At 39.0% G+C, this 72,089-nt stretch overlaps 2 protein-coding genes and 1 long non-coding RNA gene across 4 annotated transcripts; 2 read left to right on the plus strand and 1 right to left on the minus strand.

The window, feature by feature from the left end:
* Nucleotides 1-31,694: 31,694 nt before the first annotated feature.
* Nucleotides 31,695-35,411, plus strand: LOC107776272 (monothiol glutaredoxin-S15, mitochondrial). Its single transcript, XM_016596150.2, has 7 exons — nt 31,695-31,834; nt 32,494-32,600; nt 33,096-33,230; nt 33,384-33,483; nt 33,634-33,700; nt 35,040-35,118; nt 35,191-35,411. Exons 2-7 carry the CDS (start codon nt 32,529-32,531, stop codon nt 35,248-35,250), a joined length of 513 nt encoding a protein of 170 aa, XP_016451636.1. The 5' UTR covers nt 31,695-31,834; nt 32,494-32,528; the 3' UTR covers nt 35,251-35,411.
* Nucleotides 35,412-35,943: 532 nt separating this feature from the next.
* Nucleotides 35,944-40,518, minus strand: LOC107776271 (uncharacterized). Of its 2 annotated transcripts, XM_016596149.2 has the most exons (10): nt 40,398-40,518; nt 39,941-40,051; nt 39,144-39,258; nt 38,114-38,150; nt 37,920-37,989; nt 37,739-37,843; nt 37,310-37,460; nt 36,974-37,056; nt 36,414-36,507; nt 35,944-36,318 (listed from the first exon to the last, which is right to left on the minus strand). In XM_016596149.2, the coding sequence occupies exons 2-10, from the start codon at nt 39,969-39,971 to the stop codon at nt 36,234-36,236; spliced, it is 771 nt and encodes a 256-aa protein (XP_016451635.1). In that variant the 5' UTR covers nt 39,972-40,051; nt 40,398-40,518; the 3' UTR covers nt 35,944-36,233. The 2 variants fall into 2 exon arrangements, with proteins under 2 accessions (XP_016451635.1, XP_016451634.1); XM_016596148.2 differs by lacking the exon at nt 40,398-40,518 and having other exon boundaries at nt 39,941-40,349.
* A 14,448-nt stretch (nt 40,519-54,966) lies between these two features.
* LOC107776273 (uncharacterized) lies at nt 54,967-56,497 on the plus strand. Its single transcript, XR_001645912.2, has 2 exons — nt 54,967-55,675; nt 56,167-56,497. It is a non-coding gene; the product is annotated as an uncharacterized LOC107776273 (long non-coding RNA).
* Nucleotides 56,498-72,089: the final 15,592 nt, after the last annotated feature.

Consider the following 72,089-nt stretch of genomic DNA (forward strand, 5'->3'; position numbering starts at 1 on the left):
TACTGGTAAGTGCTGAGCCTAACCTCGACGAAGTAGTGACGAGGCTAAGGCGGGTCACTTACATTACCTGTACGCAATATTAGTAACAACAACAATAATAGAAATAAATCAGGTAACTCATTTATAATAATTGAAGCCAACTCAGCAGTCATAACCAATTATCATTTCCATCAATTCTGTTGCAGCGTGCAACCCGCTCTCACAATATATTCACATTCAGTTCTGTTGCGGCGTGCAACCCGCTCCTCCAATATATTCATTTTAATCAAGTCTTTTGCGGCGTATAACCCGCTCCACCAATATATTAATTTTAATCAAGTCTGTTGCGGCGTGCAACATGATCCCCCAATATATATATATGTATGTCGACTTTTAAATAAGTCTGTTACGGCGTGCAACCCGATCCTCCAATATGGACTTTTAATAAGTCTGTTGCGGCGTGCAACCCGATCCTCTAATATGAACTTTTAATAAGTCTATTGCGGCGTGCAACCCGATCCTCCAATATATTCATTATAATCAATTCGGCGTGCAACCCGCTCCTCCAACATATTTATTTACCAATTCTTATAGAAGAAATTTCTCCAATAACTACAACAATTAATATAAAATTATAAGACAACAAGCATACAATAATTATGATTTAATTATGAAACAAACTAAGGCAAATAGCAAATTATTATGTAAATCAGAGAGAAAATATACAGTTTAATATTTAATATGCTAAATATCAAATAACAATTAAGGCACATAATTCAAATAGCATGTAACAATTAATGCAGGAATTCAAAAATTAATAATTGACAAAGAATAGGAGAGAAATAATTATTATAATAATTAATTCATGATTTAAAATAATTTATGATTTTTCAAGTAAGCATGCAAACAATTAATTTAACGACGTATAGACACTTGTCACCTCGCCTATACGTCGTTTACATGCAATTCACATAACAAATAATTTGAGGGTTCTATTCCCTCAAGTCAAGGTTAACCACGACACTTACCTCGCTTTGCAAATTCTAATCAATTACTCGACCACAGCTTTTCCTTTTAAATTTGTCTCCAAAAGTTTCAAATCTATTCACAAACAATTCAATATACTCAATACGAATCATAGGAATTAATTCCATATGAATTTACTAATTTTTCGGATTAAATCCGAAATTCATTAAAATATTCGACAGTGGGATCCATGTCTCAAATCTCGGAAAAACTTACGAAATCCGAACACCCATTCTGAGACGAGTCCAACCATACAAAAATTATCCAGTTCCGATATCAAATGGACCTTCAAATCTTAAATTTTCGTTTTTGGAAGATTTTATAAAAATTCCAATTTCTTCCATCTAAATCCGAAATAAATGATGAATATAGACTTAGATTTATGAAATACAATCACTATATGATGAATAACACTTACCCAGTTCGAAATCGTGAAAAACTCCTTTGAAATCGCTCCTAAACCGAGTTCTAATTGAGGGTTTGTGAAAAATGGGAAAAATCCCGTTTTTGGTTCTGTTTTAAGTCACAGGCGTCACGCCTTCTTCGCGTTCGCGAAGGGACTGTCGCGTTCACGATGAATAGCAGCCCGTGGCTTTCGCATTCGCGAGTCCTCCTTCGTGTTTGCGAAGGCTTTTTCCCCCTGGCCTTCGCGTTCGCATGCCAATGCTCGCGTTCGCGTAGAAGGACAACAGACCCCTCCCCCAGGCCTCTAAAGCTTCGCGTTCGCGTTGAGTTGGTCGCGTTCGCGAAAGGTGAAGTCCCCATAGCTTCGCGTTCGCGACCCAATCTTCGCGTTCGTGACCCAATATTCGCGTTCGCGAAGAAGAAAATTCAGCCATCCCAGTTTGCTCTTCGCGTTCGCAAGAGTACATTCGCGAACGTGATGAAGGAAATACCAGAAGCCTAAAGTTGCAGAAAATCAGATTTTTCTAAGTTCAAAATCACCATGTATCCTATCCGAAACTCACCCGAGCCCTCGGGGATCCAAACCAAACATGCACACAAGTCCTAAAATATCATATAAACTTGCTCGCATGATCAAATCGTCAAAATAACACCTAGAACTACAGATCAAACACCAAATCAAAAGAAGTTTTCAAGAAAATTTTAAAACTTATATTTTTACAACCAGACTTCCGAATCACGTCAAATCAACTCCGACTCTCACCAAATTTGGAAGACAAGTCATAAATATTATAGTGGACCTATACCGGGCTCCGAAACCAAAATATGGACTCGAGGTCAGTAAATCCAACATCAGTAATTTCTTAAATATCATTAAGCTTTCAAGCTTTTAATTTTTTTATCAAAATTCCATATCTCGGTCTAGGGACATCGGAATTCGATTCCGAACATACGCCCAAGTCCCAAATCATAATACGGACCTATTGGAATTGTCAAAATACTGATCCGGGTCCGTTTGCTCAAAATGTTGACCAAAGTCAACCCAGTTGAGTTTTAAAGCTCTATTTCACCTTTTAATCCATTTTTCACATAAAAACTTTTCGAAAAATTGTACGAACAGTGCATGTAAGTCGAGGAATGATAAATGGTGCTTTTTGAGGTCTTAGAATACAGAATTACTTATTAAATTTAAAGATGACATTTTGGGTCATTACATTCTTCACCTCTAAAACAAACGTTCGTCCTCGAACGGAGTTAGAAAAAGTACCTGAGCTGGTGAATAAGTGTGGATATTTACTTCACATGTCCGACTCGGACTTCCAGGTAGATGCCTTTACCGGCTGACCTCACCATTGCACTCGACCTGAAGGATAACTCTTAGACCTCAACTGTCGTACCTGTCGGGCTAGAATAGCCACCGGCTCCTCCTCGTAAGTCAAATCTTTGTCCAATTGGACTGAGCTGAAATCTAATACATGGGACGGATCACCATGATATTTCCAGAGCATAGACACGTGGAACACCGGATGAACCGCTGATAAACTAGGTGGTAATGCAAGCCTGTAGGCTACTTCACCCACCCTTTCAAGAATTTCAAAGGGTCCGATATACCTAGGGCTCAACTTGCCCTTCTTTCCGAACCTCATTACACCTTTCATAGGTAAAACTCGGAGCAATATTCTTTCTCCAACCATGAATGCAATATCACGAAACTTTACGGTCGGCATAACTCTTTTTCCTAGACTGAGCTCTGCGAAGTCGATCCTGAATAATCTTGACCTTATCCAAGGCATCTTGTACCAAATTGGTACCCAATAACCGAGCCTCTCCCGGTTCAAACCAACCAACTGGCGATCGGCATCGCCTTTCGTATAATGCCTCATATGGAGCCATTTGTATGCTAGACTGGTAGCTATTATTATAAGCAAACTCCACAAGTGGCAAGAAATGATCCCAAGAACCTCCAAAGTCTATAACACAAGCGCAGAGCATATCTTCCAATATCTGAATAGTGCGCTCTGACTGTCCGTCTGTCTGTGGATGAAATGATGTACTCAACTCCACCCGCGTGCCTAACTCACGTTGTACAGCCCTCTAGAAATGTGAGGTAAACTGCGTACCTCGATCTGAAATAATAGACACATGCACACCGTGAAGGCGGACAATCTCACGAATGTAAATTTCAGCTAACCTCTCTGAAGAATAGGTAACTGCCACTAGAATGAAATGTGATGACTTGGTCAACCTGTCCACAATGACCCAAACTGCGTCAAATTTTCTCTGAATCCGTGGGAGCCCAACAACAAAGTCCATAGTGATACGCTCCCACTTCCACTCAGGAATTTCTAACTTCTGAAGCAAACCATCAGGTCTCTGATGCTCGTACTTAACTTGCTGATAATTCAAACACCAAGCTACATATGCAACTATATCCTTTTTTATTCTCCTCCACCAATAATATTGCCACAAATCTTGATACATTTTTGCGGTACCTGGATGAATAGAATACTTGGAACCGTGTGCTTCTTCAAGAATTAATTCACGAAGCCCATCCACATTAGGCACACAAATACGACCCTGCATTCGCAGAACTCCATCTTCCCCCACAGCAACCGGTTTGGCATCACCGTGCTGCACCGTGTCCTTAAGGATAAGTAGATGAGGATCATCATACTGCCTCTCTCTGATGCGCTCATATAAAGATGACCGAGCGACTGTGCAAGCTAGAACCCAACTGGGTTCTGAAACATCTAGCCTCACGAACTGATTAGCCAAAGTCTGAACATCTACAGCTAATGGCCTCTCACCAACCGGAATATACGCAAGACTGCCCATACTTACAACCTTTCTACTCAAAGCATCGGCCACCACATTGTCCTTTCCGAGGTGATACAAAATGGTGATATCATAGTCTTTCAACAACTCTAACCATCTTCTCTGCCTCAAATTAAGATCTTTTTGTTTGAACAGATACTGAAGGCTACGATGATCAGTAATTACCTCATACGAGACACCGTAGAGGTAATGCCTCCAAATCTTCAGCGCATGAACAATGGCTGCAATTCTAAGTCATGAACAGGATAATTTTTCTCGTGAACTTTCAACTGTCGCGACGCATATGCAATTACCTTGCCATCTTGCATTAATACTGCACTAAGCCCGATGTGATATGCGTCACAATATACTGTATATGATCCTGAACCTGTGGGTAATACCAACACTGCGACGTAGTCAAAGCAGTCTTGAGCTTCTGAAAGCTCAACTCACACTCGTCTGACCATCTGAATGGGACACCTTTCTAGGTCAATCTGGTCAATGGGCTTGCTATAGATGAAAACCCTTTCACGAACCGATGATAATAACCTGCTAAACCCAGGAAACTCCGAATTTCTGTAACTGAAGTAGGTCTAGGCCAATTCTGAACAGCCTCAATCTTCTTAGGATCCACCTTTATGCCTTCTGTCGATACAACATGCCCCAAAAAGGCAACTGAGTCTAACCAAAACTCATATTTTGAAAACTTGGCATATAACTGATTATTCTTCAAGGTGTGAAGCACACTTCAAAGATGTTGCTCATGTTCCTCTCGACTGCTGGAGTAAATCAAGATATCATCTACGAATACAACCATAAAAGAATCCAAATAAGGCTTGAACACCCGATTCATCAAATCCATAAATATTGCTGGGGTATTTGTCAACCTAAATGACATCACTAGGAATTCGTAATGCCCATACCGAGTTCGAAAAGCTGTTTTAGGGACATCAGATGCCCTAATCTTCAACTGATGATAACCAGACCTCAAATCGATCTTCGAAAATACCTTGGCACCCTGAAGCTGATCAAATAAGTCATCAATTCTTGGCAGCGGATATTTGTTTTTTATAGTGGCTTTGTTCAACTGCCGATAATCTATACACATCCGCATAGAGCCATCTTTCTTCTTTACAAATAATATTGGTGCACCCCAGGGCGAGACACTGGGTCTAATGAATCCCTGATCAAGCAAGTCTTGTAACTACTCTTTCAATTCTTTCAACTCTGGCGGAGCCATACAGTATGGTGGAATAGAAATGGGGTGAGTGCTTGGAGCCAAATCAATACAGAAGTCAATATCTCTGTCAGGTGGCATCCCCGGCAAATCTGCAGGAAATACTTCTGGAAATTCACGAACAACTGGTACTGAGTCCATAGAAGGAGCATCCGCACTGGGATCGCGAATATAAACCAAATAGGCTAGACACCCTTTCTCTACTATACGTAGAGCTTTCATATAAGAAATAACCCTGCTGGCAGAATGACCAGGAGTTCCTTTCCACTCTAACCGAGGTAACCCCGGCATAGCTAGGGTAATTGTCTTGGCATGACAATCCAATATAGCATGATAAGGGGACAGCCAATCCATACCCAAGATGGCATCAAAATCTACCATATCAAGAAGTAGAAGATCCACACTAGTCTCAAGATTACCAATAATAACCACACACGAACGATAAACATGATCTACTACAACAGAGTCTCCCACCGGTGTAGATACACACACAGAAGCACTCAGAGAATCACAAGGCACAACCAAATATGAAGCAAAATAGGAGGACACATAGGAATAAGTAGATCCTAGATCAAATAGAACTGAAGCATCTCTATGGCAAACTGGAATAATACCTGTGATCACAGCATCAGATGACTCGGCCTCAGGCCTAGCTGGAAAAGCATAAAATTGGGCTGGGCCCCACCACTCTGAACTGCGTCTCTGGGACGACCTCTAACTGGATGGCTTCCACCTCTAACGGTCTGACCTCCACCTCTAATGGCTTGACCTCCACCTCTAATGGCTTGACCTCCACCTCTAGCTGCCTAACCCCTACCTCTACCTGGCTGAGCATGCGGTGAAGCAACCAGTGCCGGTATGATGGCACGAGAATCTTGCCGAGATCTGTTACTCGCCAATCTAGGGCAATACCTCCTGATGTGACCAATGTTTCCACACTAATAACACCCATCCTGATGCAGTGGCTGCTGAAGTTGAAGTTAACCCAAATAGGCCGGAAAACCACTGTAGTAACTCTGGAGTGGTGATGCACTGATAGGAGCTAAATGTGCACTGAATACTGGCTTCCCAGAGTAAGGCATAATAGGACCGTGACTCCCTAAAGCACCGGGAGAAACATGAAGTGCTGAATGAAACTGTCTGGGAGGATGACCCCTACTAAAATTACCTCTGCCTCCAGACGAGGCACCACTAAAACCACCGAACTGATGAGGCCTCTTATCGGACCTCTGCCCTCTCTCCTGTTTAAGAACCATCTCGATCCTCCTTGCGACATTAGCAGCCGCCTGAAAAGAAATCACATTTCCTGTCTCCTTGGCCATCTGAAGTCTGATAGGGTGAGTGAGTCCCTCAATAAACCTCCTCACTCTCTCTCCCTCTGTAGGTAGTAAAAGGAGAGCATGACGGGCCAAATCCACAAAACGGGACTCATACTGAGTAACAGTCATACTGCCCTACTGAAGACGCTCAAATTGCTTGCGGAACTCCTCTCTCAGTGTGATAGGGAGGAACTTTTCCAGAAATAGTTGAGAGAACTGCTCCCATGTAAGTGTAGGCGATCCGACTGGTCGGGTCAATGTATAATCTATCCACCACCTCTTGGCGGAACCCGTCATATGAAATACAGCAAAATCAACCCCATTGGTCTCAACTATACCCATGTTCTGCAGCATCTCATGGCAGCGTTCAAGATAATCTTGTGGGTCCTCAGAAGGTGTACCACTGAAGTGAACTGGAAAGAGCTTGGTAAACTTATCCAGTCTCAATAAGGCCTCAAAAGACATGGCGGGCCTATCACCGGTCTGTGCCGCAACAACTGGCTGAACTACCCCAACTGGCGGGGCTGCTGGAGCCTGATTCTGGGGAACCATCTACTCCGGAGCGGGAGTAGTGGGAGTTTGTGCTCCTCCCCCATCCTGTGAGATGGTTGGTGCCACTGGAAATGTACCATTCTGGGCCACGCCCTCCATAAGACTTACTAAATGGAATAAAACGTCCTGAAGTAGTAGAGTGGCTATGAATCCTTCCGGGACCTAAACTGGTCCAACTAGTACATTCTGAACTGGAACTTCCTCCTGAAGGTCCACCTGAGGTTCTTCAACAGGTGCAGCTGCTCAAGCTCTAGACTGAGCTCTACCTCGGCCTCTAGCACAACCTCGGCCTCGACCTCTACCCTTGGCCATAGTTGCCACCGGGGGTTCTGGTCCCTGTCCATCGGTAGAGGTATTACGTGTTCTCACCATCTGCGAGAGAATAAGAGTAGAATGGTTCAATCATCGATGATAGAATAAAATTGCATGACAGAAAAAGAAAGAAGTGATATTGTTCCTAAACTTCATAGCCTTTGAGAGATAAGTACAGACGTCTCCGTACCGATCTTTCAGACTCTACTAACCTTGCTCGTGACTCGTGAGACCTATGAAACCTAGTGCTTTGATACCAACTGTCACGACCCGAAATTCCCACCTTCGGACCGTGATGGCACCTAACATTTCACTTGCTAGGCAAGCCAACGTTAGAATAATATCATCTATTTTAAAATAATTTTTAAATTTATTAATAATCAAAGAACAAATGCGGAAGTAAAGTCTGAAATATAGAAAAATAATTCATAAAAACAACGGTGTCTAAATATCATCCCAGAATTGGTGTCACAAGTGCACGAGCTTCTAGAATAATATAAATATAGGTCTGAATAAAATAAAGTTGTCTGAAAATAAACACACAGCTAAAGTAAAATAGACGGGGACTTCAAAGCTGCGGACGCCATGCAGTTATACCTCAAGTCTCTTCCGAGTAGCTGAAATCCGAGCAAGTCTATGGCACGCCGCTGGGACCAACTTTGAAATCTGCACAAGAAGTGCAGAGTGTAGTATCAGTACAACCGACCCCATGTACTGGTAAGTGCTGAGCCTAACCTCGACGAAATAGTGGCGAGGCTAATATTACCTGTACGCAATATTAGTAACAACAACAATAATAGAAATAAATCAGGTAACTCATTTATAATAATTGAAGCCAACTCAGCAGTCATAACCAAATATCATTTCCATCAATTCTGTTGCAGCGTGCAACCCGCTCTCACAATATATTCACATTCAGTTCTATTGCAGCGAGTAACCCGCTCTCACAATATATTTACATTCAGTTCTGTTGCGGCGTACAACCCGCTCCTCCAATATATTAATTTTAATCAAGTCTGTTGCGGCGTGCAACCCGATTTATATATATATATATATATATATGTGTGTGTGTGTGTGTGTGTGTGTGTGTGTGTGTGTGTGTGTGTGTATGTCGACTTTTAAATAAGTATGTTGCGGCGTGCAACCCGATCCTCCAATATGGACTTTTAATAAGTCTGTTGCAGCGTGCAACCCGATCCTCCAATATGGACTTTTAATAAGTCTGTTGTGTGTGCAACCCGATCCTCCAATATATTCATTATAATTAATTCTGTTGCGACGTGCAACCCGCTCCTCCAATATATTCATTTACCAATTCTTATAAAAGAAATTTTTCCAATAAATGCATTAATTAATATAAAATAATAGGACAACAAGTATACAATAATTATGATTTAATTATGAAACAAACTAAGGCAAATAGAAAATTATTATGTACATCAGAGAGAAAATATGCAGTTTAATATTTAATATGCTAAATGTCAAATAACAATTAAGGCACATAATTCAAATAGCATGTAACAATTAATGCAGAAATTCAAAAATTAATATTTGACAAAGAATAGGAGAGAAACAATTATTATAATAATTAATTCATGATTTAAAATAATTTATGATTTTTCAAGTAAGCAGGCAAACAATTAATTTGACGACGTATAGACACTCGTCACCTCACCTATACGTCATTCACATGCAATTGACGTAACAAATAATTTGAGGGTTCTATTCCCTCAAGTCAAGGTTAACCACGACACTTACCTCGCTTTGCAAATTCCAATCAATTACTCGACCACAACTTTTCCTTTTAAATTTATCTCCAAAAGCTTCAAATCTATTCACAAACAATTCAAAATACTCAATATGAATCATAGGAATTAATTCCATATGAATTTACTAATTTTTCGGATAAAATCCGAAATTCATTAAAATATTCGGCAATGGGACCCACGTCTCAAATCTCGGAAAAACTTACGAAATCCGAACACCCATTCCGAGACGAGTCCAACTATATGAAAATTATCCAACTCCGATATCAAATGGACCTTCAAATCTTAAATTTTTATTTTTGAAAGATTTTATAAAAATTCCAATTTCTTCCATCTAAATCCGAAATAAATGATGAATATAGACTTAGATTTGTGAAATACAATCACTATATGATGAATAACACTTACCCAGTTCAAAATCGCTCCTTTGAAATCGCTCTTAAACCGAGTTCTAATTGAGGGTTTGTGAAAAATGGGAAAAATCCCATTTTTGGTTCTATTTTAAGTTACATGCGTCAGGCTTTCTTCGCGTTCGCGAAGGGCCTGTCGCGTTCGCGATGAATAGCAACCCGTGGCTTTCGCGTTAGCGAGTCCTCCTTCGTGTTCGCGAAGGCTTTTCCCCCCTGGCCTCCGCGTTCGCGTTCGCGTAGAAGGACAACACACCCCTCCCCCAGGCCTCTAAAGCTTCACGTTCGCGTTGAGTTGGTCGCGTTTACGAAAGCTAAAGTCCCCATAGCTTCGCGTTCGCGAAGAAGAAAATTCAGCTAGCTCAGTTTGCTCTTCGAGTTTGCGAGAGTACATTCGCAAACACGATGAAGGAAATACCAGAAGCCTCAAGTTGCAGAAAATCAGATTTTTCTAAGTTCAAAATCATCGTGTATCCTATCCGAAACTCACCCGAGTCCTCGGGGCTTCAAACCAAATATGCACACAAGTTCTAAAACATCATACGAATTTGCTCGCGCGATCAAATCGCCAAAATAACATCTAGAACTACGGATCAGACACCAAATCAAAAGAAGTTTTCAAGAAAACTTTAAAACTTATATTTTTACAACCGGACGTCCGAATCACGTCAAATCAACTCTGATTCTCACCAAATTTGGCAGACAAGTCATAAATATTATAGTAGACCTATACCGGGATTCAGAACCAAAATACGGACCCGAGGTCAATAAACCCAACATCAGTAATTTCTTAAAAATTATTAAGCTTTCAAGCTTTTAATTTTTTATCAAAATTCCATATCTCGGGTTAGGGACTTGGGAATTCGATTTCGGGAATACGCCCAAGTCCCAAATCACGATACGGACCTATCGGAATTGTTAAAATACTGATACGGGTCCGTTTGCTCAAAATGTTGACCAAAGTCAACCCATTTGAGTTTTTAATGCTCTATTTCACCTTTTAATCTATTTTTCACATAAAAACTTTCCGGAAAATTGTACGGACAACGCACGCAAGTCGAGGAATGATAAATGATACTTTTCGAGGTCTTAGAACACAGAATTACTTATTAAATTTAATGATGACATTTTGGGTCATCACAATTGTACATAGTATGAATTACTTAAAAGAATAATACCTTTAATATTTTCATAATATATTGCACGAAATTAATATTTTTTGGTTAAACTATTAACATATCCTACGTAAACTATTAGTTGCACATGTTGTTAGTATATTTTAAATATTTTTTTCTTCTGTCTAGGGTATTACTTACAAGGCACGTACAAAAATATCTTTCAAATATTGATCGACTTTTATGTCCTTAAATATTTAATTATTTATTCAAGAAATAATTCTATATTGGATAAAATTGTAATATCCAATAGTGGACTTTGAAATTAACTAAACTTCTGTTAATTTAAATTGTTAATAAATTCTAGATTAGTCCTATTCGAAATTGAGTATGGCAAGACTTCTATCGAAAACACATTACACGTACATTAACTATATATATTCATGGTGGACAAGAGACAGACTATTTTTTATCTACAAATTCATGAGAGACACTCGACAAACTTTTCTCTTCAGGAAGCAATTCGTAAATTGTTACTGCAACCTTCTATTTATGCCTTAAAATTGATTGTTGTGCATGATATAATACCTCTAAATCTACTTTAGATGTGCTTTTTTTTAATCACCTAAGTTATTAGTATCCGCAATCTGATGTTTTATTGGTTGTTGAAGAGTAGTAGTTGTGTCTTGAACCTGAAATAATTATTTTTTTTGGTGAATAAAATATTTTTATTAACCAACTGGAAGTATTACATCCAAAAAAAAACATGCGTACTATAAATATTTATTGAAATTGGTTTAGTTAAGCTTAAAAACAATTGACTATGGTTCAAGTCAGATATTTGGTTTCTTAATTTTAGTGAAAAGACGTGCTTCTTTCCTTTTATATTTGGTTTTACTGGATGTACTGGAAAAAACTAAGAACATATCAGTAATTAACAATCCTTTGGACGGGATCAAGCCATAGAAGTTTGGATAGGGTTTTTGTAACGATCCAACCGGTCGTTTTTCCTTCTAGAATTTTGTTCCCCTAAGTAAGACCCCATGTATGTATTTTTACTGTTTTATGACTTGCGAAGATGGTTCGTTCGAGATTTGGAAGGGTTGAAATCGGAACACTTGGTTCCTTAGTTGGCTTAAAAAAGGCTAAGTTTGACTTCGATCAACATTTTGAGAATACGATTCCGAAATCAGGATTTAACGGTTCCAATAGGTTCGTATGATGATTTTGGACCCGGGAGCATTTCAGCGCTTAACAGTGAAAGCTGACTATTTGAAGGGTTTAAAGTTATTTAAATTTGGTTTGAAGTAGGTTTTTGAGTAACTGAGGTCGGTTCGGAATTCCGGGCCTGGGAATAGTTCCGTATGGTGATTGAAAACTTGCACGCAAAATTTGGTGTCATTTCGATTTGTTTAAGTTGAAGAATTTGAAATTTCTAAGTTGAATCAATTTGGTTTGGGGTATGATTCTTAGTTTCGATGTTGTTTTATGCGTTCCGGGAATTCGAGCAAGTCCGTTTTATGATTTCAAACTTGTTTGTATGTTCGTACAGGGCCCCGGGGGCCTCGGGAGTTAATCGGACGAGGCTCAGACCAAGTTTGTACTTGGGAGGAACAGCTGAAGCTTCCAGCTTCTGGTGTAACCGCACATGTGCACGGGCAGTCACAGGTGCGAGCTCGCAGAGACAAGCCACGAGCCGCAGAAGCGGCTAAGAGGGGGGCTGCCAGTGACCGCAGAAGCGGGAAAATAGACCACACCTATGAAGGCGCAGGTGCGAGAAAGGCATCGCAGGTGCGGATGAAGGCGCAAGTACGGTGCATGCACCGCAGAAAGCGGTCTCGTAGAAGCGAGCCGCTGATTGCAGAGAGCCAGCTAAGCGGGGAAAGCCGCATATGCGGTTGGCTAGCCGCAGAAGAGAAAAATCGCTGGGCAGAATGTCTAAAAACGGGGCTCAGCCATTTTTGAGCCCATTTTCTCCATTCTTGGGCGATTTTGGAGCTTTCTGAGAGGAGTATTCACCTAGAAACTTGGAGGTAAGTTAATTCTATCTATTGTGAGTTAAATACATAGATTATGGGTAGATTATAACATGTAAATTGTGAAAATCAAGAGTTTAGATGAAAAAACTAGGTTTTGATAAAAATGAGATTTTAATCACGAAAATGGTCATGGAATGGGATGACAATTGTATACATGAGTTCTGGAGATTATGGGTAACTATTTTCTCCGAAAATTTCCGGAATCTGGCACGTGGGCCCGGGTGAATTTTAGGAATTTTACCAATTTGGGTTGGGTAATTAATCTAATACTCTAATTTCGAATTGTTAAGCATGTATTAATTATTTTATATAACTTTTGGCTAGCTTCGGATTTTTCGGCATCGAATTGAGGCTTTAATGCGAAATTAAGATCGGAAAGTGAACTTTGAGACGAGGTAAGTCTCTTGTCTAACCTTATAAGAAGAAATTTACCCCATAGGTAATTTAAATTGATAATTGTTGCTAATTGTGGGGGCTACGTATGCACGAGGGCACGAGAGTCCGTGCGTAGCTACTAATTATGCTATGTCCGGGTAGTTTAGGACTCAAATCATGAATTTTTTATAATAATTGCATCCTTTATTTAATTAAAGTACAGAAATTATATTGAAAATTATTTGGGGGAAATGTAAAAGACCAAAAATTCACAAACATGAATTTTTGTGCAAATTACTTGATTGTTAATGGAAATTGTACAACCTTGTGTGTTGGCCTTAAAATAACTTCTCATTGTGGAGGTTCATAAGGAAATGTCCTCCTTTCTTGTGGAGCGGGCCGAATGCCTTGGCAGTATAGTTGTATCTATGGATCGTGTCACATATCCCTCGGTAGTGTACACGATACTCTGGATCAAGCCGTACGACCTCGGCAGAAATCGTGCTTAATAATAATAATTACACGATACCTTGACATCCTATTGTAGCTTGTGAAGATAAATGATTTATTTGAAAGAATTATTTATTCCCGCTTGTTAAGAAAAATTATTGTTAATCACATAAACCATGTCTATTTAAATATTTATATTTTAATATTATTGACCCATAGTGAGTGTCAAAGTCGACCTCTCGTCACTACTTATTCGAGATTAGACTTGATACTTACTGGGTACACGTTGTTTACGTACTCATGCTACGCTTGTTGTACTTTTTGTACAGGATCTGAGATAGGAACCTTAGGCGGTCCTACCGGTGCATACCCACGCTATCCCGAGGCCTAGTGGTGAACTGCTTTTCCTGAGCCGTTCCGCAGCACCTAGTGTCTCCCTTTGTATTTGTTTTCTGTCTATTTTGTGTTCAGATAGTATTTTGGATTTATTTTGTATAATCTACTAGATGCTCATATGCTTGTGACACCAGGTCTTGGCATACACACTAGTAAAATTGTGGATTAAGTATTTTCTTGGTTTTTTTAAATTAGAACCTTTTATATTTTTCTTAAATCTTGCAAGTAAGAAGAATTTAATTACTCAGAAATTTATGAAAAGAGAAAATATATGTTTAATTCACTAGTTGGCTTGCCTGGCTGTGATGTTGGGCACCATCACTACTTATAGGGGGAATTGGGTCGTGACAACATGGTATTAGAGCACTAGGTTCACGTAGGTTTCACAAGTTATGAGCAGGCCTAATAGAGTCTTGCGGACCAGTACGGAGGCGTCTGTTCTTATCTTTGAGAGGCTATATGGTGTTAGGAAACTACCTTTCTTCATCTCCTATCGTGTAGTTGATGTAGTACTAAGTATCTTTCTTTTATTCTCTCACAGATGGTGATAACGCGCTCTACTGAGGTTCCAGACTAGGGAAGAGCTTCTCCCAATGTTGTTAGAGACCGAGGGAGGGCTCCAGTCCATTGTAGGGGACGAGGACGTCCCAGAGTTGTTCCAGTTATGCCATCAGTGGATCCAGTAGAGGATCCTATCATCGAGGAGCAGGGCGAGGTGCCCGCAGTAGATCCAGCTCCGGTGGATTTCACATTCGCACCGGGATTTCAAGAGGTCATGGGCCGTATGCTGCAGTTCATGGACATTATGACTCAGGTCAGTTTATTTCCGACAAGCCCAGCCATATATCAGGCGGGAGGGGGAGCACAAACCCCTACCGAACAGGCTCATGGGCAGGCAGCTACTGTATATCAGACCCAGGGTGCACTACCCGTGGGTGGATCCTAGCCAGTGGAAGCAGCTACACCTGAGCCCAGACCAACTGCGGCCGACGAGCCGCAGAAGCTATTGGACAGATGGACCAGGCTACATCCTCCTGTCTTTGGGGGTGACCGTCATGAGGATCCCCAGGACTTCATTGATCAGTGCAGGGACAAACTGCACAACATAAGGATATTGTAGTCTCTTGGGGTAAACTTTGCTACTTTTCAGCTGGAGGGCAGGGCTCGTAGGTGGTAGAAGTCCTATCTTCTTGGCAGACTAGCAGATTCTCTTCCCATGACTTCGGACAGGTTCACCCGTATTTTCCTGGATAGGTATATTCCACCCTTCCAGAGAGAAGAGTTGCGGTTTTAGTTTGAGCAGCTCCAGTAGGGTCAGATGTCAGTGACCGATTATGAGGCGAGGTTCTCTGAGTTTTCTCGCCATGCACTTATGATACTCCATACTGATGCAGAGAGAGTATGGAGGTTTGTTGCGGGTTTGCACACTGGCATTCAGGCCACTATGGCCGGAGAAGTTGAGATGGGGACTTCTTTATAAGCTGGTTGTGGAGATAGCCCGGAGGACTGAGGGTGTGCGTCAGCGTAGCCGAGAGCAGGTTATGAGAAATAAGCGGTTTAGATATTTTGGGGAGTTTAGAGATGCCCCATTTGGGGGTAGAGGTCAGTTCGTGAGAGAGCAGTCTAGCAGGCCCCCATATCCAGCACCACCACCTCCTAGAGGCACTCCAGTGCGACCTTATTTCAGTGTTATGCCAGAGAGTTCTTACCGCCCACCAGCTATTCAGGGTTCCTCCAGTAGGTATTCAGGTCATCAGGGCCAGACTTCAGGTCAGCAGTCTACCATATCGAGGGGTTGTTTCGAGTGCAGAGATTTCAGTCACATACAGAGATTCTACCCCAGGTTCGAGGTAGACCAGTGCAGCAGGGTCAACAGCCTATGATTACCGCACTAGTTGCTCCGCCACTCATCCGGCCGCCCAGAGGCGGAGGGCAGATGGGTAGGGGTCGTCCTAGAGGTGGACGCCATCAAGGTGGAGGCCAGTCATGTGGCGCACCAGCTAGGTTCTATGCTTTTCCGGCCAGACCAGATGTAGAGGCCTCAGATGTCGTGATCACAGGTATTATTTATGTCTGTGGCAAAGATGCCTCCGTAATATTTGATCCAGGGTCTACGTATTCATATGTGTCATCTCTGTTTGCTAATTTCCTGGATGTTTCTCGTGAGTCCTTGGGTACTCCTGTTTATGTGTCCACTCCTGTGGGCGATTCTATTGTAGTGGATTGGATCTACCGGTCCTACTTTGTTACTTTCTGTGGTCAAGACTCACGAGACTGAACGGATCTTTTACTGCTTGATATGATCGATTTTGAGATCATCCTGGGCATGGACTGGCTATCCCCATATCATGCCATCCTAGATTTCCAAGTTAAGACTGTTACTTTGGCGATGCCAGAGTTGCCTATGTTGGAGTGGAAGGTGTCACGCCCCGGACCCGGGGGGCGAGACCGGCACCCGATGCCTCATCTATCCTTGCGTATCAACTTGCGACTAAGGGACTCTGAACATATAATGTCATCCTTTGGCCATGGGGCCACATATTGCAAGACGATTTGTGAAGAAAAATATAAAGCTGAACGAAAACAACTACTGGCTAAACATCAATATAAGGCGAGGCCGACAAGGCCGTCATAGCTACTACAGCTGACAAACTAACATATTATACATACAAGGCCTACAAGCCCAGCATACTGCACTAACTGACAGGAAACGTCTACAAGCCTCTACTGATGGATGTACTAAGATCGGAACAGGGGCCCGACCTACCCATAACCTATATACATATGTATATAGAATGTACACAAAACTCTAGACCCGGCAACTCCGAAAGACGTGGAGTTTACCGATAAAGCTGAACTAGGGCAACACCTACTGAGGAGGTCTACCCATCTGTCTATCTGAACCTGCACACATGAAATGTAGCGTCCCCAACCTGCACGCATGAAATGTAGCATCCCCAGAAAAAGGGACGTCATTACGAAATAATGTACCGAGTATGCAAGGCAATAATATAACTGAAAGCTGAAACTAAACTGATAATAATAATAGCTGAAAGTAATTGGGAGTCAAAGATAATCTAAAGATATGCTCACCTGCTGATACTGACTCAACTCTCTCAATATAGTAAGTAGATATGCTCACCTGCTAATACTGACTCTATTATAGTAAGTAAAATAGTTGTCCGGCCTTATAAGGCTCGGTATATATATATAACTGCTCTACCGTAGTAGGCTCGCTCATAGGCGCTCGGCCATACTAGGCTCTGTATCTCGGCCAACTGGGCTCGCTCATAGGTGCTCGGCCACAGCATGCTCGGTATATAACTTACCATCTGATCAGAGGTTACCCAATAGGGGCATGTCCATCGATTAAAGCTCGATGGTAATGAAAATACTGTAATACTGCATATATATGCTCTCTGCTCTCTTGACTAGAACAAGACAATACTCAATTAAATATGAAGTCCCGATAAGGAGAATATTGTAACTTACGAGACTAGGAAAATATACATAAATTCGGGAGTATGAACTTCTCTTTATGCCTCGTTATCAAACATATGTAATTACGAGATCATGCCAAAATGAAGGATGGGCTTAGCCTTAACATACCTGGAGTAGGAAAAAATCCGTATGATATTCTTGGAAAAGGTTGCACCGTACTCCTTTAGAACCGCAAAATCTTTCGTTGCTAAGGTGCTAATAATTCTTGATTATTTTAAGTCCAAATGAAGCCAAACTTACTAAACGTCTTACACGTAAGTGTCATATGTATGTTACTTTAGATGGCCACCTTTCAATCAAGATTGTGAGTCACTTAATTTGAATGGGGGGCTTCGGGCTGCTTATTCTCTTTAATGCTTATCCAATATATCCCCAATTAATTAGGTAATATTCCATTACCCAATAATTAATCAATTACCCACATAATTAAGAATTATCTCAACTTACTTAAAATACTACTCACTTTAAACATACCTTGTACACCTTACTATCATGGTCATGTAGTACCTTGTATGACACTAGTCCATAAATATTGGGTATTATCGCTCGGACCGTATTGTATCTCAAAACAACAACCTTTAATGAAACTCATTTTCTTTGATTCGTTTACCCTTTATCTTTCACGACACGTACTTATTGCTTGTTATAAATAGCATAAATACTTATAATCTCAAGAAAATCTCATCCCCGAGTCTACATCAATTAACTGAAGACAAAACTTTAATCGTACGAAAAACGAGATGTAACATCCTTTCCCCCTTAGAAACATTCGTCCTCGAATGTTTACTCTTAGATACTTTGGGATTTTTTTTGGTTTTGCCATAGTCTCCTCCGTACACTAGACTAAAACTAATGTGTATGCAGCCGGAAAACATACTATACATGCCACACATGGCCACTGTCTATAAATAGCAACACTTGGCTTCACACAACTATCCATTATAAATTCTGAGAGTAAATAATGAGAGCTTACCTGATGACCTACTGGCCTGAATAGAGCTGTGCTAAGGTATCCCACCTCAAGCCATATCTGTAGTTTGAAATAGGTGGGAGTATTTAGACTTCATTTCTTTCTCTGCTTCCTACGTCATCTCTTCCACATCCTTGCTTCTCCATAAAACCTTCACAGAGGCTACCTCCTTATTCTGTAGTTTGCGGATTTGTATGTCTAGGATGGCAACTGGAATTTCCTCGTATGACAAGTCCTCTGTAATCTGTACATCATCTATGGGCACCACCCGAGTAGGATCGCCAATGCACTTCCGTAACATAGATACTTGAAAAATCGGATGGACAGACTCCAATTCCGACGGCAATTCCAACTCATAAGCTACTTGGCCCACTCTTCAAATGATCCTATAAAGCCCAATATACCGTGGGCTAAGCTTGCCTTTCTTACCAAACCTCATCACGCCCTTCATAGGCGACACCTTTAAGAATACCCAGTCATTAACCCCGAACTCTAAGTCTCGTCGCCGCACGTCCAAATATGACTTCTGACGACTCTGGGCTGTCAACAGTCGCTCCCGGATAAGCTTTACTTTCTCTATGGCCTGCTGAACCAAGTCTGGCCCATGTAACCAAGATTCTCCAACATCAAACCACCCTATAGGAGATCTGCACTTACGCCCATACAAAGCCTCATACTGAGCCATCTAGATACTGGAGTGATAACTGTTATTATATGCAAACTTGATAAGAGGTAAATGTTTATCCCAACTTCTTTTAAAATCCAACACACATGCTCGTAACATATCTTCGAGCGTCTGAATTGTGCGCTCGGCGTCCATCAGTCTGTGGATGAAAAGTTGTGCTGAGATTCACCTGAGTCCCTAGACCTCTCTGAAATGACCTCCAAAAATGTGCTGTAAACTGGGCCCTACGGTCAGATATAATAGATACTGGTACTCCGTGTAGCCGCACTATCTCCTTAATATATAACCTTGCATATTCTTCTGTCGTATATGTAGATCTGACCGGTAGGAAATGAGCTGATTTCATGAGCCTATCGATTATCACCCATATGGAATCGAATTTACGATGAGAACGAGGTAAACCCATGATAAAGTCCATGTTTATCGCCTCTCATTTCCACGTTGGGGATCTCTATAGTCTGCATTAGCCCTCCGGGCTTCTGGTGCTCTACCTTCACCTGCTGGAAACTAGGACACTGAGCGATGAACTCAGCAATGTTCTTCTTCATACCGTTCCACCAGTACACATCCTTAATGTCATGGTACATCTTTGTTGACCCAGGATGAATGGAGTACCACGAATAATGTGCCTCTGACATAATCATGTATCGTAGCCCTGCTACATCTGGAACACACAGACGACCCCTATATCTGAGAACTCCATCTCCCTTGATCTCTAACAATGTCTTCTTCTGCTACGGAACTCGCTCTCTCAACTCGACCAATTCTGGATCCTCGTACTGTATTTCCTTTACTTCAACTATGAGAGATGATTTTGCAGTATTTTGGAGTACAACTCCACCATCACCAGAGTCTACTAACCGAACCCCCAAACAAGCCAATTGATGAATCTCTCTAGTTAATTTTCTTTTTTCGGCCTCTACATATGCTAATCTACCCATAGATTGGCGACTTAAGGCGTCTGCTACCACATTAGCTTTGCCTGGATGGTAGAGAATTTTAACATCGTAATCTTTCAATAACTCAAGCCATCGCCTCTGTCGCAAATTCAATTATTTCTGCTTGAAGATATATTGCAGGCTTTTATGATCTGTAAATACATCAACATGAATGCCATATAAATAATGCCGCCATATCTTAAGTGCATGGACAACTACAACTAATTCGAGGTCGTAGGTCAGATAATTCATCTCGTTCTTCCTTAACTGCCTTGAAGCATACGCAATTACCTTCCCATATTGCATCAGGACACACCCTAACCCGACACCTGAGGCATTACAATACATAGCACAACCATCTGGACCCTCTAGACATGCTAGAACTGGCGATGAGGTCAACCTGTTCTTAAGCTCTTGGAAACTCTGCTCGCAAGCCTCCGTCCACTGAACCTTAGTTGCTTTCTGCGTCAACTTCGTTAATGGTGCCGAAAGAGAATAAAAACCCTCTACGAACCTCCGGTAGTATCCTGCTAAGCCTAGAAAGCTACGAACCTCGGTTGGAGTGGTAGGTCTAGGACAGGATTTCACAGCCTCAATCTTTTGAGTGTTTACCTTTATACCTCCATCGGATACAATGTGCCCCAAGAATGCTACAGAATTCAACCAGAACTCACATTTAGAAAACTTAGCATATAATTTACTATCACAAAGGGTTTGGAGTACCGCTCGCAGGTGGTCCGCATGCTCATCCTCTGAATGTGAATAAACCAAAATATCATCAATAAATACTATCACGAACAGATCTAAAAATGGACGGAATAGGCAATTCATCAAGTCCATAAATACGACAGGTGCGTTCGTCAACCCGAAGGACATGACAAGGAACTCGAAGTGGCCATATCGAGTCCTGAAGACTGTCTTGGGAATATCTTTCTCCCAAACTCTGACCTGGTGGTACCCCGACCTCAAATCTATCTTTGAAAGCATCTAGCTCCCTGCAACTGATCAAACAAGTCATCTATCCTTGGAAGCGAATACTTATTCTTAATAGTTACCTTGTTCAGCTGCCTATAATCGATACACATCCTCAGCGAGCCATCTTTCTTCAGTACAAACAGTACCGGTGCACCCCAAGGTCAAGTACTGGGCCTGATGAAACCTTTCTCCAGCAAATCTTTTAACTGCTCCTTCAACTCCTTCAATTCGGCAGGTGCCATTCTATACGAAGGGATGGATATTAGTTGAGTTCCCGGAAGCAAATCGATGCCATTATCAATCTCTCGCTCTGGAGGAATTCCTGAAAGTTCATCAGGGAATACATCTGCGTACTCTTTGACTACTGGAATAGACTGAAGTGTAGGTATCTCAGCTTCTGCATCTCTATCTCGCACAATATGATAAATGCACCCTTTGGCGATCATCTTCCTCGCCTTCAAATAAGAAATAAACCTACCTCTGGGTGTCGCTGTATTACCTACCCATTAAAGGACTGGCTCACCCGGAAAATGAAATCTAGCTATCTTTGCTCGACAATCAATTGTGGCATAGCAAGCTGCCAACCAGGCCATGCCCATAATAGCATCAAAATCCAACATCTCTAGCTCAACTAGGTCGACTGAGGTCTAACGACCACAAACTGAAACCGTACAACCTCAGTAAACCCGTCTAGCAATAATCGATTCTCCGACCGTGTAGATACCACAAAAGGATCACTTAGTATTTTAGGCACAATACCAAACTTCCCCGCAACAAATGGGGTAATACACGATAAAGTAGATCCTGGATCTATCAAGGCATAAGCATCGTGAGAGCAAATGGTCAACATACCTGTCACAACGTCTGGTGAGGACTCATGGTCCTTGTCGACTCGCTAAAGCATAGCTACGATTCTGGTTACCACCTAAACTGGAACCTCTACCTCTACCTGTCGAAGACTGAGACTCGCGCCCTGAAGGATGCACAAACATAGATGATCATGTTGTTGAATTCGCTGGTTGTTCCATACCCCCAGAATCTCTATTTGGGCAATCTCGCATCATATGCCCCGGACGTCCACATGTATAACAAGCATCGGAACCGGCTCGGCATTGGCCCAAGTGTCCTCTACTACAGATGTCACACCACGATGGAAATGGCCATATCTTCCCTGAACCTCGTTGTCGCTGCAAACCCGACGCCCGAAAGCTTTCACCTGGTCCTGACTGAGTATAGCGGTCATACCTGTAACCCTATAGATGAGCTGGCGGAGGCCTAGGTGGTCGTTTGAAGTATTGGGGCCTATAACTGCTCCTGAGACCTGGCAAACCTTATCCTCTTATGCTGTTTTGACTTAGTCCTCTCTGTACCCTGTTGTCGATGCCTACCCCTTTCTATATTCTGGCGAATGCCTGAATCCGGGAGATATCCATACTATCCTGCAATGCAGCGGTGGCACATGCCTCGGTCAACTCTGGGGCTAACCCTGCTATAAACCTACGAATCATGTCCTGCATAGTAGCAACTATGGATGGTGTATATCTGGACAATGAGTCAAAATGGAGACTATACTCTCGAACACTCATATTGCTTTGCTTGAGGGCTAGAAACTGATCGACTCGAGCCTGTCGGATCTCCCGCGGTAAGTACTGGTCAAGGAAGGCATCCGAAAAATTCTCCCAAATAGCTGGAGGTGCATCACGACCCCTGGACCTTGCCCATCCTTCGTACCAAAGGATGGCTATATCTCGTAGTCGAAAAGCTGCTAGCTCAACTGCCTCTTTCTCCGTGGCATGCATAACCCGAAAGATCCTGTGAAGCTGATCTATGAAATCCTACGGGTCTTCTCTATGATCTGTCCTCGTGAACTCTGGGGGACTCAAAGCAATAAACTCTCGGACCCTTGAACTCCCAGAGCACTCAGAAGATCCTGCACTAGCGGATGCCCTAGCCTATTGCTGGTACCGCACTCCTCAAGTCCTGATCGGATGGAAGCGGAGGGGGAACTGGATGTGAGATCTCCCTAGGAATCTCCTCAGGTAGTGGAGGAGCCGGTAATGGCTGAGTAGGGTATCTCCCTGGGCCTCCGATTGGGCCCCATCTACTGGGGGTACCCTGCTAGTCCCCTCACCTACTGCTGTATCTCTTCTCTGGCTAGCCGTAGTCTTCCTAGTCACCGTCATCTGTGCATGCAAACGCCAACGCGTAAGTTTAACTCAAATTTCCTATAACTCAGTTCTATAGCACGATTTAGATTTAAAAGAAGGGTAACCATCTCCTAAATGCCATGTAGTCCCCTGCTTATATAATGTGGTGCACAACACATCTATAAACAAAGACCCTACTAGACACGGCTTGTAGACTCCATAGGATAGAACGACTCTGATACCACTTTTGTCATGCCCCGAACCTGGGGGCGAGACCGGCACCCGATGCCTCATCTATCTTTGCGTATCAACTTGCGATTAAGGGACTCTGAACATATAATGTCATCCTTTGTCCATGGGGCCATATATTGCAAGATGATTTGCGAAGCAAAATATAAAACTGAACGAAAACTACTACTGGCTAAACATCAATATAAGGCGGGGCCGACAAGGCCGTCATAGCTACTACAGCTGACAAACCAACATATTATACATACAAGGCCTACAAGCCCAACATACTGCACTAACTGACACGAAACGTCTACAAGTCTCTACTGATGGATGTACTGAGATCGGAACAGGGCCCCGACCTACCCATAACCTATATACATATGTATACAGAATGTACACAAAACTCTAGATCTGACAACTCTGAAGGACGTGGAGCTTACCGATAAAGCTGAACTCGGGCAACACCTACTGAGGATGTCTACCCATCTGTCTATCTGAACCTGCACGCATGAAATGCAGAGTCCCTAGAAAAAGGGACGTCAGTACGAAATAATGTACCGAGTATGCAAGGCAATAATATAACTAAAAGTTGAAACTAAACTGATAATAATAATAGCTGAAAGTAACTAGGAGTCAAAGATAATCTAAAGATATGCTCACCTGCTGATACTGACTCAACTCTCTCGATATAGTAAGTGGAATAGTTGTCCAGCCTTATAAGGCTCGGTATATATATCTGCTCTGCCGTAGTAGGCTCGCTCATAGGCGCTCGGCCACAACAGGCTCGGTATATAACTTACCATCTGATTAGAGGTTGCCCAACAGGGGCATGTCCATCGATTATAGCTCGATGGTAATGAAAATACTGTAATACTGCATATATATGCTCTCTGCTCTCTTGACTAGAACAAGACAATACTCAATTAAATATGAAGTCCCGATAAGGAGAATATTGTAACTTACGAGACTAGGAAAATATACATAAATTCGGGAGTATGAACTTCTCTTTATGCCTCGTTATCAAACACATGTAATTACGAGATCATGCCAAAATGAAGGAGGGGCTTAGCCTTAACATACCTGGAGTAGGGAAAAATTCGTATGATATTCTTAGAAAATGTTACACCGTACTCCTTTAGAACCGCAAAATCTTTCGTTGCGAAGGTGCTAATAATTCTCATTAGAATTGTTTTGTTGCAAGAAGTTTTGTTGAAAAATTGTTGGAGCGTCTGTTTTGAAATGTTTGAATTAGGAAGAAGGTTATATGATTTCTTACTTGATTATTTTAAGTCCAAATGAAGCCAAACTTACTAAATATCTTACACGTAAGTGTCATATGTATGTTACTTTAGATGGCCACCTTTCAATCAAGATTGTGAGTCACTTAATTTGAATGGGGGGCTTCCATGCCATGCCACTTTATAGTTAATTAGTATTATCTTATTTAACTAATTAATCCCCCATTAACTAATAATTAACCAATTATTCACATAATTAAGAATTATCTCAACTTACTTAAAATACTACTCACTTTTAACATACCTTGTACACCTTACTATCATGGTCATGTAGTACCTTGTATGGCACTAGTCCATAAATACCGGGTATTATCGCTCGGACCGTATTGTATCTCAAATCAACAACCTTCAATAAAACTCATTTTCTGTGATTCGTTTACCCTTTATCTTTTACGGCACGTACTTATTGCTTGTTATAAATAGCATAAATGCTTATAATCTCAAGAAAATCTCATCCCCGAGTCTACGTCAATTAACTAAAGACGAAACTTTAATCGTACAAAAAGAGAGATGTAACAGAAGGGTTCGTCTGTTAGCGCATCTAACCAGGTTATTCCCTTTCTAAAGGCTCGACACATGGTCGAGAACGGTTATTTGGCTTATCTAGCCTATGTTCGAGACACTACTGCATAGACTCCGATGATTGATTCAGTGTCTGTAGTCCGGGAGTTCTCCGATGTATTTCCTTTAAATCTTCCAGGCATGCCACCAGATCGTGATATTGATTTCTGTATTGACTTGACTCCGGATACCCATCCTATATCTATCCCACCGTATCGCATGGCTCCAAAAGAGTTGATGGAGTTAAAAGAACAACTTGAGGATTTACTAGCCAAAGGGTTCGTTAGGCCGAGTGCGTCGCCTTAGGGTGCACCGGTATTATTTGTGAAGAAAAAGGATGGAACTATGTGAATGTGTATTGATTATCACCAAGTGAACAAATCTACAGTTAAGAATAAGTACACGTTACCACGTATTGATGATCTATTTAACCAGTTGCAGGGTGCTAGGGTATTCTCTAAGATCGACTTGAGATCGGGGTACCATTTGTTGAAGATTCGGGATTCGGATGTTCCGAAGACTGTTCTCCGGACTAGATATGGTCATTATGAGTTTCTGTAATGTCCTTCGGTTTGACTAACGCCCCGGTGGCATTTATGGATCTGATGAACAGGATGTTCAGGCCATATATTGACTCGTTTATCATTGTCTTCATTGATGACATTTTGATCCACTTGTGCAGCAAGGAGGAACACGAGCAGCATATGAGAGTGGTGCTTCAGACATTGCAGGAACAAAAGTTATATGTTAAGTTCTCCAAATGTGAGTTTTGGCTAAATTTTGTAGCATTCTTGGGACATATCGTGTCAGGCGAGGGTATTAAAGTTGATCCCAAAAAGATCGAGGCAGTTCGAAATTGGCATCGTCCCACTTCGGCGACTGAGATCAGGAGTTTTTTGGGGTTAACAGGTTATTATCATCGGTTTGTGGCGGGATTTTTATCTATTTCAGCACCTTTGACCAAATTAACCCAGAAGGGTGATCCGTTACGATGGTCCGATGACTGTGAGGTAAGCTTTCAAAAGCTCAAGACAACATTGACTACAACACCAGTGTTAGTGTTGCCTTCCGATTCAGGGATGTATACAGTGTGTTGCGACGCTTCACGCGTTGGCCTGGGTTGTGTATTGATGCAGGAGGGGCGAGTTATTGCATATGCTTCACAACAGCTGAAGCCTCACGAGAACAATTACCCGGTACATGATTTGGAGTTAGTTGCGATTGTTCACACTCTTAAGATTTGGAGGCATTATCTTTATGGGGTGTCTTGTGAGGTTTACACGGATCGTCGCAGCATACAACATTTGTTCAAGCAGAGGGATTTAAATTTGAGGCAGCGCAGATGGCTTGAGTTACTAAAAGATTATGATATTACTATCCTTTATCATCCGGGCAAAGCAAATGTAGTTACGCCTTGAGTAGAAAGGAGGAGAGTATGGGTAGTTTGGACTTCATTTCAGCAGAAGGGAGGCCATTGGCTTTGGACATTCAGTCCTTGGCTAACAGACTTATAAGGCCGGATATTTCAGAGCCCAACCGAGTTCTTGGATGTGTTGTTGCCTAGTCTTCACTATTTGAGCACATCAAGGCTCGCCAGTTTGATGATCCACACTTATTGGTTCATCGAGAAACGGTACTACGGGGTGGTGCCAAGGAAGTTACTATTGGTAGGGATGGTGTTCTGCGAATCCAGGATCATCTATGTGTCCTAATGTGGATGGACTGAGGGAAAAGATCCTAGAGAAGGCACACAGTTCTCGATATTCTATTCATCCATGTGTTACGAAGATGTATCATGACCTGAGGTATCATTATTGGTGGCGGCGGATGAAGAAGGGCATAGTTGAGTATGTATCTAGGTGCCTAAATTGCCAACAGGTTAAGTATGAGCACCAGAGGCCAGGTGGCCTACTTCGGCAGATGACTATATCGGAGTGGAAATGGGAGCGCATTACTATGGACTTCGTAGTTGGGTTTCCGCGGACCTTGCGGAAGTTTGATGCAGTTTGGGTCATTGTCGACAGGTTGACCAAGTCGGCACACTTCATTCCGGTTGTGACTACGTATACTTCAGAGAGGTTGGCCTAGATTTATATTCAAGAAATAGTTCGGTTGCACGGTGTGCCAATTTCCATCATATCAGATAGAGGCCCTTAGTTTACTTCACATTTTTGGAGAGCAATACAGAGTGAATTAGGGACTCGTGTAGAGCTCAGCACATCCTTTCATCCGCTAACCGACGGGCAGTCGGAGCGGACAATTCAGATTTTGGAGGATATGCTCAGGGCATGTGTGATTGACTTCGGAGGTCAGTGGGATAGTTTCTTGCTTTTGGTCGAGTTTTCTTATAACAAAAGTTACCAATCCAGCATCGAGGTGGCTCCATTTGAGGCTTTGTATGGTCGGCGATGTCGTTCGCCCATCGGATGGTTTGAACCCGGTGAGGCTAAGTTATATGGTACTGATTTGGTGAAAGATGCCTTGGAAAAGGTAAAGTTAATTCAGAAGCGACTTCGTACAGCACAGTCCAGACAGAAGAGTTACGTGGATCATAAAGCACATAGTTTATCGTTTATGGTGGGTGAAAAAATTCTCTTGAAGGTTTCGCCGATGAAGGGAATCATGAGATTTGGGGAAAAGGGCAAGTTAAGCCCAAGGTTTATAGGCCCATTTGAGGTGCTGAGACGAGTTGGGGAGGTTGCTTACGAGCTTGCTTTGCCTCCCAGTCTATCGGGAGTTCATCCGATTTTCCATGTATCTATGCTCCGAAAGTATCATACCGACCTGTCACATGTGTTAGACTTCAGCACAGTTCAGCTAGATAAGAGCTTGGGTTATGAAGAGGAACCAGTTGCCATTGTTGATAGACAGGTTCGCCAGTTGAGGTCCAAGAAGATTTCTACAGTAAAAGCCCATTAGAGAGGCCAACCAGTCGGGGAAACGACTTGGGAGGCCGAGGAGGACATGCGGATCAGATATCCACATTTATTCAGCGCTCCATGTATAATTCTAAACACGTTCGAGGACGAACGTTTGTTTAAGAGGTGGAGAATATAACGACCCAACCGGTTGTTTTGCTTTCTAGAACCTCGTTCCCCTAAGTAAGACTCCCCATATGTGCTTTTACTATTTTATGATTTGTGGGGATGGTTAGTTCGAGATTTGGAAGGGTTCAGGTAGAAATCGGAACACTTGGTTCCTTAGTTGGCTTTAAAAAGGCTAAGTTTGACTTCGTTCAACATTTTGAGAAAATGATTACTGAATCGGGATTTAACGGTTCCAATAGGTTTGTATGATGATTTTTGACTTAGGCGTATGTTCGAATCGGGTTTTGGACAACCTGGGAGCATTTCGGCACTTAACAGTGAAAGCTGACTATTTGAAGGTTTTGAAGTTATTTAAATTTGGTTTGGAGTAGGTTTTGGAGTAATTGAGGTGTGTTCTGGAATTTCGGGCCTGGGAATAGTTCCGTAAGGCGATTTAAGACTTGCACATAAAATTTGGTATCATTCCGAGTAGTTTAAGTATGTTTCGGCGCGTTTGGAGTAAGTTTGAAGAATTTGAAATTTCTAAGTTGAATCAATTTGGTTTGGGGTATGATTCTTAGTTTCGATGTTGTTTTATGCATTCCGAAAGTTCGAGTGAGTCCGTATTATGATTTTAAACTTGTTGGTATGTTCGTAAGGGGGCCCCGGGGGCCTCGGGAGTTAATCGGATGAGGCTCGGACCATGTTTGGACTTGGGAGGAACAGCTGAAGCTTCCAGCTTCTAGTGTAACCGCACCTGCGCATGGGCAGCCACAAGTGCGAGCTCGCACAAGCGAGCCACAAACCATACAAGCGGCCAAGAGGGGGGCTACCGGTGACCGCAGAAGTGGGGAAATGGACCGCACCTGCGAAGGTGCAGGTGCGAGAAAGGCATAGCAGGTGCGGACGAGGGCGCAGGTGCGACGCATGCACCGTAGAAGCGAACCGTTGATCGCAGAAGCGGACGAGCCATCTAAGGGGGGAAAGCCACATCTGTGAGGTCCTTTCCGCAGATGCGGAGCCGCATATGCTGTTGGCTAGCCGCATAAGCGAAAAATCGCTGGGCAGAATGTCTAAAAGCGGGGCTCAACCATTTTTGAGCCCATTCTCTCCATTCGTGGGCGACTTTGGAGCTTTCTGAGAGGAATATTCACCTAGAAACTTGGAAGTAAGTTAATTTTATCTATTGTGAGTTAAATACATAGATTATGGGTAGATTATAACAAGTAAATTGTGGAAATCAAGGGTTTAGATGAAAAGCCTAGGTTTTGATAAAAATGAGATTTTAACCACGAAAATAGTTATGAAATGGGATGAAAATTATATACATGATTTTTGGTGATTATGGGTAACAATTTCTTTCGAAAATTTACGGAATCCGGTCACGTGGGCTCGGGGTGAATTTTATGAATTTTACCAATTTGGGTTGGGTAATTAATCTAATGCTCTAATTTTGAATTGTTAAGCATGTATTAATTATTTTATATAACTTTTTGGCTAGTTTCAGATTATTCGGCACCGAATTGAGGCTTTAACGCGAAATTGAGATTGGAAAGTGAACTTTGAGACGAGGTAAGTCTCTTGTCTAACCTTGTAAGAAAGAATTTACCCCATAGGTGATTTAAATTAATAATTATTGTTAATTATGGGGGCTACGTATGCACGAGGTGACGAGAGTCCGTACGAAACTACTAATTATGCTATGTCCGGGTAGTTTAGGACTCAAATCATAAATTTCATGTAATAATTGCATCTTTTTTTTAATTAAAGTACTAAAATTATATTGAAAATTATTTGGGAAAAATGTAAAAGACCGAAATTTCACAAACTTGAATTTTTGTGCAAATTACTTGACTGTTAATAGAAATTGTACAACCTTGTTTGTTAGCCTTATAATAACTTCTCATTCCGGAGGTTCATAGGGAAATATCCTCCTTTCTTGTGGAGCGGGCCGAACGCCTCGGCAGTATAGATGCATCTATGGATCGTGCCTCACGTCCCTCGGCAGTGTACACAACACTCTGGATTGGGTTGTATGACCTCGGCAAAAATCATGCTTAATAATAATAATTACACGATACCTTGACATTCTATTGCCGCTTGTGAAGATAAATAATTTATTTGAAATTATTGAATTTGAAAAAATTATTTATTCTTGCTTGTTAAGAAAAATTATTGTTAATCACATAAACCATGTCTATTTAAATATTTTTATTTTAATATTATTGACCCATAGTGAGTGTCAAAGTCGACCTCTCGTCACTACTTCTTCGAAATTAGACTTGATACTTACTGGGTACACGTTGTTTACGTATTCATGTTACGCTTGCTGCACTTTTTGTGCAGGATCTGAGATAAGAACCTTATGCGGTCCTACTTGTGCGCACCCACGCTATCCCGAGGTCTAGTGGTGAGTTGCTTCTCCTGAGCCGTTCCGCAACACCTAGTGTCTCTCTTTGTATTTGTTTTCTGTCTATTTTGTGTTTAGGCACTATTTTGGATTTCTTTTTTATAATCTACTAAATGCTCATATGCTTGTGACACTAGGTCTTGGCACACAACTAGTAGAATTGTGGATTAAGTATTTTCTTGGTTTTATTTAAATAGAATATTTTATATTTAGGGGCCTAATAGAATTGGTCAAACTTTAAAATTTAAATTCAAAATATATCTGCTAAAATAGTAAAAAAGTTTGCTATTTTTGGAATAAACAGAAAATACTAGTACTCCCTCCGTTTCAATTTATGTGAACCCATTTGACTGAGCACAGAGTTTAAGAAAATAAAGAAGACTTTTGAACTTGTGGTGTAAGATGATGCACATTTATTTTGTGTGACTATAAATTATTGCATAAAGGAAAATTATTTTCAAATATGGAAAATGATCATTCTTTTTGGCACGGACTAAAAAGGAAATAGGTTCACATAAATTGAAACGAAGGGAGTATTATTTATAAGAAAATTCTTTAAAAAGGGAGCAACAATGTAAAAATTCCATAATAAAAAGACATAAAAGCTAAGTTTATATGGTTCAACCTGCTCAATCTTTTAAAATAACTTACGTTAACTATTAGACTGGCCAAAGGTTATGTGGGCCTAAGGTTATAGGTAGAGACTAGTATATTAAAAAGAAAAAGAAAAAAAACAAAAAAGAGTGGAACACTTCAAGGGCAGAATTGGTAATACTTGTTTTTTTGGCCCTCGTCACCATCTCGCCGAAATACGTAAAATGAAAACCTGAAGAGGGGTTTAGAAAGTACAAAAAAACGAAGCCTAACCCCAAATCACTGTAATCTTCTCTTCTTCGACTGGTAATTTTTCCCGTCTATTCGTTATTCCCACTTCCCTATTTTGTCATCATTTCCTTGTCAGATTTCTAAAGGCGCCAGTGTTCAGTAGCAATTGCTTCATGGTTTTTTTTTTTCTTCCAATTTTTTGTTTCAATTTTGAATGCTCTCTTAGATTTTTTCTGAACTGTGAATTGGGTTTATTGGCTGAAAATCAAAATCCAACCTTTTTATTGTTTGCTGAAGTGGGTATGTGAATTTGGTTCACTTTCCTCTGCTTCCAGGTGTTCGACGAATTGCCTCTACGAATTTGGTGTTGATATAATATTGTATCTCTACCCAAATTTGAAATAAAACATTTTTTCTAGATTAAAAATCTCGGATCAGATATTATATTGAACTTCTTGTTATGCTTTAATATGAGTTCTTGGGTCTTAGAGATGGGATGTCTTTGATAATTCCATTTTTATATTAGTCTTTGCAAATACAAAAATGCCTCAATCCTGTGGAGCCTATTCATGCCAGTACTATTTTAAATTAGTCTCTAGCTGAACAGAATTTGGATAGTTTAGCTTCATTGGTCTCATAAGGCTATGCGTTATAGTTCAGGTTTTTCATTAGGTTTCTGAGAGTGTGAAGCACTAAGAACTGATTTGTGATTTTTCTTATTTCACTTACTGCAGCTGAAAGAGTTTGAGCAAACTTTGGTTCTGATATTATGGCGAGATCATTATCTCAAATGCTGTTGAAGCGTTTTGCAGCCAATCCACTTGCTCGTTCGTCTGCTATTGTGAGAATAGATACTACTATCTTCCTGCTTGTGCTTTCTGTTAACAATGTGTCAACTAATGCCTTTTTTCTACTGGTTTATCTGACATGCAAAATAAAAATTTGAGCTTAATACAAAGAGTTCCTTACCTTTTTTTCTTTCGTCTGAACTTTGTGGACCCCATTGCTCTGTGCTCCGTAGACACTATATTTTATCTCTTACTAGCTAAATACAATCTGGGGTTCATGTTGCATCTGTAAAGCATCTATTATAAACTATGAGCTTTTGCTAGAGTCCCTTTTCCAAAAAAAAAAACATTTGCTTGAACCCCATCTGTTATATGTCGCGATCTGGATTCTGGCATTTACTCATCAAATTTTGGGGCATATGCTCGACTTTGATGCTAAAGGGTTTAGCCCGTAGACGGGATAAGACAAAAGTGGATTTTTTCAGACTTTTTCTTATATATCTGTTTTAAAAGTAATATTCTTAACAGCTGTTCCATTTGTGTAATAGACATCCAGATCTATCAATCAGGGTGAAGTGTGGTTTTCAACTACTGTGCCTAGTGATCCTGACACTCACGAAGATTTTAGACCCACTAGTAAGGTTGAGAGTTCAGGTCTTTCCCTAGAGAACATTGTTGAGCAGGTATTTTGTCACTATCTGTACATTTTCTGCTTGCTGACAAGTAAAAGCTCTGTCGTATTCAATCTTTGAATATAGAGATGGTGTTACCCTTTTGGCTTATAAGCTGTTCTTTTAAGTTTTTAGATTTAGTTATTCTGTCGTCCTTCTACATAGGATGTCAAGGAAAATCCTGTGATGATATACATGAAAGGTGTGCCAGAGCTTCCTCGATGTGGATTCAGCTCATTGGCTGTCAGAGTGCTGAAAGAATATAGTAAGTCCAAGCAGTCTCTGAAGGGGGAATTCTCTTTGAAAGAACATTGTTGATTTTTGCATCTTTTTGACTTGCAAGGCATAGGTTTCTGGTAGAGGTCCATGCCTTAAATAGTATTCATCTTCTTACCAATTGATGTGGTCTTTGCAGGCGTTCCTATAAGTGCTAGAAATATCTTAGAAGATCCTGAGCTTAAGAATGCTGTAAAAGCCTTCAGGTATGTTTGACGCTAGATGGTCTGCGGTTGTGAAATTTGTTGATTAATGAATTTGTAATTGCAACTTTTTTCAAGGGATGGATACCAACATCTAGATGTTAACATTAACGCACATCCTTTTGAGAAACTGTGCTGAGCTGGGATATCAGCTACCATATTATATCTTAGTAAACTCTGGAAACGAGATTAATGGTTTGTCCATAAGGTCAGATGATCTTTTGATGACCTCCCCTGATGGAGGATTTGAGGTTGAGCCAGCTCATGTTTTTGTCTTGTGACGAAGTGCAGATACAATTGATTGTTTTTACCTTATGGTGTGACATTGATTTAGCTGGGCAGGACCAACATTTACATAATCTTGCTGATGACTCTGTGGCTCTATAGTTACTTGAGATGTATGTAGGTTTTATATCTACATTTTAGTAGCTTTAACATGTTTCTTTTTATATATCGTACTTTAAAGAGCACCAAGTGGGTGCTACATAGCTTTACGAGTAGTTTATCTCTATAGAGCTCAAAAGATCAACGCAATCCTCCGTACTATAGAACATCATTTTGACTACACCACAAAAAAAAAAAAATCTTGTACATCTATTTTTCAAGCTTTGTGTTGTCTCTGTCACATTTCCGAAGCACATATTTCTTTCTCTCTGTAGCATCTATAATGTGCTTAAAGGTTTTCTAACATTACCACGATATGCAGAACCTCTTGAATGAATGGTGTCACATGTTCTTGATTCTTTTTTCTGGACTTTATTTTCTGTGACATGTTTAACAAGGCTGCAATATAGTTCATGCTTAAGAAGGGAATTATCCTTTGAATTGGGGGGCTGATATTCCACATAGAAGTTTCTATTTCATGCTCCCTATCCAACCTATGCATTTTTTCGTCTTCAAGAACCTAGATTTTAAGGTTGTTGATATGGAAAAAGGAGCTCTCTCATTTTTTTCCGTTTCCTTTAGTTTTCCCTTTGGTAACTGCTTGCATAATGGAACTTATGATAATATGTTGTAATCATCAGTTTTCTTCTTCTGATTTCTGATTTCTGACTTCTTCTAACTGCTCTTAGTTGGTCATAGTGATGCATGTGTTTCTGAACTTGAATTTAAAGTAGGAATATCTGGCCTCTATCTTGAGGAGATGTATCTGGTAGATCAATTTTAAACTAGTAATTTTGCAAGAGTATTGTCTATGCAGTGATTGTGAGATTTATAGATTGTGAGATTTATAGATTGTGAGATCTGTATTCAATCCAAAGTAGTTGCACTAAGACAAGTGTTGCACTTCAGAAGGTGCAACTTATTGCTCAAGGACTCATAATCTCTGTATATATTGCAGCCACTGGCCCACATTTCCACAAATATTCATCAACGGGGAGTTTATTGGTGGATCGGATATCATCCTGAATATGCACCAGGTAATTTCACTTGTTTATTTGAATCTAGTTAGGCCGAGTAAAAATAACGTGCTCAACATTTTTTTCATGCAGAGTGGTGAACTCAAGGAAAAGCTAAAAACTATCGCAGCCAACCAGGGGAAAGCAGAATGAGATATATTATTGCAGACAATAGAATAGTTCTACCTATGTGTGAACTGTTGTAGTACTTCAAGCGCTAAGTTTGTAGTCTTTTGGCTTGCGAGCTGTAATAAAATATGCACTTGATTCCATTTGTCATATTTTTGTGGAAATGATGAAAATATTTCTCCACACTTTTGTCTCTGTTAAAATTGTTCCAGTTCGATGTTTTTTGCTTGGAGTAGTATTCCTAGTCTCTATAACTTGCATGTGAGATACACCATTGACATATGCAGAGGCCAAGTATGACAATACAGTAGTCACTTACAGAAGTTGATTTTTCTGGTAGCCTTATGTTAGCAAAAAGAATCCTAAAACATTGATTGGCTCTTCGTGGAGTCCCCAAGCTCCTCCCAACAACTCTAAGTAGAAAAAGCAGCTGCCTTGTAATAATTTGAGCCAGCAAATTTCTAATAAAATTCTGCACTATGTTTACCAGGGAAACTCAGGCCTGTGACCCATAAGTTGGAGCTTACCCCAAACTTTTCAAACTCAGTAGAAATGGATGATAAAATTGCTTTAGTTTATCAGAGAGAATGACTTGAGAATTGTGGATGAGACTACTGGGATTTTGAAAACCATTAGTTAGCTGAAAAATGGATGATGCTTTTAACTAAACATATGTGTGTGTGTGTGTGTGTGTGTGTGAGAGAGAGAGAGAGAGAGTAGGGATAATATCCATTAAATATTGATACATCATGGTACAAAGACCACAAAATTATGAGAGGAATTGGAAAAAAAATCCAGGTGATGTCTACAAGTGATAAAAAGAGAAACACATCCAAAACTTTATTTTGCAGCACATAATCGAGTCAAAACTGGAAGACTAAGTCCTAGACTTCACCAAACGCATATAATTAACTACATAAAAACTGTGTACTCCCATATTATTGCTTCTTCATGCATTTACCCTCACTTACGAACTACTTGGATCATGAAACTCTTGACTGAGTTTATCATCGGCAACCCTCAAGCCCGAGCCTTGCACTCAACCAATTACAGACTTCATCCATTTCCTTTGGCACTGTGTAATGACCAAGCCTGCAGAAAAAGATGGTAATTTAAGAAAACATTACTTCCCTTAAACCATGAATACTACAGTTTTGCAAAGAAAGAAAAAGGAAAATGAAGGATACCCATCATATTTTTTGAATGCAAGATTCCTGTATCCAGCTGAGCTCAAGACATGAGTAGACCTCTCTCCATATACGTAAGGAACTACTTCATCGCCTATAAACAACAAACAAAAGGGTCTTAATGGTTTTGCAGATCGTGCAAACTTCACTACGTTACTAACAGTCTGGAGTTTGTGCGCAGTAAACACAAGAGGCCCTCCTTGGAACAAGGTCAAGATAATTCATAAGAGAAGTTCAAGGAGCACATTAGTACCGAGTAGGTAAATAAGAAGAATGAACTAAAAATTGAAAAAATAAGCCTAATCCAACTAGTCCGGTTTTCTGCTCCAGAATTTTGTTATATTCTTCAAAGCAGTACTGTATACTCTCATATAATAGCAATTTAGCATCTTTCCTCATAATTTTTGTTCATGTGTGGTTGTGGAGTAATAAAAAGGTTGAGGTACATTTTGACAACTCTGTATTTCAGATCAGAGGTAAGGACCCTTGAGGACTCGGACAGATGCTCTATGCGCTGAAATAGCTAAAAGGTTATAAAACAAATTTTGCAAGGTACATACACATTCCATGACAGAGTAGAATGGGCAAAGATGCAGCACGCCTTGCAGCCTCAAGTGATCCTTCAATCTTGTTCCTCACATTCCTGCACAATTCTAGTCGTTAACTCTTTGTTGTCTAAGAAGAAAAATCGATTAAAAATACTAAAAAATAACCATATAAGTCATCTGTTTTTAACTTTTTCGGTACCTGCCTTTTTATAGCTTTTCAATAACAGAAGCTTTAGAGAACTAGGAAGCTAATTTCCAAGACTAATATCTTGCACAATTCATAAACATAACTTGTCCAAAAATCTAGTGCAGATTGTATTATTTCTCGGATATGATATGCAATCACACCTTGAACCTGGAAGCCACCCGCTTAGACCTATGATAGCCTTTAAGATGACCGGGTAAGGGTTTCCATTTCCATACTTTCCTTGTGCAAAGCAAGTTGCCGAGTAGAGTGCAGTGGCTGCACCCATGCTGAAGCCTCCAATTCCAAGTTTAACTGTACCACATAATTTTAAATTTGTTAATCAAATGTATAACACAGACCTAACAGAATAACACTAAAAAAAGACCAATCAACTAGGCATAAATCTTAATCTAGTTGAGGTTAACCCCCATATCTATTCCACTCTATGTGGCCCATTTCATTCTAATACTAATAAAACATCTAAGAATTTCTTGCAAAGCAACTCTGCCACTCCAGACCTTAGAAAAGAATTAAGCTTCGCAAGGAGAAAAACTAAGCTCACAATGAAGGATAATATAGAACTTAAATACCATCAGCGGGTTCAGTTGACAATAGGTTCGCAATATGTGCAACTGAAGCATCTAAGCCTTCAAGATCATCAGGACCGTCATCAGAAAGTTCTCCCACATCAAACCCTGGAATAACATACAACGGTCCTTTAATGACAGTTATGAAAGTTAACATGTTGATACATTTGGGGTTCATTCTTACATGCAGTGCAAGGAAATCCACCAAGTATAGCTACAGGACGAGTTGGCGCTGTTGGACATATCCATTTGATCTGCAAGGTTATAAAATTTCAGAAACAATGATTTAGGATAAAGAAGGATATGTATAATTTAGATAGAGTTATATAAGTGTAACCATAAAGAGCAAAATTAAGGAGTTATGAGCTCACTGCTTACATTGGGAAGGGGTAGGCTTTCCAAAAGTTGGGACCAACTGCAGAAAGCAAAAATCAATCAGCTAATGAATTCAGAATATCTCAGGGTGAAAAAACATAACATATAAAATAAGAGAAACATGAAAGGGCCAGCATCAATGAAGAAGCTTTGATATATATGTTCCATTTGCTCAACTGATTTTCAGGATAAGAACGATCGATTAAACTTTCTTACTTAATACTCCCTCCGTTCACTTTTACTTGGCATGTATACTAAAAATAGATTTTCATTTTTACTTGTCACTTTACGCATATTAAGAGAATGACAATTTTTTTTTCATTTATACCCACAGTATTTATTACTCATTTCAAATCATTTTCTCAAATCCAATAAAATATGCATCAATTAATATGGGTATCATGGTAAATTATGCACTTCATTTATTATTTCTTAAGGGGCGTCAAAACGTGCCAAGTAAAAGTGAACGGAGGGAGTATGTTGAATATCCACCACATATGGCCATGTTAATGAAGTAGTTGCCCCGAAAAGATAACACATTATTATGTTGAGTCTCATAATAAGAACAGTCGATTAAACATGAACACCTTATGAGTCTCATTCCAGGAAGGAGAAAGAAAAAAGACAACACAAAAACAAAAAGAATAACAAGCTCCCTTATAGAGGATATCAAAGATTTGATACGGGGAACTAGATACAAAGACAACAGTATGCAAAAATCCTTCTTTTTCTCCATACTAACAGAATAATGTATCTCGCCCACAAAATACTAATATCAATGTTGTTTGTGTGATTTATGATTATAAATTCATAATTGCTTAAAGTGACACTAAAAATTTGGAGAATCAAAAAAGCACAAAGGTTGCAACAATAGCTCGGATTATGTGTATTCTGATTACTGATGGCTTATCAATGCTAAACTGCTTTTATGTCAAACTACAGAAACAAAAGCTGGCATATCTAAGCACAAGAAATTAACAATTCAATAAATGTTAACTGTAGAGTTCTGGATTAAAAGGAAACTGGAATTTACCTGGAGCCATTATCACCGAGGCCATGCAGCCAGACTATTGTAGCCTGGTGTTTTCCCTTGGGCCTCACTACATATGTCCTCCCAAATTCAAATGTCATTCTAGAAGTTCTACTTCCTGTAATGTTGTTTCACTAAGCTATCACTCCACTAGCAAATGCTTGAAGAAACAAAGAGCTTTAGCAAAGATTAATATTAGAGAAAAAAGGCAGCCGAGGAAGGGCCGGACCACAAGGGTCTATTGTACGCAGTCTTACCCTGCATTTCTACAAGAGACTGTTTCCACGGCTCGAACCCGTGAACTCCTAGTCACATGTCATCAACTTTACCAGTTACGCCAAGGCTACCCTTCAAATGTTCCCACATTGATTGTAGCTATTGCAATGTCAAAGCGGCTTTACTGAAACTACAACAACAATTGATGCCTCATTGGTGTGAATCAATAAGGAATTTGATTATCAAAAAATAACATGCACCATGATAGGTTCTCTAACATCTAAGGGTCGTTTGGTATGAGGTATAAGGTGGGATAAGATGTAGGTTGAAGGTATATACCGCCAATCAAACAAGGTATAAATTTAATCCCAGACTTAATCCAGGTTATCCCATCTTATCCCATCTTATCCCACCTTATCCCATCAAATGTGGGATTATTTTATCCCATCACTCATGTGTTATAAATTGGTCCTGGGATTATAATCCCGGGACATTTTCAAAGAATGGGGAAACCACCCTCAATGCTAAACTAGGTGGATATCAAGAATCTAAAAGAAATGAAAAGCTTGTACATTGCAACTAACCAGAGCCAGTTGAAGGGTTTAAATAACTCATGATATCTTCCTTCAGATATGAAATGCAACTTTAGTACACAACCTCAAAGACCAGCTACACCAGTGAACTGAGAAATGGTACTGCAATGAAGACAAGCCAAACCAGTAGTCCCTATTTATACCCAAAAGAGTAGGTCCAAAATAAAATAAGGCATGTGAATATGCAGAAAATAGAAAAAAACTTAAGTATGTGTGAACCAGCTGCGCATTGTGCCTAAATTAATACCACCTAGAAACTGATAAAGAAATAAAGGGCATCCATGAAAAAGAGTGGCAAAAGGCAAAGGAAAAAAGCAGGCAATCTTTTGTACAGAGCAAAAGAGAAAGAAAGAATCAAAACAGAGCACAAAAATTCATCCGTCCATTTTCCCCCTCAAGTCAAGAAGCAGAGAGCTCTAGAGTTACAGCATTTAAAGAGAATCTATACCTGTTGACACGGCCTTAAATAAAGCAACCTACAGCTAAGAATATTTCTGAAAACAAGAAAGAATAACACTACTACCAATTTGGTATTAAAAAAATATCTATCAATCATTTATTTATGTATTATTGCTGATTGATGGATACCCATTAACTTAAAAAAGTGAAATTTCAATTTTCCAATTTATCATCATTGTGAAATTGTTATGCCTCCAACAATAATAGGAATAATCAAGAACTTGAAGAAGCCAGCACAAATCCCATATTGCTATTTTCATCGGCTATAAATAAATTGATCAAAATATAAACGTTAAACAAACTTGTATAACCTACTAACAAAGGGGTCAAGTTTTAAACATTCTTATTAAATATTTTGACTTCGACACAGTATATACTCTGATTGTCCTGTATTATATGCAAAGGCAGATTTCGAATTTGAACTTTATGTGTGGAATATTTTAATATTTAATATATTTAGTAAAAAATTAAAGATATATATATTTGGACAAAGTTACTAAATTTGGTTGAACTCCTACCTTATTTGGTACATACGCCCCCATTATACATAATTCAAAATGTTAGTTTATATATAGAGAGAGACATTAGACACACACATACACATTGTAGAAATAGTGAAAGAGCAATAATAATAATAATAATGTTAAAGTTTTTGGGGCGTTCAAAAAATTCTTTTAGAAAAAAGGTACCATACGATATAAATTTCGGCTGTAGAGATACGAGTATAGATATGCCCACCAACCTGGAAATGTTGGGACAACATTTGAGAAAAGTAAATGAACTTTTTATCTTCAAAAAATGCTTTCTGGATTTGCCACCTATAATTATTAGTGGCTCAAAGTCCTTTTCTTGTGGTACTACTCCTAAGAGTCTAAAAGTTCATCATTAGGTTTTTTGTTCGTTTGTACTGATAAGGGACTCCCCATAACCAGAAAGTTGAACCTTTCATAAGTTCATTGTATGACCGAATACTCATCTGTCTTCACTCTACTTCTGCTTCTTATAATATTGGTGAGCACATCATTTTATTTGAGTTTAAATTCTAAAAAGTAACAATTTGAAGGTCTTAAGTATAAATTGTAACATGAGCGGATTTCAATCATGCCCTCATTGGATTTTTTACCGTAAAGATTTTAAGCAAAATATATAATTATTTTCAATATATATACACATATATATGTTTGGGACTTTTGTCGAGGTTAACCGGATCTAGTGACCCCTCTAATATATATATATATATGTCCGCCTTTGGCAATAGTGATAACCCATCTTCTCCGGCATTTCCTAAAACACATATTTGTAGGTTGTAGTAAGTTATCTTATGGACTATAGAGTTGTCAATGTGAGTCGGCCGAGTTAGTCCAATTTAGCCGACATGGGCTTTAGCAATTGACGGGTTGGGTTAGCCCAGCATTTTGATGGGCCTTATAATGGTCGGCCCACTCCAACCCTATGAGGGCCACGGGCCCCCACGCACCGGCCCATTATTTTTTAAAATATAATTTTATATTTTTTCTTTAAGTTCTAACCTAAAAACAGACAAATATTTAAAAGTTAAAAAATATCTTATTGGAAATTTTTTGCAAAATTTGATAACTTTTTATAATATTTCAATATATCACAATAAACACTAAAAAAGTAAAATACAAGACTATATTTTATTCACTAAAAGTCAAAACTCAAAAAAAACTATTCAAGAGAATGTCCATGATGTTTATGGGGTATCCAACACATCATCTTCATCAAACACATTTGAATCCGCTTGTGACAAGATTGTCTTAACATCTTCACTTTCATCTACATCTACAATTCATATGAAATATTAATTAGTTAAATATTAAGAATAATAAAATTTTAAAAACTAATAATATTCAAATTCACATAAAAAAACATTACCAGTTTGAGTTTGGAAAAAGTCGTGCAGCCAATTTCGAGTAGTAACGAGTGTTTGGACATTTTCATGATGGATGCAACTTCTGTACTTTGTCAGAACAAGCACACCAATGCTAAATGTTGATTCCGACACTACAGTGGTAATAGGAATACTAAGTACATCACGTGCCATCACTAAAAGATCGGGATATTTTCTAGAATGGTCCTTCCAATACATCTCTTGATCTCTTGAAACTTCTCAAGATCAAGCTTTGGTTCCTCTAAGTAAAAATTTAATTTTGACTTTCCATCGCTAGAGACAGCTTTTTATATTTTATATATTTTAAATAAATATTTTTATTAAGCCCGCGGGCTGGCCCACCCCAGCCTCAGTCAAGCCTCACGGGCTTTGGGCTTACTCGAACCGGGCTTAAAAGTCTCGTTTTTAAATAGGCTCTAAAAATTATAGCCCAACCCTGCTAAATCACGGGTTGGGCTGGCCCAACGGGCCAAGTTCATATTGACGGCTCTACTTATAGATTAGTTAAGGTGTCGGTAAGCTGACATGAACACCATTGCCGTAAAAAAAGAAAAAAGAAATACTCCTAAAACCTTTACATTTTCTTCTATTTAAATATCTCATCCTTTATTCTTCAACACTGTACTATTCCTTTATTTATGAAATAAATCGTCAAAATTTTATTATATAGGTAAGACTGACACATCCAATAAGTAAATCAACTTAATTGCTTGAAATTTTATTATTGAAAGATACTTATTATTTTAAAAAATGCGCTTTGTTCAAGTTCGGTAATATATAGATGGATTCCTCGGCCCATTATGCGCGCCGCTTAGTCTTGTCCCCTGGGCCCGTTATGATGGAATCGTGGACTTATGTTAGGGAATCCTTACTTTAAGGTGGACGAAGAAAATACAAAAGTCATATCCCACTAAAACTCTATGAAGTTCAAGTTCTTCTCTACACAAATAATGAAACAATGTATAAATTTTTATTCTACTAGATTAAATTGGACATAATAGAAGGTAATTTTTAACGACAAATCCAATAATATTATTTGAAGGATAAAGTAATAACTTTTTATAGTCACTTAAATTAATAATGATAAGATAAATTTATTTATACTACCCTGATTAGAAAAATAATTGTGCATCTTTTTCATACCGGTGACAACTTCTGAGGAGTTCATATAACTTAAATTCAATTGTAATTAAATTGGAGAGGGGAAAAAACAGAGACACGGAAATTTAAATCGACTAGTTTTAGACTACGCACGATGAATCCATCCAAATGGTTCGAGTCTATCGATATTTTAGCAATATCCTTGCATCATAAAAACATAAGTACTTATCGATATGATGATGATACATTGTCACGATCCAATTTCACCTATAGGTCGTGATGACGCCCAACACTACAACTAGGCAAGCCAACTAGTAATTTAAACCCATATTCAATTCTTTGAAAATTAACCGAGTAATTAAACTCTTCTTACTTGCAAGAATTTAATAAATTAAAATAACCAAGAACATAATTTAAATCCAACCATTCTACCAATGTGTGTGTCAAGACCTAGTGTCACAAGTGTATGAGCATCTAGTAGATTATACAAAAATTATAAAGATTGTATGAAATGAAATAGACAGAATAAAACTCCCAGAAGAGGCACTAGTTGCTGAAGAACGGCTCAGAAAGCAGCTCACTACTAAGTCTTTGGATAACGCGGGTGCGCACCGATAGGTCCAACAATAGTACCTGCCTCAGGTCCTGCACAAAAAGTGCAGCAAGTGTAGCATGAGTACGTAAATAACGTGTATCCAGTAAGTATCAAGCCTAATCTCGAAGAGGTAGAGACGGAATGACCGACTTTGACACTCACTATGGGTCAATAATAATAATTGAAATAAAATTAGAATATCTAAATCAACATGATTCACAGAGTTAACAATAATTTATTTAACCAGCAGAAACAATTAAATTCCTTCAAATGCAACAATTTCCAAATTATTAATTAAATTCACAAACTGCAATTGAAATGTCAAGGTATCGTATAATAATAATTATTATTAGGCACGATTTATGACGAGGTCGTACGACCCGATCCAGAGTGTCGTGTACACTGCCGAGGGACGTGCGGTGCGATCCATAGATGCACCTATCCTGCCGAGGCGTTCGGCCCGCTCCACAAAAAATGAGGATATTTTCTTATATACCTCGGGAAGGAGAGTATATTTATTATAAGATCAATTCACGAGGATGAACAATTCCTTTTAACAATTAATTAATTTAAATAGAAAATTAAGTATATGATATTCCCATTTTTTACTATCTTTTCCTAACAATTCACAATATATTTCAAATAATTTTAATTAAACAAGGAATATAATTTACACAAGTAATTCATGATTTGAGTTCTAAACTACCCGGAATTTAGCATAAATAGTAGCTACGGACGGACTCTCGTCACCTTGTGTATACGTAGCCCCTGCAATTTAGCATAATTATTTAATTTAATCACATATGGGGTAATTTCCCCCTCACAAGATTAGACAAGAGACTTACCTTGTCTCAAAGTCCACTTTTCGATTACCACGTCGCGTTAAATTCTCAATTCGATGCCGAAAAATCCGAAACTATCCAAATGTTATACAAAATGATTAATACATGTTTAATAATTCGAATTTAGGCTATTAAATAAATTACCCAATCCAAAATGGTAAAATTTTTAAAATTTGCCCAGGGCACACGTGCCCGGATTCCGGAAATTTTCAGATGAAAACATAACCCATAATCTCAAGAACTCAAATATATAATTTATATCCAATTCCATAACCATTTTCGTGGTTAAAATCTCGTTTTTATAAAAATCTAGGTTTTTCATCTAAACCTTTGATTTCTAAGATTTATAAGTTATAATCTACCTATAATCTATGTATTTAACTCAAGGGGTGTAGAATTAACTTACCTTCTAATTGCTAGTTGAAATCCCCCTCTCAAAAGCTCTGAAATCGTCAGGAAATGGAGGAAAAATGGGCTCAAAATGTATGAGCCCCGATTTTTAATCATTTTGCCAAGCAGTGGTTTCGCACCTGCGGAAAAGCCTCGCAGGTGCGAGTTTTACCTCGCCTGCCAAGCCTCGCATCTCCGCACAATTCTCGCACCTTTGCGTTCGCAGGTGCGCCCAAAATTCCGCACTTGCGATGGCAGGCCTCCCTTCCCCTTCCGCTTCTACGATTGAAGCTCGTATCTACGAGGGTTGCACATGCGGTTGTACAAGCGCAGGTGCAAACATACTAGAAGCAGAAAGCTTCAGCATTTTTCTCCCAAGTCCGATGTTGGTCCGAGCCTCATCTGGTTAACACTTGGGGCCCCCGGGATCCCACCCGAATATACCAACAAGTTTGAAATCATAAAACGGACTCGCTCGAACTCTCAGAACGTGTAAAACAACATCAAAACTAAGAATCATACCCCAAACCAAATTGATTCAACTTAGAAATTTCAAATTCTTCAAACTTACTCAGAATGAGCCGAAATATACTTATACTATTCGGAATGACACCAAATTTTGCATGCAAGTCTTAAATTACTATACAGAGCTATTCCCAAACTCGAAATTCCAAACGGACCTCGATTACTCTAAAACTTATTCCAAACCAAATTTAAAGAAATTTAAACCTTCAAATAGTTAATTTTCACTATTAAGCGCTAAAACGTTTCCGAGTTATCCAAAACCCGATTCGAACATACGCCCAAGTCCAAAATCATCATACGAACCTATTGGAACCGTCAAATCCCGATTCCGAGGTCGTTTTCTAAAAATGTTGACCGAAATCAAACTTGGCCTTTTAAAGCCAAACTAAGGAACCAATTGTTCCGATTTCAACCCGATCACTTCCAAATTCTGAACCAACCATCCCCACAAGTCATAAATTATTAAAAACATATTCGGAAAGTTTTATTTAGGGGAACGGAATTCTAAAAGTCAAAATGACCGATTGGGTCATTACATACAATGTGAAAAGTACATATTTAGATGAATTTGTACGAGTAACAAAAACATAGAGCATGATTGGAGTTGTTGACCTAAAAATAAAGAATTATCATTTGGATGTTGAACGCATAAGGACATAAATCTAAGAAGAGCGTCAAAAATCTTTTCAAGTGGGGAAAAAAAAAAGACTGAGCAACCCTTTTCACCCTAAATTTGAAGCCTATACCAAGGTAGGTAGGAAATTTAAAAATGAGTCCATCCTTCTCCTTATATGTGATAATCTTTAACTGAACAAGCAATGTAAGAAATTACGATTTTTTTATACATATCAAGAGTATTATTGGAACTAGTGATCTTAAATACGTTATGATATTTATGGATAAAGAGTTAAATGAAAATTTTTGCACGTTAGAAAAAGTTACCAAATATAAAAAAATATTTTCTTGGAACAAACTAAAAAAAAGTATCGTGAAACGGAGTTCGTATTTATGTTTATTCAAACAATCTTAGTTATAGATGAGTTTTAGTATCTGTCAGCTGGTCCAACTGATCTAAAAAGATTTCAGTTTGCGGACACAACAATTATTCCGTTGAAAAGAAGTCTTTCTTTGAGAGTAATTATAATGAAATCTTTTGAATGTCAACTCCATTACCCTACTTAAAAAAGAACAGTGTATCATCCATGTTACATGAGTAGAATTAAATAGGGATAATAATCATATTTGTTGATACTCAAGAATCAATATCAGGTTTTGGTGGGGTTAATTTTTAACTTAACGACAAGATATGCTGTTGGCACTATATACCTATATTTGAAGGGAGCATTGGAGCAACGGTAAAGTTATTGTCGTGTGATTTATAGGTCACGTTTTCAAGCCTTGGAAGCAGCTACTAATGCTTGCATTACCCTTTGTATTATGGTACGTTGTCTACATCGGCCTTTTCCAGACACTATATAAATATAAAATATTTTGTGCACTGGACCGCCTATTTTTTTTTACTATATAGCTATATCACTCTTTAATTTGTCCAGATTGAACCCCCAAAAATTGTTTAATACATGTGAATGCGTGATTCACTTGGAGAAAAAAGTTGTTTATCTAAAGAATTAGATTAAGAAAAAAACTCTTCAACTTCTAAATGATGGCTGTCCCTTTTTTATTCTTTGTTTTTTTGTATATTTTGTTTTACACGGTTGCAATTTTCCCGTGTGACCTTTATTCCTTATGCTATTTGGGACGGTTGTAACTAAAAGATTGGAATCTGATAGTATAACTTCTGGACTTTTTAATTTTTTATATTCTAGTCATTTAAAAGATAATTATAAGTCTTTTATAATAAATGTGAATTAGTAACTTCATAAGTAAGATAAATAAACTGTTATAACATGCTAAACTATCAATCGTGTACGATGGTTTTATAATACTGTGTGATCGACGTATGTTTTAATTAATCTACTTTTTGGAACTCTATGTCTCTTCACTTCAAAAAGAAGAGACAAGAATAACAAAAAGAAAAAGAAAACAAAAGGCAGGACGGCAGGATAATGTTATTCCATGACCTAACATCTAATTTTGATTAATTGTAGGCCTAGTGAATTGATCAATGCATGAATCATCCCCTTTTAGTTCTTTATGACTCTACCAATGCATGAATCATTCATTCTAGTTTTTTATGACTCTATACCAATGCATGAATCATGCACCCCCTTACTAGTTCTTGTCTTCTTGATGACTACTTCCAGTTCTGCAATAACAACAACAACAATATATCTTGTATGATCTCACAAGTATAGTCTGAGAGAATAGGGAGTACGTAATCTTACCTCTACCTTGTGTGAGATAGAGAAGTTGTTTCTGATAGACTCCGGCTTAAGAAATTAAATGTTTTCAAAACAGGTTTGAAAATACATGATTAGAAAAATATATGATTGAAAATATTGAAGGAAAGGAAAGTATTGACAGGAATTATAGTAAAGATAACCAAAGTAAAAGAAATAACGATAGTAATAAAATTAAAGAATAACATAATGATAGATTAATATTACTAATACTGATAAGGAGAAGAGGGAGCAAATAAGGTGCTTTAAATTAGAACCAAGCTCTCCCAAAGAAGAGAGAAAGCGTTCAACTGCCTACTAACTTTCTACCCTAATCATCGACCTCCATACTCTCTTACCTAGGGTCATGTCCTTGGTGAACTTTCAGTTCTGCAGGGAGCTTATAATAAAACACCAAACTTGATTTTGTATTTTATTTTCCTTTATTGTACAATAGGAAGAAATAAAGAGAGAATATAATTATACATGCATGGTTATACACATGTTATGCATAGATTATAAATATATTTTATATTCATAAATTATTTTTAGTGTAAGCGGTTGAGAGAATTAACAGCTATTTAGATTAATTCTTCAACAAAAAAAACCCAAAAAAAGTAGAAGAAGAATTATGGTCTTTCACAAGGCTGACCGAGCTACGAAAGAAATTGTAATTAGAGACAGCAAATGGCGTTAAATGGGCAAATTAATTAAATTCACATGCTTAAATAGGTTCAAGTCAATAAGCGCAATCGCTCAATTGGTTAAAAGTTTGTTTAACACAAAATATATGGACCAAATAGATGTAGAAAGTAGAAACACACATCACAATTTAACTCAGAACTTAAGATAAACAAGTTACATAATTTGTATGCACCAATATTATATTGACATCCCAAAGGTATCAAACAGATAGCACCTAGAGAAATTTGAGTGGATTAAAAAGATGAGTAAAATGAAATAAGACATTTAAAATTTGTTTAGATCAAAATAGATTGAATAAATCCAATCCCTCCTTGAGTTTGTACAGGTGGAAATACACTTGCTCGATTAATTAGAAGTTAGGTAAATACACTAAAGAAGCCAGATTTAGATTTTTGACACGTTGAATGGAATAAAAGTCCATATCATGCATGTATAAAAGTACTGCGGAAGTGTGCGTGTGAACAGTGCCAATCAGAATATATATCATATTAGTACTATTTTTTCGTCCGATATGCTCGTTGGGACCGAACAATGTGTCGGAAAGTTAAGCATTTTCTAATATAGGTAACTTCAGAGCTGGAATTCGAAATCTCTTAATATAAAAATCATTGATCCTACTCCACATTGTCCAGCAGTAGGTATCTTATAATTCTCATGGCAAGTTCGACGTTGAGGGGTCTATTGACATGGATCGCAAATGTAAGTTTTCTTGTCAAGTACTTACAGAAAGAGAACAAAACAACAGGGTTAGTTCCTTTAATCATTAAAAGCTCTGATGTGACTGTCTAAACGGAAAAGGACTTATAATCGAGATGCCGTAACCAAAAGGGAATTTTCATGTCACTTCGTTTTAGTTTACAGGAATACGCAAATCACGTTTGATTTAATTTGCGTAACTCTAAAGGGAAATAATTCATCTAGAAGAAACTAATTAAATGTAAAGTTAAATCCATTTATGGTCATTAAACTTAATTTCTCACTGTAACAATAACAAAAAAAATTTACTTCATAGGTGACTGTATGTGGTCTTAAATAAGTCATTTGTGTGACTGTAAAATTTTTAAAACTTGTAATTTAAATTAGGCATAGTATTTGTATAACTATAAATATTACCTATTAAGAAAATATTGAAAGACGTCAATCTTTTAAAACGGACTAATAAGAAAATAATATCTATCTTTTTGAAATGAATGAGGTAGTTTTTATCACTTATGGTTACGTGTTGATGAGTGTAGTGTTCATGTGAAACATATGTCTGAACAACTAGAACTATCTAAATGGTTACTACGAAAGTTTCACTGATAGTTTGTGTCAAATTTAAGGGCTAACTAATAATTTACCCTCGAATAATTGTAGTGTTTTGAAATTTGAATACTTACATATTGGGTACAATAATATTTTGTACTCATCGTGAGCACGTAATTTTTGCCTCTCCGAAAATACTCCTACAAAAATCAATAAATGGATGTTTTCCCAATTGTTTTTAATTTTCCTAGAAATTTTAGGAATTTTTGTTAATTGTTTGCAAGTAGTTACATTTTTGTGCACTTTTAATATTTTAAAGTCATGAAAAATACCAAAAATATTTAATTCTTTATTGCATAGTATTTTAGATCTTTATTGCATTTAGGATTAATTATTTTTAATCAAATGCATTATTAATTGAGAATCATTCAATATATATATATATATATATATATATATATATATATATATATATATATATATATATATATATATATATATATATATATATATATATTAGCTTTTAGTTTTAAATTAATTAGTGTTAAATTAGTGAAATAAGTAAGATTAATTCTACCAAATAGATTAAGTTAGAGTCTAATTTAGGATTTTATTTAGTTTATTTATTAATGAAATTAGATTTTTAAAATTAAAGAAAAGAAGGAAAAACAAAAGAAAGAAGAAGGGTGTCTTGTTTGGAATTGGGCCAAGCCTCTAAGGCCCAAAACAATTCCATCCGCCTAAGCTCCAATTCCCCCTAATCGGTCCAGATACCCCTTCAATCAAAACGACGTCGTTTCGGTCCCAAGCAATCTCGGCCGTTCGTGATTTCTGATCGAACGGCTCGGAACTCATTTGCTTATTATCTTAAAACCGTCTAAAGAGACCCCCCCATACCCCTAACTCATCTTACAGACCTCTCAAACCCTATTCTCCTTACCCTAATCCTTCGCTGCCGCCGGAAATCGCCCACGGCGGCGGCATTACTCCAATAAACCCCAAAATGTCATCCCATAACCCTTGTTATCTCCTCGTTCTTTTCCTACCATTAGTTTCGTCAAAAACCTCCTATATTTGCTTGATTTTTAGATCTAAAAGGGAAGAACCCTAATCCTTTTCTTTTATTGATTGCTTCTGAATCTAGGTCGTGTGACGATGAAATTTATACCAATCGATTAATCTCATTGGTGACTATCAATTGGTATCAATCTCGATTCGACTAATGGTCACCAGAACTTGATTAAAACCTGGTCGACCGGCCAGAACTTTGGAGCTCCCATAACTATGATTCTCTTGGTCGGTGTATGCCGGATATCATCACATATAGCATTGGCTATGCCTCGAGTGTGAGCTAGTGCTCGTGTGGCGATGCCGGCTATTAACCGAACTTTTTTTTTTCCGGCAGCATTATCGTCTACTGTTAGTCTTTTCTTCTCATCTTTCATTCCCTAGAATTGATGATTCGCCGTTTAATTGTTAATCATTAGTTAAATCATAATTTTGCTTGACAGCATGCTAAGGTTAATAGTTAGTCACTAGTAAATTATTTTAATCTTCTGAGTAACTACTTGTTGAATTGAATCTGAAGTTGGTCAATTGATAATTACTTGTTGGTTTGAATTGCATATCTACTTAATCAACTTGTTTAATCAGTTGTTGAGTCATGTTTAGCTTATGTTTGTTAGCTTACTGTTAATTCAGTTTAGTTAATTGCTACCTGTTAAACGTTTGGTTCTGATATGAGAAAGAGGGCAGTAATTTTAGGTACAGGGTAGTAAAATGATGAGTTAAAAGAAAAGGCTAAACGAAGGGTGTTAACATAGACTTGAGAGAGTTAAAGGAAATAAGAAAATGAGAGAAAACTTCTAGAAAGGGATAGTTGTCTTAATTTGTTAGACAAGATGCTGAAATTAGATACAGCTCTCCATTTTCTGGTACAAAAAGATGACATTTCCCTGAATTTAAGAGAAGGGTGGCAGATTCTGTCACGACCCAAACCGATGGGCCGCGATGGGCACGAGGTACCTTACTCAATCGAGTACCAACGTAACATATCTTTCTTATTACATCATCATATACATGTGACATACGGGCCTAATAGGCCAACATCATCAATTATAAACTCAAAACATAGGCCGACAAGGCCGTACAATCTTTCACATACATGACATATGTCTACAAACCTCTAATAGTACATAAATATCATAAAGGTCGGGGCAGGGCCCCGCCATACTAATCAGTACATGTCCTAATCATACTGACCACATAAGAAACTCCGGAACAAATGGAGTGTACCAACATCTTCCGCTGAGCTGATCGCCTACTTGGAGGACTCTCGACCTGTCTATCGAGACCTGCGGGTATGAAACGCAGCGTTCCCAGGGAAAAAGGACGTCAGTACAAATAATGTACCGAGTATGTAAGGAATGAAAATCAGTAAATAATATACATGAGAGAAACATGGAGTAAAAGACTTGACATGTACGTCTGCATAGCTCTGTGAATCATTTCATTTTTATAACATCATACGTATACGTATAAATGTCATACCATGCATAGGTATATGTGTTCTTAACATCATCAAGCCTTTGAGGGCATCCTATCATATCATTTCGGCCACTGTGGGCAAATCATCAACGTATACCAGCTGATCAGGTGGTGGTGCGTATATAACGCCATAACCTTTTTCTATATCCCATATACATATAATATACGCGTATATAACGCTTTCTTATCATGGGTCAATGTATATGTATAAATGCATGAAATGCATAAGAAATACGTTAATACGATTTCTCGAATATCATAAAATCAATATGCCTTTCAGAAAACTTTATCAAATACGTATTTTTCTAAGACCCATGAACAGAGGAAATAATAATAATTCACATAGTGAAATCAAGAATATAGAGCCCTAGTATTTCTATGAATAGAGTCATTTATGAGTGTGGCGTTGCCGGCTATTACCCGGACTTCTTTTTTTTCCGGCAGCATTATCTTCTACTGTTAATCTTTTCTTCTCCTCTTCATTCCCTAGAATTGATGATTCGCTGTTTAATTATTAATCATTAGTTAAATCATAATTTTGCTTGACAACATGCTAAGGTTAATATTTAATCACTAGTAAATTGTTTTAACCTTCTAAGTAGCTACTTGTTGAATTGAATCTGAAGTTGGTCAATTGATAATTACTTGTTGGTTTGAATTGCATATCTACTTAATCAACTTGTTTAATCAGTTGTTGAGTCATGTTTAGCTTATGTTTGTTAGCTTACTATTAATTCAGTTTAGTTAATTGCTATCTGTTAAACGTTTGGTTCTGATATGAGAAAGAGGGCAATAATTTTGGGTATAGGGTAGTAAAATGATGAGTTAAAAGAAAAGGTTAAACGAAGGGTATTAACATAGACTTGAGGGAGTTAAAGGAATTAAGAAAATGAGAGAAAACTTCTAGAAAGGGATAGTTGTCTTAATTTGTTAGACAAGATGCTGAAATTAGATACAGCTCTCCATTTTCTGGTACAAAAAAATGCCATTTCCCTCAATTTAAGAGAAGGGTGGCAAATTCTGTCACGACCCAAACCGATGGGCCGCGACGGGCACCCGGTACCTTACTCAACCGAGTACCAACGTAACGTATCTTTCTTATTATATCATCATATACACGTGACATACGGGCCTAATAGGCCAACATCATCAATTATAAACTCAAAACATAGGCCGACAAGGCCGTACAATCTTTTACGTACACGACATATGTCTATAAGCCTCTAAGAGTACATAAATATCATAAAGGTCGGGATAGGGCCCCGCCATACTAATCAGTACATGTCCTAATCATACTGACCACGTAAGAAACTCCGGAACAAATGGTGTGTACCAACATCTTCCGCTAAGCTGATCGCCTACTTGAGGACTCTCGACCTGTCTATCGATACCTGGGGGCATGAAACGTAGCGTTCCCAGGCAAAAGGGACGTCAGTACAAATAATGTATCGAGTATGTAAGGAATGAAAATCAGTAAATAATATACATGAGAGAAACATGGAGTAAAAGACTCGACATATATGTCTGCATAGCTCTGTGAATCATTTCATTTTTATAACGTCATGCATATGCGTATAAATGTCATACCATGCATAGGTATATGTCTTCATAACATCATTAAGCCTTTGAGGGCATCCCATCATATCATTTCGGCCACTGTGGGCAAATCATCAACGTACAGCTGATCAGGTGGTGGTGCGTATATAACGCCATAACCTTTTTTTATATCCCATATACATATAATATATGCGTATATAACGCCTTCTTATCATGGGTCAATGTACATGTATAAATGCATGAAATACATAAGAAATACGTTAATAAGATTTCTCGAATACCATAAAATCAATATGCCTTTCAGAAAACTTTATCAAATACGTATTTTTCTGAGACCCATGAACAGAGGATATAATAATAATTCACATGGGAAAATCAAGAATATAGATACCCCTAGTATTTCTATGAATAGAGTCATTTATGAGTGTGGCGTTGCCGGCTATTACCCGGACTTCTTTTTTTCCGGCAGCATTGTCTTCTACTGTTAATCTTTTCTTCTCCTCTTCATTCCCTAGAATTGATGATTCGCCGTTTAATTGTTAATCATTAGTTAAATCATAATTTTGCTTGACAACATGCTAAGGTTAATATTTAATCACTAAAAAATTGTTTTAACCTTCTGAGTAACTACTTGTTGAATTGAACCTGAAGTTGGTCAATTGATAATTACTTGTTGGTTTGAATTGCATATCTACTTAATCAACTTGTTTAATCAGTTGTTGAGTCATGTTTAGCTTATGTTTATTAGCTTACTATTAATTCAGTTTAGTTTATTGCTATCTGTTAAACGTTTGGTTTTGATATGAGAAAGAGGGCAATAATTTTGGGTATAGGGTAGTAAAACAATGAGTTAAAAGAAAAGGTTAAACGAAGGGTGTTAACATAGACTCGAGGGAGTAAAAGGAAATAAGAAAATGAGAGAAAACTTCTAGAAAGGGACTACTGTCTTAATTTGTTAGAAAAGATGCAGAAATTAGATACAGCTCTCCATTTTCTGGTACAAAAAGATGCCATTTTCCTGAATTTAAGGGAAGGCTGGTAGATTCTTTGGAGCTGATCTGATTCCTTCATAAAGCTCTCATATATTCTATATAATAGAGGAATTCTTTGCAGATTTTACACACAGTAAAATCCCAGAAAAATCTAAAATTTCCTTTTCATTTAACACTGATCCTGCACTGATTTTTTAGAGTCCTCTTTTCTTCACTTTCATTTTAGCAAAGAAAATTCTGGAAAACCAACTCTGGGATTTCAGAAACAAAAATAAAAATAAATACTCTCTGAAAATCTGAAATTTCACACGTTAACAAGAAGAAATCTGGGCATTTCTGGAAAGAATCAGTGTTCATCGACACTGTTTCATTGTTTTTCTTTTGGTTCATTTCTGGATTTTTGAGATTGAGCTTCAAAGCATTCTTGTGTTGTTTCTACTGTTTGTGTGCTTGCTGTTGCTTCTTCTCAGAATTTCAGAGATTTATTTTCTCTTTTACTTACCTTTGTTGCTTTAAGGTATATATTGATAAACTTTGTACGATTCTGAACTTAGCACAATCACATTAAGCTTGAAATCTGTGAATTTTAGATGGTCGTTGTGCTTACATGATGTTTTACCTTCTTTATGAATTGTTCTAAAAAAGGTTTGAATGACTTGAAATGAGAAGGTCTAACTTTGTTGATCCTACTGTTGCTCATGAATTATTTCAATAACATGTTATCTTTTTAGTTTACTCATGTTTCAAGCCTAATGTCATAGATAGGCCATTGATCTAGCTTAAAGGTTCTTTCAGGTTCAAAACATCTCCATGTCTAATTGATTGTACCATGAATAATGACGTATTTACTGGAAATAGGTGATTCATGTTTGAAATAGTGTTTGCAGGGGGCTGATCAGTAAGAATCAGTTTGTTTTGATGTTTTGAGTTTAAAGTGGAATTGTTCTTTGGTTAAACTCAGGAATTACTCAACAGTTAGACTAATCTCATTTGTATTTGTATGTTTAGATATTGTTGGTGGTCAAGTGATTTCTGAGGGTAGCTCAGTGGCTATCTCATTGTAAATCAAGATCAACAAGGAGATTGAAAAGTCACTAGCTTAAGTCATTTTTTCTTTCTTCCTGGAAAGGTGTAAAAGAAGACATCATTAGTTTCGATTAATCAACCTTGTAATTTCAATTGTCTATTGTTAATTGATGTAATCACATGACAAATCATGAACCATATTCATTTTTATTTACATATTTTGTTTGGATTTGGAAATTAATGTTAGACCTCCAGAATTTATAAATTTGGGCCCTTTTAGCGTGATCAATGGTAGGCCTTGCTATTTAATCCTTGTTATGGTTTTGGACCTTTTGGGCCTCCCTTTAATTCATGCTTTCCTTCATTTCGAGACTACTAGAATTGTGAGACATGATATTTTTTATTTTTTTTTATTTTTTTTCTCTTTGTTATGAATAAAAAATCAGGTTGCTTTCACCCAATCTACGCCTGTATCCAAAGATAGACGCCAATTATTATTGGCAGTAGGTTGTTTAATTATTTAGTATGTGAGGTGGACTTCTATTTCCATCTCTTTGGATTTTTTTCTACAAACAGCCCCAAAACTAGATGAATTAACAGTCCATAAACATCCATAGAAAGGTTTCTTTTAGGCACGCATTTAATCAAATTGTCGTGATTATGTATACGTTCGCGTGACACGATTACGATTTCAAAAATGAATACTCGTAGAAACGCTTTTAGGCACGGCTTAAATTAGTATTGAGATTATGTACACGTTCGTGTGACATAATTACGATTTCCAAAATTAAATCGAGGTATGCGTTCGCGCAACTTCGGCCAAACAATCTTAAATTAATAAAGCAAGCGTGACTAATTATGTACACATTCGCGTGACATGATTTTAGCGTCCCAAATAAAGCAGACTTACCCACATGTAATCCGTTTCAAAGATTAAATCCATAAACGTCATAATTAAAAGCGGTAAAAGGTAAAACGTACATAGGTTCTAAAAATACGTAATTAAATAATTTATTAAGTCAAGTTTGATTAAAAGCGACTGTGCTAAAACCACGGACCTTAGAAATGCCTAACACATTCTCTCGGGTTAACAGAATTCCTTACCCGGTCTTCTATGTTTGCAGACTTTTAAACAGAGTCAAACTTCCTCGATTTGGGATTTTAAAATAAATGGTGACTCGGAACACCGTAAATAAATAATTCCGAGTGGCGACTCTGAATTCAATAAATAATCCCATTTCGAATAATGTCACTTTAATTGGAAAAACTCCCTACCCCCCTCGGGAAAAAGGAGGTGTGACAGCTCTGGCGACTCTGCTGGGGATCGAACCCAGAATCTCTGGTTCAAGGTTCAAGAATTCGAGCTTGTTAACATGCAAACAAACGTACCTACTATGTTTGCCGCTCATTTACTGCTTTAATATTATTTGAACTGTATTAAACTGTCTTCTTACGCCTCCCTTCTGAGTCTTCTAAAAATATGGTGCACACGTATGCATGTCCCACTTTTCTGTTAGAGGTCATACCAAATAGAACGAGGATGGATCAGCCACTAGGCCTGGTAGACTTTCGTGCTCCCGATACGTTGCTCCCACCTCGGCTCAAGCTGTTCGCTTGGGTAAGCCATGTCTAGAACGCACCCCTAGATTTAAATCTAGAATAACATAGCCTCACGCCGGATCCCTAGTAGGTACGTTTGTTTGCATCACGTGCATTTTACTTAGGGGACTCAACATAGGGGTTGGGTCCGTCTAGGATAGGTGTACCCAAAATAAAAGACTATCCTGATGTATCTTACCTGCTATGTATGCATTTATTTATTTCGGCTTGTTTGTTGACCGGCTAAGGAAAGAAAATCAGCAGAAAAACCAAGAGTGAGGTAGGATAGAAAATTCACCTGGTTTTGAAAACCTCGGTATTTGAAAATGCCTCGAAACTCTGCCAAAAATTTTGAAAAAAAAGAGAAAAAGAAAAAAAATTGTCAATATCATATTTTTCCAGTTATGTCAAAACTGACCGAACTACGCGAGTCTGATTCTCACTGGATATGAGATACGTAGGCAAACCTCGTCGGTACCGGCCCAAACAAAACAAAAAAAAAAAAAAACCAAAACCAAAAAAAATAATAATAAATAAAAAGTGTGTCCTTTTGTTTTTGGTCAAAAGAGTAAGCCGACCCAACTTCAGTTGCGTCCTGCGCCGTTTTTGACGGAATAGCCTTAGAATACCTTTAAATTGTCAAAGGGCTATTCTCGCCAAGAACGGACATGTCTGTCAATAAGGCATCACTTTTCCCATAAAGTGCCTTACCCCGGCCTGAAAACTTTATTTAAAAGTGGGAAGGGGCCATTATTGCAAAGATGACCATTTTTGGCCAATGCTGTACAAATAGCCACCTTCATGTGATTTCTATTTGAAAAACTGAAAACTGGTTTTGCAAAAGAGTCGCCTGCTCTGTCTTTTATACTAGAGTCAACCCTAACCCTAACCGTTCACATGTACAGAATGAACACTGTCCAAAACCCGCCATTAAATATTGTAGAGCAGGCTTCACTGCAGCTTCAAATGCGGTGGTATGATTTGGATAAAGAGGGTCAAGACTGGGTAGTAGAATATTTGGGTGCTCTCACGGATATTATGAAAGTCAAGCCCCAGAATGATCTGATCAAGGCTTTGGTGACTTTCTGGGATCCTGTTCACAATGCCTTCCGATTCTCAGACTTTGAGCTCACTCCCACCCTGGAGGAAATAGCCGGATATACTTGTTTCAGCCGGGACTTGAGAAATCAGCAACTTATATTCCCAAGGCCTCTCTCTGTGCGCCGGTTCTTTGATATCTTGAACATCAGTAAACAAATAAGGAAGAACAATGTAAACAATGGATGTTGTTCCTTCTACTTCCTATACTCTAGATATGGGCATCCAAATAGGTTTGAAACACATGAAAATGGGTTGGACAACAAGCAAAGCAAGGACACCTAGAAGATTCATCGTCGCTTTGCTTTCATAGTGGAATTTCTGGGCATTATGATTTTCCCAAATGAAAAAAGGACAATTGATATCTGCATGGCCAAAATTGCGTAAGTCCTAACTGCCAAAGAGGATCACACGCTTGCTCCGCTTATATTATCGGACATCTATCAAGCACTCACGTTGTGTAAGTCTGGGGCGACATTCTTTGAAGGTTGCAATATTCTTTAGCAAATGTGGCTAATTGAACATCTTCGCCATCACCCAAAATTCATGAGTTAGGGCCCAAGCGAGAACAACTTCATCGAGAGTTATGAGGAAAAGGTAAAAGATTATAACTCTTTAGAAGGGGTTGAAGCTTGGATCTCCCACCTAAGAACTCTAAAGGCGAATTAGATTGAGTGGACTTTAGGATGGCTCCCGGTGAGGGAAGTCATGCACATGACAGCCACAAAGAACTATTTGCTATTAATGGGCTTGATAAGTGTCCAACCATATGCACCGCAAAGAGTTCTAAGATAATTGGGAAGATATCAAGTGGTGCCTGAGGATGAAGATTTGAGTGTCCAAGTTATTGAGCTACACCCCGAGGCCCCACTTCCCAAGGCTTTAATCCAACAAATTTGGAATAGTTATCGATACTTGAAAGAGGATACCCAAGTACCCGATCTTGCAAGAGATGAAGTAGATCCAGGCTATGCCACATGGTTCAAGAGAAGGAATTGCATTAATGAGGAGCCGGAGCCCGAGCCTGAACGGCCCGCCAAAAGGCTTCATAGTCAGGCTTTTGATGACAAAGTCCGAGAACGATTAGCCTGAAGAGAAAAGGAAAAGAAATATCAAGCCACCATCCATGCCTTAGAGGAAAAGTTGAGGAACCTCGCATTCGACAATGATCTACAGGCGCAGGTGGCCGAAGATGAAAAGAGAAAATTGACCCGAGAGAATGAGGTGCTCCGAGCCCAACTCCGGGACATGAGGATAGCCGCCGAAATGCCTGTAAGGAGCGAGAGATATGAAAAACTCATCAACAACTTAAGAATAAAGGTACATGACTATGCAGCTGACTTGACAAAGGCCAAAAATGATTTGCTAAATGCTCAAGCAAGATTGGCCAAAGGAGCGGAAGAACAGGCTAAATTAGCCCACTAGTTGAAGCAGAAATACGACAGAGAAGTAACAGTTTTGAAGAAAAAGCTGGTTGTCCTCTAGAATGAAATGGTCCAGCAAACAAAGGATTTTAAGGCAGAAAGAGAGCATTGCTACGCATTAATTTGTCGACTAGAAGAAAGCATGCAATAGTTACAGGACCAAAACAACACAGATACACAAGTATTGGAAGCTCGGGCATATCAAATTGGGCATATGCTTCAAGAGAAAGGTGTCATCAGAATGGGGATTAAAGATATAGCTGATTATGTCATAATGAAATGTCACGAATGTGAAGACATGACCAGGTCTATGTTTTTTACTTCTATGATGACATTCGTTCACCAGGTGATGGCTGACCTAGACCGTCTTCAAGAAGATATTGCACGAAGGCCCGCGTCAAGACCGGCTGATGTCTCGCAGTCTCCCAGAGTACCAGTGGAGGCTCTTATGTACTTTTGAGTTTTTAGTTTTTGAGTATGTACTTTACTTTTTTTGAGTTTTGTTCAAAGCTGTTTTGTGGTTTATTTCGAGCCTGCATGTTTTCTTTTTTAGTCGTCAGTACTTTTAAGTCTTTGTAATAGAAAACCCAAAAAGATTTTTATTTAATGAAATATTGAGAAACCCAAAATTTTGTTTTTTCTTTTATTCCATATTCGTTCCCTGAACTACATAATGATCTAATTCATGCGGCGTTGTGATACATAGGCAGTCCCCATCGGATTCGATCATAGCTATAGACAATCTAAGTAAAAGAATAAACTAGAAACGAATAAAAAAAAGAGAAAATTTGAGTGATAAAATAATAAAAGAGCGAAAAACAGCAAAAGGGAAAGGAAAAGAAATCAGGATTTGAAATCTGAGAAAAGGGATAGCAGAGTCGGGATGAAAAACACAGCCGTTGCAAAAATATTTAAAAATATTTAATTGTTCAGGTGCATTGCCAATATGCGATTCCCTATGTGTTAAATGTCTCAAACTCACCAAGTTATTGTGTGTGCAATAAGACATGTCCTATTTTTAGGTGGTTGGTTTTGTGATAATCTGGCTTCACATCCTTACTTCACGAGATCTAAGGGAAGTATTGCCATGGCCTCCGAAAGTCATTTACCCATTATTGAGCCTGAGGATAGCCCTGTATCAGCCATCCCACAGTCAGAGTCAGCAGCTGCTGAGGAAAATAGAAGGTTGCGTTACCGTATGTTAGAAATGTGGGACGCCTGGTCCAACGACAGAGAACCACCTAGTACAATCCCCAGATTTCCTGAATTTCTCCCCAGGGCGGGAGGAACCACCAATGTCCCCATCCCGGTGACCAGACAATTCATCCCGTTTGGGTACCCCACTATATCAGCTAATTTCACCGGTATGCCTTTTGAGGTTCGCCCCCAAGCACCGTCTTCAGGAATATCTTCCACAGTATTCACTGCACCACCAACCTCTACTATGGCACAGCCAACAGTGCCCAGGCCATGCTTTGAACTGTCAACTTTTACTTTTCAAGCCCCCCAATTTCAACTAGACACCGCTTGGGTTACCCCAAACTCTTACCCTCAGCCCCCACAGTATGAGTCTCCCATGGAATAGGAAAGAACCGTGAGGAACCCCGAGCAAGAAGAGATAGCTCTGAAGATGAAAAGCATCGAAAATAGTGTTTCGTATGCCGATCTGTGCATGTTTCCTCACGTTCATTTGCCCGTTGGCTTTAAAACGCCAAAATTCAAAAGCTATGATGGGCATGGAGACCCGATCGGCCATTTGAAAAGATATTGCAATCAGCTGAGAGGGGCAGATGGAAAAGAAGAACTTTTGATGGCCTATTTTGGAGAGAGCTTGAAGGGAATTGCGTCAGAATGGTATATGGACCAGGACATCTCCCACTGGCATATATGGGATGACTTGGCCCGGGATTTTGTCAGGCAATTCCAATACAATGTTGATATAGCTCCAGATAGGAATTACCTGACCAACCTCAAGAAGAAAGCCTCGGAAAGTTTTCGTGAATACGCTATCAAGTGGCGTGAGCAAGCTGCCAGAGTGAACCCACCGATGGATGAGACATAAATGGTCAATGTTTTCTTGCAGGCCCAAGAGGTCAATTTCTTCCAAAACATGATGTCTGCCATGGGCAAACCGTTCGCGGAGGCCATAAAAATTTGAGAAATGGTAGAAAACGGCTTGAAAACTGGTCGCATCATAAGTCAATCTGCTTTAAGAGCCACTTCCCAAGCCATCCAGAACGTCTCGGGAGGTTTAGCAAATCGAAAGAAGAGGGAAGAATGAGCTATGATGGCTTCAAGTTCAAGAAGCTCTCGTCGATCCCGCGATTATTCTTGCCCGCCTTCCAGAACCCCGCAACATTACTACCCCCATCAAGATGCAGCGTATGCCGTGGCATCGCCTCCCTATGCGGTGATGAATGCCCAACCCTACACACGAGCACAACAATATTACAACCAAAACAGAGCTCCATCTCCAAGAAATAACCATCCTCATCAAGCTCCATATAACCCCCTTCCACCATAAAATAACTACCAACATAATACACGCCCTCATGAGCCTCCTAGGAAAAGCGACTTCACCCCTATTGGTGAGTATTACTGTAGCCTGTTTCCAAAAGTTAGTCCAGATGGGTCTATTGCAACTTGTGCCTCCAAACCGGCAAAATCCGAAATCTCCATCATACCGGCCCGATACCAGGTGTGCCTATCATTCAGGGGCAGAGGGTCATGATACGGAGGATTATTGGACTTTTAAGAGGGCCGTCGAGAATTTGATAGAACAAAAGCGATTGGTGCTGAGGGACAAGGAAGTCCCCAATATGACTAACAACCCATTACCGGCTCACAACAACGGGCCAGTCATTGGAATGATCTGTGAGGACAAGGAATTCAATCCAACTCTGAAAGCTATCATTGCCATCGCCGACTTAGAAAAGAAACCCAAAGCAGTGGCAAAACAAGCTAGAAATGAGAAAAAAGATCAATTCAACTCCTCAAGTTGCAGAAAAAGCTGTGGAAACAAAGACAGGGGCAGCGCCTGCTAAGGACGCCATTCTCTACATTCCTAGAGCCCCAAGACAGGAACAACTCATGTTGAACCCTTCCAAAAGATTTGAACAAAGGAAAGTCATGCTGAATGTGCCAAAGTTGTATGTACCGAAAGGGACTTACGTGGCGTGGGGGCCAATAATTCCACCCAGGCTGGATGAGCATGTGGTCATCATCCGCGCACCGTAGAAACTCATGAGAGACCCCACTGCCGTCCCTTGGAATTACAACAAGACAGTGGTCACATACAAAGGAAAGGAAGTCATGGGAGAAGTAAATAAAATGAACCAATCTGGGAAGTACCACAACCCAGAAGAGATGAACAAATCAAAGCTAAACAAAGAGAAACGGTTTCCACTCAAGAAGCCGGTGAGTGCTGAAGAAGCGGAGAAGTTTTTCCGAAGAATGAAAACTTCAGAATATGCCATAATTGATCAACTCAGGAAGACATCTTCACAGGTTTCACTTTTATCCTTGTTGATGAGCTCAAATAAACATCAGAAGGTGCTCCTGAATATATTGAATGAGACGTATGTCCCGATTGAAACCTCAGTCGAACAACTGGAAAGAATGGCTGAACGATTTTTCGAAGTTAATAGGATTTCCTTCAGCCACAATGACTTGCCTCCAGAGGGAGACGCCCACAACAAAGCCCTTCACTTGACTGTCAAATGTGAAGGTTATTATGTGAAGATGGTTATGCTAGACGGTGGGTCCGGAGTCGACATTTTCCCTCTCTCAACGCTACAGAGGATAGAAATTGGGACAGAAAGGATTAGACCAAACAATATCTGTGTGCGCGCTTTTGATGGCGTCAAGCGAGATATGATAGGGGAAATCAATTTGATTTTAACCATTGGCCCCGTGGACTTTGAAGTGACGTTCCAGGCTCTGGACATGGATACTTCATATAATTTTCTTCTAGGAAGACCATGGATCCATGCCGCATGAGCTGTGCCCTTTACTCTCCACCAAATGGTCAAGTTTGAACATGAAAACCAAGAAATTGTTGTCCACGGGGAGGATGAACAGTCCATTTACAGGGACCCATCTATCCCATGTCTCGAGGCTAGTGAAGGAAGTGAGCACATTGTCTATCAAGCCTTTGAAATTGTGGTCGCCGACCAGTGCGAAGAAGGGACCCCGTTTCCTCAACCCTGCTTATCAAATGCATCTATCATGGTTGCTAGTGAAATGATCAAACATGGGTACAAGCCTGGGAAAGGGCTCGAGGTATCCCTACAAGGCATCACAGAGCCCATCACTTTGACTGCCAATGAGAAGTTCTTTGGATTAGGTTTCCAAGCTACCAATGCCGACATAAAATGGGTCGATGAGCGTAAGAAAAATGGATGGGTCCTGCCCCAGCCAATCCTGTATCTCGCCAAGTCATTTGTTAAGCCAAAGTATGTAGAAGAAGAAGAAGAGGCCTTCACAGCCGAAGAGATTGAGGACATTTGTGAGGCAATGAAAACAAATGTTGTACGAGGTTCACATGGCCCAACCGGGGGAAGGCACAAGCACTGCCGAGGTGCAGTACGTGGGACCAAATGCTAAGCTTCAAAATTGGAAGGCTACTCTATTCCGTATCAGGCAGGAATCCCGATAGTCTAGTCTTACCATCTTTTCTGCATTCCGAGTTATTTCAGGGTGTAACTCGAATATTTTTATTTTTTTGTGTCTTTTAATTCCAATGTAAACCCTCTTATCTTCTATTCAATGAAATGAAATCAGTATTTCATCGTCTATAGATCTCTTTTTTTTAATTTATTTCTGATTTTGCTATTTTCTTATCTTTTCCTTTTCAGTTCTAATAATGCGGACTTAAATAACATGACATGCCTGCAGACTTCATGCCCAGATCCTAAAACGCTGTCTAACTGTGAAATAATGAATCAAGAATCAGAATATGATAAAGATGAGACTTTTAGGGAAATAAATTGAGAACTGGAACAATTTGAGAATAAGCCTAAGCCAAACTTAAATAAAACCGAACCAGTTAATTTGGGTAGTCCAGAAGAGGTCCGGGAAATCATGATAAGCATTCACGCCGATGAAAGAACCAGAGATGCATTGATCCAACTTTTGTTTGAATTCAAAGACGTGTTTGCATGGTCCTATGATGATATGCCAGGGCTGAGTGTCAATTTGGTGGTACATAAATTGCCAACTTATCCCGGTTATCCACCCGTCCAACAAAAGTAGAGAAAGTTTAAAACGGACATCAATAATAAGATCAAAGAAGAAGTCACCAAGAAATTGAAAGCTGGTGTGATTCGGGTGGTCCGATACACCACATGGTTGGCTAACGTGGTCCCAGTGCCGAAGAAAGACGGGAAAACCCGAGTGTGTGTTGATTATCGGGATTTGAACAAAGCAAGCCCTAAGGACAACTTCTCATTGCCAAACATCCACATTCTTGTTGACAACTGTGCCAAATATGAGATACAGTGTTTCATGGATTGTTATGCTGGATATCACCAGGTTCTGATGGATGAAGAAGACACAGAAAAGACGGCTTTCACCACACCCTGGGACACTTACTGTTACAGGGTCATGCCATTTGGTCTGAAAAAAGCCGGGGCAACCTACATGAGAGCTATGACTGCCATCTTCCATGACATGATACACCAGGAAATTGATATGTATGTGATTGATGTGATCATTAAATCCAGAACGCAGGAAGACCATGTGAGGGATTTGAGAAAGTTCTTTGAGCGCCTGTGCATGTATGATTTGAAATTGAATCCAGCTAGATGTGCATTCGAAGTTCCATCTGGGGTTTATAGTCAGTCGGAGGGGTATTGAGTTAGATCCTACAAAGGTAAAATAAATTCGGGATTTTCCCCCTCCGAGAACCAAGAAAGAGGTTATGAGTCTACTAGGAAGATTGAATTACATCAGCAGATTCATTGCTCAGCTCACCACCACTTGTGAGCCCATATTTAAGCTACTGAAGAAAGATGCAGCGATCAAATGGACAGATGAATGTCAAGAGGATTTTGATAAAATCAAAGAATATCTGTCAAATCCGCCAGTGTTGGTTCCACTCGAGCCCGGGAGGCCTTTGATTTTGTACCTGATAGTCCTGGAAATTTTTTTCGGCTGTGTCCTAGGGCAACACGATGTGACCGGGAAGAGAGAGCAAGCCATATACTATCTGAGCAAGAAATTCACTAATTATGAAGCCAAGTACACTTTGTTGGAAAGAACTTGTTGTGCCCTGATTTGGGTCGCCCAGAAGCTCAGACATTATTTGTTGGCCTACACCACATATCTCATAACCAGAATGGATCCCGTGAAGTACATATTCCAAAAACCAATGCCCATGGGAAGGTTAGCAAAATGGCAAATCCTGCTCACTGAGTTCGACATTGTCTATGTTACCCGCATGACGATGAAAGCTCAAGCCTTGATGGATTATCTAGCTGAGAACCCGGCTGATGATTAATACCAACCCCTAAGTACATACTTTTCGGACGAGAAAGTAAACTCAGTTGAAATAATTCTAGAAGACACAAATGCTTGGAAAATGTTCTTTGATGGAGCTGTAAATGCAAAAGGTGTCGGGATTGGGGAAATTTTGACTTCGCCCACTGGTCAGCACTATCCGACCACAGTCCGGCTTCGGTTCTTCTGTATGAACAACACTGCCGAGTATGAAAACTTGCATTATGGGCATGAACATGGAAGTTGATCTGGATGTTGAGGAGTTGTTAATCATGGGAAATTCTGACTTGATTATCCGGCAAGTTTAGGGCGAATGGGAAACTCGAGACATCAAGCTTATCCCATACAAACAGCATGTGGAAGATCTTAGCAAACAGTTCAAGTCCGTCGAGTTCAAGTATATTCCTCGATTCCATAATGAGTTAGCTGATGCACTAGTTACTTTGGCCTCAATGCTACCATATCCGGGCAATGTCCATATTAACCCGCTGAAAATCCAAATTCGAGAAGGGCATGGTTATTGTAATGCAATTGAAATAGAACTAGATGTTCAGCCATGGTATCATGATATCAAAAGGTTTTTGAAAATAAAGGAATATCCCGAGCAGGCCAGTGGAGATCAAAAGAGAACTATCAGAAGGCTTGCCAGCAGTTTCTTTTTGAGCGGAGAAGTCTTGTACAAAAGAACTCCAGATTTGAATCTTTTGAGGTGCGTAGATGCCCAAGAAGCTGAAAAGATCATGAACGAAGTGCATTCGGGAGTATGTGGGCCCCATATGAACGGACATGTCCTTGCAAAGAAAATCCTTCGGGCGGGTTATTACTGGATGACCATGGAAAAGGATTGCTTCAGTTTTGTCCGAAAATGCCATCAGTTTCTGATACATGATGACCTGATTCATGCACCGCCTTCAGAGTTGCATCCTATGTTAGCACCTTGGTCGTTCGTTGCCTGGGGTATGGATGTTATTGGGCTAATCGAGCCGAAAGCTTCAAATGAGCACAGATTGATTCTGGTTGCCATTGATTACTTCACAAAGTGGGTTGAAGCAGTCACTTTCAAAGTCGTCACCACGAAAGCGGTAGTGGACTTCGTGCATTCCAACATTATTTGTCATTTTGGTATTCCTAAAACTATCATTACAGACAATGCTGCAAATCTGAATAGCCACTTGATGAGGGAGGTATGCGAAGAGTTTAAAATTACGCATCGCAATTCTACCCCTACCGACCCAAAGCCAATGGCGTCGTTGAAGTGGCAAACAAGAACATCAAAAAGATCCTCAGGAAAATGATTCAAAGTTCTAGACAGTGGCATGAGAAGTTGCCTTTTGCATTATTGGGATATCGCACATCAGTTGGGGCCACGCCTTACTTATTAGTTTATGGCACTGAAGCTGTAATACCTGCAGAAGTTGAAATTCCCTCTCTTCGAATCATTGTTGAAGTTGAGATCGAGGATGATGAATGGGTCAAGACCCGGGTGGAACAATTAACTATGATTGATGAAAAGTGGATGGCCGCAGTTTGTCACGGGTAGTTGTACCAACAAAGAATGGCCCGCGCCTACAACAAGAAAGTGCGGCCTAGAAACTTTGAAGTGGGGCAAGTCGTTCTAAGGCGTATTCTCCCGCATCATGATGAAGCAAAAGGAAAGTTCGCTCCAAATTGGAAAGGTCCGTACATTATAAGAAAACTGTTGCCGAAAGGGGCATTGTACTCGGGAGACATTGGGCATTGTACTTGGGAGACATTGGGAACAGCTGTCAATGTGGACTCGGTGAAAAGGTATTATGTTTAACCCCTTTCGCGATTTTAATACTCTCCGATTGGGATGACAAAAGCTTTCATTCTCGCTACCCAAACACTACCAACCCTTGCAAACCCTTTGAGCCGGTTCTCTTTTCTTTAATTACCCTCTTTGGAACCTGAAAGTCATGTAAAAAAAATGATAAAAAAAATTAAAAAGAAAAGAAAAACAAAACAAAAATCAAAAACAAAGTTCCTTGAACTACGTTCGACTTGATTCCAAAAGGATATGTAGGCAGCCTCTTTTTGGGGTTCAGTTACACCAAAATAAAAATCCACATTTCCCCAAAGTTGAAACTGGGGCAGAAGTTATAACGGTTCGGCGATGGTTCCACCTGAAAGGTTTCGAAGTTGTAACCCGGTCCAAAACCTTTTACCCAAATTACTTTTAAGTCCTTCTGATCAATCAGCGAGAATGTTACTTGGATCTGTTGCCACCAAATGAGAGAAATAAAATGAGAGAGTCTTATCGGTGAAAACTTTCACGGGCACCATAAGGCGATGGTAAGCAGAGAAATTGAAAATTAGAGAGTCTTGTTAGTGAAAACTTACAAAGAGCACTATAAGGCGATGATGAGAAGAGAAATAAGAGAGGTCAGCTAGTGAAAACCCGCAAAGGGCGCCACTGATCGAAAAGAGGATCCTCACAACCATCTACATCGACATAGTCTGGGGCAAGGCTTCTCGGTTTCGAGGCAAAAGTTGTGATGAATTTCTGAAAGCTAGATGGTTTACACAGATCAGGCATCCAGTCCAAGAGACATGTCATGTTCATTGAAGTCCGCATGCATTCCAGATAATTCCTTCTTCATTTTCCCTGAAAGGGATACCTCTCGTCCAAATTCACTTGTCTGTTTCATTGTTTGCTTTTCTTTGAACCCCTTTCGGTCTAATTCTATTCTAAAGCTAAGACAAAAAAAGGATGGCAAGATTGATTTACAGGACTTTTGTTTGACACAATCCAATATTCAAGAAGGCACCCAGCCTCGACAGGTGCATTGAGTCGATTTCGACTGGCCATGATGGCCGATGCTTTGAAATCAAAAACTCCTGAAAAGAAAGGAAATCAAAGTCTAACGCCCACAAAGGCAAAATAAAGTTGAAAAAGACTAAGTCCCACGTGATTAACCGTCATGGTAAAGTTTTGGAAAAGCTAGTTTCTACAGGGCCAGAAATAAAATCGGTACTCAGGGAACAAGCAAGCAGTTGAGATCTTCATCAAAGAAGCCGAGCCGAGATCAAGTGACTGAAACGCCCAAAGCCACAAAACCAACCACTGTTTCAAACTGACAAATTACTCTTTGTTTGAAAAACAGGAAACAAGTGTAATTAAAAGTAACCTTGCAAGAAGCAAGTGCAACTAAAAGAAATTGCGCAAGGGCTAGAAACAACTTCACATCAACAACTCCAAAAAGGGAAGTCTTCTCCAAAAAAAATTTCCGCATTTACTCATTCTCTAAAATAATAAAAAAGAAGAAGAAGAAAGGAAGAAATGATGATAAAAATGATAATTAAAAAAAAAGGACAAAAAAAACAAAGAAATTTCAAAATCATGGCAGTATAGGGTCTCCAATCCCTAGCTGCATTTTTCAACATAGGGTCTCCACTCCCTAGTTGATGCCAGCGTAGGGTCTCCACTCCCTAGTTGATGCCAACATAAGTTGATGACAGCATAGGGTCACCACTCCCTAGTTGATGTCAGCGTAGGGTCTCCACTCCCTAGTTGATGCCAACATAGGGTCACCACTCCCTAGTTGATGCCAACATAGGATCTCCACTCTCTAGTTGATGATTTTCCAGCATAGGGTCTACACTCCCTAGTTGATGATGTTCCAACATAGGGTCTCCACTCCCTAGTTGATGATTTTCCAACATAGGGTCTCCAATCCCTAGTTGATTTTATTTTAGACATAGGGTCTCCACTCCCTAGTCGCTTTTCTAACATAGGGTCTCCATTCCCTAGTTGATGCCAACATATGGTCTCCACTCCCTAGTTGATGCCAACATAACATGATGCCAACATAGGGTCTCCACAACCTAGTTGATGATTTTCCAACATAGGGTCTCCAATCCCTAGTTAATTTTATTGTTAGATATAGGGTCTCCACTCCCTAATCTCTGTTTTCACAGGGTACACTAATCCCGACCTTTTATTTCTTTCAACAATGAAGTAGTATAGAGTTTTGTTACCAATAACTCACGAAAGTTTTCTAGTGAAAACTGCGGCAGAAAATTTTTGTTTGTTTATTTGTCTTGGTGTATGAGCAGGTTTTACCTCGAGGCACAAGGTTCGAGATGACCAAAAAGAAGTCTCAATCCCAAAATAAAGAAAAGAAAGAGGAAGAAGTGAACTCAAAGTGCATGAGCGGAGAAAATATGTGGATTGCTCAAGACATGATTGAAGTCACAAGCTTTGCATGTCCCGCCTTGATCCGAAAAGCTGAAAAAGAATGAACAAGCACTTGCAGCTAACAAGCATCAAGATTCAGATCAGAGTTTGCATGAAGAACCAGCCAAGACTCAAGATCAAGCTTCAGAAGACATAGGGATATGAATCTTGTAACTCGTAGCTGGCAGGCTTAGTTAGTCTTTTTTTATTTTTGTTTTTTGGTGTAATAAAGAGCTCAGCAAGTAGTAACAGCAGCAACAACAGTGAAATCACAGTTTCTCGGTAATCCCAGCTACCAAAATTTTCAAAACTATACTAACCTGATTCCTTTATAACCAAGGATATGTAGGCAACCTCTGAAGCAAGGTTCGGTCAAACTTTTTCAAAGTGCTTCCCATGGAGTATCAAATAGGCAAAAATTATTCATGATTGCTCACTTTATCTTTGCCCAAAAACTCTTCATGTTTTCGAGCAAAGAGGGGCAGCTGTGAGCACGTAATTTTTGTCTCATCGAAAATACTCTTACAAAAATCAATAAATAGATGTTTTCCCAATTGTTTTTAGTTTTTCTAGAAATTTTAGGAATTTTTGTTAATTGTTTGCATGTAGTTACATTTTTGTGCACTTTTAATATTTTAAAGTCATGAAAAATACCAAAAATATTTAATTCTTTATTGCATAGTATTTTAGATCTTTATTGCATTTAGGATTAATTATTTTTAATCAAATGCATTATTAATTGAAACTTTATATATATATATACATATATATATATATATATATATATATATATATATATATATATATATATATATATATATATATATATATATATATATATATATATATATATATATATATAAAATAGTCATGTCCATATTTTAGCTTTTAGTTTTAAATTAATTAGTGTTAAATTAGTGAAATAAGTAAGATTAATTCTACCAAATAGATTAAGTTAGAGTCTAATTTAGGATTTTATTTAGTTTAGTTATTAATGAAATTAGATTTTTTAAATTAAAGAAAAGAAAGAAAAACAAAAGAAAGAAGAAGGGTGTCTTATTTGGAATTGGGCCAAGCCTCAAAGGCCC

Source organism: Nicotiana tabacum, chromosome 22, assembly GCF_000715075.1.
Source record: "Nicotiana tabacum cultivar K326 chromosome 22, ASM71507v2, whole genome shotgun sequence".
Taxonomy (NCBI): Eukaryota; Viridiplantae; Streptophyta; class Magnoliopsida; order Solanales; family Solanaceae; genus Nicotiana; species Nicotiana tabacum.

Bases quoted from the DNA above. Each gene is read 5' to 3' on its own strand.
- LOC107776271 (XM_016596149.2), bottom strand. From the start codon at position 39,971: ATGAGTTATTTAAACCCTTCAACTGGCTCTG. The intron at 37,844-37,919 runs GTAAGAATGAAC...ATGTTATTCCAG, and splicing joins TGGATTTCCTTGCACTGCAT to GGTTTGATGTGGGAGAACTT. The intron at 36,319-36,413 runs GTATCCTTCATT...CTTTTTCTGCAG, and splicing joins GCATTCAAAAAATATGATGG to GCTTGGTCATTACACAGTGC.
- LOC107776272 (XM_016596150.2), top strand. From the start codon at position 32,529: ATGGCGAGATCATTATCTCAAATGCTGTTGAAGCGTTTTGCAGCCAAT. The intron at 32,601-33,095 runs GTGAGAATAGAT...TTTGTGTAATAG, and splicing joins TTGCTCGTTCGTCTGCTATT to ACATCCAGATCTATCAATCA. The intron at 33,484-33,633 runs GTAAGTCCAAGC...TGGTCTTTGCAG, and splicing joins CAGAGTGCTGAAAGAATATA to GCGTTCCTATAAGTGCTAGA.